Source organism: Arachis ipaensis, chromosome B9, assembly GCF_059453495.1.
Source record: "Arachis ipaensis isolate K30076 ecotype BB chromosome B9, ASM5945349v1, whole genome shotgun sequence".
NCBI classification, from domain to species: Eukaryota; Viridiplantae; Streptophyta; class Magnoliopsida; order Fabales; family Fabaceae; genus Arachis; species Arachis ipaensis.
This window is the reverse complement of record NC_142444.1, coordinates 75,257,700-75,329,788: the sequence shown is the minus strand read 5'-3', so window position 1 is coordinate 75,329,788 and position 72,089 is coordinate 75,257,700. Positions and strand designations below refer to the sequence as shown.

Here is a 72,089-nt window from a genome sequence, read left to right as displayed (position 1 = left end):
CTTAGGCCAGGATTTTATTCCTTTAGGCCCTCCTATCCACTGATGCTCAAAGCCTTGGGATCCTTTTTATTACCCTTGCCTTTTGGTTTTAAGGGTTATTGGCTTTTTGCTCTTGTTTTTTCTTTTTTTTCTATTTTTTTTGCTATTTTTTTTCTTTTTTTTTTCTGCAAGCTTTGTTCTTTGCTGCTTTTTCTTGCTTCAAGAATCATTTTTATGATTTTTCAGATTATCAAATAACATGTCTCCTTGTCATCATTCTTTCAAGAGCCAACATATTTAAAATTCATAAACAACAACTTCAAAAGACATATGCACTGTTCAAGCATTCATTCAGAAAACAAGAAGCATTGTCACCACATCAATATAATTAAACTAAGTTCAAGGATAAATTCGAAACTCATGTACTTCTTGTTCTTTTGAATTAAAACAGTTTTCATTTAAGAGAGGTGATGGATTCATAGGACATTCATAACTTTAAGACAAAGTTACTAAATACTAATGATCATGTAATAAGACACAAACATGGATAAGCACTTAACATAAAGAAAATGAAAAACAGAGAATGTAAGAACAAGGAATGAGTCCACCTTAGTGATGGTGGCGTTTTCTCCTTGAAGAACCAATGATGTCCTTGAGCTCTTCTATGTATCTTCCTTGTCTTTGTTGCTCCTCCCTCATTGCTCTTTGATCTTCTCTAATTTCATGAAGGATGATGGAGTGCTCTTGATGTTCCACCCTTAATTGTCCCATGTTGGAACTTAATTCTCCTAGGGAGGTTTTGATTTGCTCCCAATAATTTTGTGGAGGAAAATGCATTTTGAGGCATCTCCGGGATCTCATGGTGATGAGCTTCATGCGTCTCTTGAGATCCATGAATAGGCTCTCTTGCTTGCTCCATCCTTTTCTTAGTGATGGGTTTCTCTTCCTCAATGGGAATGTCTCCTTCTATGAAAGCTCCAACTGAGTAACATAGATGGCAAATAAGATGAGGAAAAGCTAGCCTTGCCAAAGGGGAGGGCTTTTCGGCTATTTTGTAGAGTTCAAGGGAGATGACTTCATGAACTTCTACTTCCTCACCAATCATGATGCTATGAATCATGATGGCCCGATCCACAGTAACTTCAGAGCGGTTGCTAGTGGGGATAATGGAGCGTTGGATGAACTCCAACCATCCTCTAGCCATAGGCTTAAGGTCCAATCTTCTTAGTTGAACCGGCTTGCCTTTGGAGTCAATCTTCCATTGAGCTCCTTCCACACATATGTCTATGAGGACTTGGTCCAACCTTTGATCAAAGTTGACTCTCCTTGTGTAGGGGCATGCGTTCTCTTCCATCATTGGCAAGTTGAACGCCAACCTCACATTTTTCGGACTAAAATCTAAGTATTTCCCCCGAACCATTGTAATATAATTCTTTGGATTCGGGTTCTTACTTTGATCATGGTTCTTAGTGATCAATGCATTGGCATAGAACTCTTGAACCATTAGGATGCCGACTTGTTGGATGGGGTTTGTTAGAACTTCCCAACCTTTTCTTTGGATTTCATGTCGGATCTCCGGATACTCATTTCTCTTGAGCTTGAAAGGGACCTCGGGGATCACCTTCTTCTTGGCCACAACATCATAGAAGTGGTCTTGATGAGCTTTGGAGATGAATCTTTCCATTTTCCATGACTCGGAGGTGGAAGTTTGTCTTCCCTTTCCCTTTTCTAAAGAATTCTCCGGTCTTAGGTGCCATCAATGGTAATGGAAAAATAAAAAGCTTATGCTTTTACCACACCAAACTTAGAATATTGCTCGCCCTCGAGCAAGAGAAGAAAGAATAGATGAAGAAGAAGAAGAAAATATGGAGGAGATGAGGGAGAGGTGTATTCAGCCAAGAAGGGGAAGAGAGGGTTGTGTTGTGTGAAAATGAAGAAGAATGGAGGGCTTTTATATAGGGAAGGGAGGGGGGTTAATTTCGGCCATATAGGGTGGGTTTGGGTGGGAAATTGATTTTGAATTTTGAAGGTAGGTGGAGTTTATGAGGTAGGTTTATGGGGAAGAGTGGATGGATGTGAGTGGTGAAGTGGTGCTAGGGAATCGAGATTGAGGTGATTGGTAAAGAGTTTTGGGGAAGAGTGTTTATCGGGAAGAGAGGATAAACATTGAGAAGAGGGAAGAGAGTGGGTGGTGGTAGGTGGGGATCCTGTGGGGTCCACAGATGCTGAGTTGATCCTGTGGGGTCCACAGATCCTGAAGTGTCAAAGATTTGCATCCCTGCACCAATTAGGCATGTAAAATGCCTTTGCATGCAATTCTAGCGTTTAAACGACGAATTGATGCTTGTTCTGGGCGTTCAGCGCCCAGATGCAACATATTTCTGGCGTTGAACGCCAGCCAGATGCTTGTTTCTGGCGTTCAGCGCCAGCTCTTCCTCAGTGTGCATTTCTGGCGTCTGAACGCCAGGATGCTGCTTGTTTCTGGCGTTCAACGCCAGATGCTCCTTACTGGCGTTTAAACGCCAGTAAGATCCTCCTCCAGGGTGTGATTTTTCATCTGCTATTTTTGATTCTGTTTTTAATTTTTTTGATTTATTTTATGACTCCACATGATCATGAACCTAATAAAACATGAAATAATAATAAAAGTAAATTAAAATTAGATAAATGAAAATTGGGTTGCCTCCCAACAAGCACTTCTTTAATGTCAATAGCTTGACAGTGGGCTCTCATGGAGCCTCACAGATGTTCAGAGCATTGTTGAGACTCCCCAACACCAAACTTAGAGTTTGGATATGGGAGTTCAACACTAAACTTAGAGTTTGGTTGTGGACTTCCAACACCAAACTTAGAGTTTGACTGTGGGGGCTCTAGTTGACTCTGTTTTGAGAGAAGCTTACTGTGCCTCTTTTCCATGTTTACAGAGGGATAACCTTGAGTTGTAAACACAAGGGAGTCCCCATTCAATTGAAGGACTAATTCACCTCTGTTAACATCTATCACAGCTCTTGCTGTGGCTAGGAAGGGTCTTCCAAGGATGATGGATTCATCCTCATCCTTCCCAGTATCTAGGATTATAAAATCAGCAGGGATGTAAAGGCTTTCAACCTTTACTAACATGTCCTCTACTTGTCCATAAGCCTGTTTTCTGGAATTGTCTGCCATCTCTAATGAGATTCTAGCAGCTTGCACCTCAAAGATTCCCAGTTTCTCCATTACAGAGAGTGGCATGAGGTTTATTCCTGACCCAAGGTCACATAGAGCCTTCTCAAAGGTCATAGTGCCTGTGGTACAAGGGATTAAGAACTTTCCAGGATCCTGTTTCTTCTGAGGCAATCTCAGTTGATCCAATGCATTTAGTTCATTGGTGAACAGGGGAGGTTCATCTCCCCAAGTCTCTTTACCAAATAAATTGGCATTTAGCTTCATGATTGCACCAAGGAATTTGGCAACTTGTTCTTCAGTAACATCCTCATTCTCTTCAGAAGAAGAATACTCATTAGAGCTCATGAATGGCATAAGAAGGTTCAATGGAATCTCTATGGTCTCTAGATGAGCCTCAGATTCCTTTGGTTCCTCAAAGGGAAACTCCTTATTTATCACTGGACGTCCCAGGAGGTCTTCCTCCTTGGGATTCACGTCCTCCCCTTCCTCTTTGGATTCGGCCATGATGGTTATGGCCTTGCACTCTCCTTTTGGATTTTCTTCTGTATTGCTTGGGAGAGTACTAGGAGGGATTTCAGTGATCCTTTTACTCAGCTGGCCCACTTGTGCCTCCAAATTTCTAATGGAGGACCTTGTTTCACTCATGCAACTTACAGTGGCCTTAGATAGATCAGAGACTAAGTTTGCTAAATTAGAGGTATTTTGTTCAGAGTTCTCTGTCTGTTGCTGAGTGGATGATGGAAAAGGTTTACTATTGTTAAACCTATTTCTTCCACCATTATTAAAGCCTTATTGAGGCTTTTGTTGATCCTTCCATGAGAGATTTGGGTGATTTCTCCATGAGGGATTATAAGTGTTTCCATAAGGTTCACCCATGTAATTCACCTCTGCTATTGCAGGGTTCTCAGGATCATAAGCTTCTTCTTCAGAAGATGCCTCTTGAGTACTGTTGGATGCAGCTTGTATTCCATTCAGACTCTGAGAAATAATATTGACTTGCTGAGTCAATATTTTATTCTGGGCCAATATGGCATTCAGAGTATCAATTTCAAGAACTCCCTTCTTCTGAGGCGTCCCATTACTCACAAGACTCCTCTCAGAAGTGTACATGAGCTGGTTATTAGCAACCATGTCAATGAGTTCTTGAGCTTCTGCAGACGTTTTCTTTAGGTAAATGGATCCACCTGCAGAAGTATCCAATGACATCTTAGCTAATTCAGACAGACCATCATAGAATATATCCAGGATAGTCCATTCTAAAAGCATGTCAGAAGGACACTTTTTGGTCAGTTCCTTGTATCTCTCCCAAGATTTATAGAGGGATTCACCTTCTTTCTGTCTGAAGGTTTGGACATCCACTCTAAGCTTACTAAGCTTTTGAGGGGGAAAGAACTTGGCTAAGAAAGCCTTGACCAGCTTATCCTAAGAGTTCAGGCTATCTTTAGGTTGAGAATCCAACCATATTCTAGCTCTGTCTCTCACAGTAAAAGGGAAAAGCATGAGCCTGTAGACTTCAGGATCTACTCCATTAGTCTTAACAGTATCACAGATCTGCAAGAATTCAGTTAAGAACTGAAAAGGATCTTCAGATGGAAGTCCATGAAACTTGCAATTTTGTTGCATTAGAGAAACTAATTGAGGTTTTAGCTCAAAATTGTTTGCTCCAATGGTGGGGATGGAGATGCTTCTTCCATGTAAATTGGAATTAGGTGCATTAAAGTCAACAAGCATCCTCCTTGCATTATTATTATTTTCGGCTGTCATCTACTCTTCCTGTTCGAAAATTTCTGGAAGGTTATCTCTGGATTGTTGTATTTTAGCTTCTCTTAGTTTCCTCTTCAGAGTCCTTTCAGGTTCAGGGTCTGCTTCAACAAGAATGTTGTTGTCCTTGCTCCTGCTCATATGAAAAAGAGGGAACAGAAAAATAATAATAATAGGGATCCTTTTTACCCAGGTATAGAGGTTCCCCTGTGTGAGTAGAAAAAGAAAAGAATGTAATGTAAAGAAGGGAAGAAGAGAAAATTCGAACACAGATGGAAGAGGGGGTTCGAATTTGGGTGAGGTGAAGTGTTAGTAGATGAATAAATAAATAGAAGGAGATGAGAGAGAAGGAGGATTTTCGAAAATAAAATTTTGAAAAGGGGTTAGTGATTTTCAAAAATGAAATCAAATTAAAATTAAAAATTGAAACAATTAGTTAATTAAAAAGAATTTTTGAAAAAGAGGGAGATATTTTCGAAAATTAGAGAGAGAGAGTTAGTTAGGTAGTTTTGAAAAAGATAAGAAACAAACAAAAAGTTAGTTAGTTAGTTGAAACAAATTTGAAAATCAATTTTGAAAAGATAAGAAGATAAGAAATTAGAAAAAATGTTTGAAAATCAAATTTTTGAAAAAGATATGTTTTAAAAAGATATCATTAAAAAGATATTATTTTGAAAAAGATAAGGTGGAAAGATATTTTTTTGAAAAGATATGATTGAAATTAGTTTTGAAAAAGATTTGATTTTTAAAATCACAATTAATGACTTGATTCATAAGAAATCACAAGATATGATTCTAGAACTTAAAGTTTGAATCTTTCTTAACAAGTAAGTAACAAACTTGAAATTTTTGAATCAAAACATTAATTAATGAGAATATTTTCGAAAATTATGAATTAAAATTAAGAAAAAGATTTTTGAAAAATATTTTTTTAAAAAAAAATTTTCGAAAATGACTAAGAAAAATGAAAAAGATATGATTTTTGAAAAAGATTTTGAAAAAGATAAGATTTTTAAATTGAAAATTTGATTTGACTCATAAAAACAACTAGATTTTAAAAATTTTTGAAAAAGTCAATCCAAATTTTCGAAATTTATGAGTGAAAAAGGGGAAGATATTTTTTTGATTTTTGAATTTTCAATGATGAAAGAGAAAAACATGAAAAAGACTCAATGCATGAAAGTTATGGATCAAAACAATGAATGCATGCAAGAATGCTATGAATGTCAAGATGAACACCAAGAACACTTTAAAGATCATGATGAACATCAAGAACATATTTTTGAAAAATTTTCAATGCAAAGAAAACATGCAAGACACCAAACTTAGAAATTTTTCATGTATAGACACTATGAATGCAATAATGCATATGAAAAACAAGAAAAGACACAAAACAAGAAAATATGAAGATCAAACAAGAAGACTGGCCAAGAACAACTTGAAGATCATGAAGAACACTATGAATGCATGAATGCATGAATTTTCGAAAAATGCAGAGAATTTTTAGAAAAAATGCAATTGACACCAAACTTGAAATTGACTCAAGACTCAAATAAGAAACACAAAATATATATTTTTTTTATGATTTTATGAATTTTTTTGGATTTTTTTCGAAAACTAATGTGAAAAAGAAAAATAAGGATTCCAAAATTTTTAATATGAATTCCAAGAATCTTGTACTCTTAGTCTAAAGCTCCAATCTGAGGGTTAGGCATGGCTTAATAGCCAGCCAAGCTTTAGCATGTAAATCAGGTGGATCAGGAACAGCAGCAGGTGGATTAGCAACAACTAGCTTGCTCTTGATAATGTTGGGTTGGATGCCCCAGTCCAAATGAATTTAGACATGGCTTTACAGCCAGTCAGGCTTCAACATGCTTCATGAAACACTAGAATTCATTCTTAAAAAATTTTAGAATAATTTTCGAAAACAGATGAGAAATTTTTGAAAGATTTTTTTTTTTGAAAAATTTTTGTGAAAACTTTTTAAAAATAAAATAAGAAGAAAATTACCCAATCTAAGCAAATAGATGAACTGTCAGTTGTCCAAACCCGAACAATCCCCGGCAACGGCACCAAAAACTTGGTACATGCGAAATTGTTACTCTGAGGTTGTAAAATTTGTTGTTCGTTCTCTCCCTGGCAATGGCTCCAAAAACTGGTGCACAATACCATGGTCCAGACATAACTTCACAACTTCGCACAACTAACCAGCAAGTGCACTGGGTCGTTGATGAGCGGATATTCTATACGCTTTTTGGGGTTAATTTCATATAGCTTTTAGTATGTTTTAGTTAGTTTTTAGTTTATTTTCATTAGTTTTTAGGAAAAATTCATATTTCTGGACTTTACTATGAGTTGTATGTTTTTCTGTAATTTCAGGTATTTTTCTGGCTGAAATTGAGGGAGCTGAGCAAAAATCTGATTCAGGCTGAAAAAGGACTGCTGATGCTGTTGGATTCTGACCTCCCTGCACTCAAAATGGATTTTCTGGAGCTACAGAACTCGAAATGGCGTGCTTCCAATTGCGTTGGAAAGTAGACATCTAGGGCTTTCCAGAAATATATAATAGTCCATACTTTTCTCAAAAATAGACGATGTAAACTGGCGTTCAACGCCAGTTCTCTGCCCAATTCTGGCGTCCAGCGCCAGAAAAGGATTAAAAGTTGGAGTTCAACGCCAGAAATGGATCCAAACCTGGCGTTGAACGCCCAAAATGGCCTTATGCACGTGAATTGCTTAAGTCTCAGCCCCAGCACACACCAAGTGGGCCCCAGAAGTGGATCTCTATACCATCTGTTATGGTTTACTCATTTTCTGTAAACCTAGGCTACTAGTTTAGTATTTAAACAAATTTTAGAGATTTATTTTGTATCTCTGATGAGATATTTTGGATGAAATATAAATCTCTCCCAAAACACCCAAAACTAACCGGCAAGTGTACCGGGTCGTATCAAGTAATAAAAACTCACGGGAGTGAGGTCGATCCCACATGGATTGAAGGATTGAGCAATTTTAGTTTAGTGGTTGATTTAGTCAAGCGAATCAAGATTTGGTTGATGGTTTTATGACTTGCAGAATTAAATTGCATTGAAGTAAAGAGAACAAGAAATAAATTGCTGAAACTTAAAGAACAAGAAATTAAATGACAGAAGCTTAGAGTGCAAGAAATGTAAATTGCAGAATCTTAAATGACAAGAAATATAAATTGCTTGAAATGTAAAGGGGATTGGGATGTGGATTTGCAGAATTTAAACAAGGAAAAGTAAATTAGCATCAAACAGAAGAGGGAAAGGGAATTGGGATTGAACCGGATATGAAGCAGAAAAGAAATTGAACATAGAAAGGAAAGAAACAGAATGTAAATTGGGGATTTGGATCTCAGGACCCAGAGACTAGAAAACCAAGTCTAGATCTCAATGCCTTCCTAGATCCAATAAGAACAATTGCAAGGAAATTGTAAATTGCAAAGAAATTAGATGAAGAGCAATTAACCGGAAATGAAATTCAATTAACAGTAAAGAAACAGAGAGATCCAAGATTGAGATTGAAACAGAATTTCTTCAATTCTCCAATCCAAGATCCAAGACAAATGTAAAATAAAATTGAAAGCAATGAAAACAAGAAATTAAAGTTCACTCAATAACAAAAGCTCTCCGAAAACTCTTATGAAAATTCCAAAAGGAAAGCTCTCCGAATAACTTGAATTCTATCCTATTTATACACTTTCCAAAATGATCTTCAAGCCTTGAGTTGGGCCTTTGTTCTTGGTGGAATTGGGTTGAAAGAGGCCTTGGTTGATTGCTCTTGAAGTTTGAAGAAGAACCAAAGTGAACCAATTGAACCGGTTTTGAAGTTAGCCATAGTTGGACCTAACGTTTGAGCCAAAGTTAGGGGTCTAACTTTGGCCCCAACTTTTCATATCAGCAAGCCAAATTCTTCTGGTATGGACGTTGGTGCCAACGTTAGGGGTCTAACTTTGACCCTAACGTTGGCCTTGTTTAGTGCTAGTGGCGCCAACGTTAGCCTCCAAGTTAGGGGGCTAACGTTGGCGCAAACGTTGGTGCCCCTCCCTTGTGTCTTCATGTGCCAACGTTAGCCTCCAAGTTAGGGGGCTAACGTTGGCGCAAACGTTGGCCCTTCCCCCTTTGTAATTCATGTGCCAACGTTAGCCTCCAAGTTAGGGGGCTAACGTTGGCTCAAACGTGGGGAGCCCAGGGAGCAATCTTCATGTCTAACGTTAGCCTCCAACTTAGGGGGCTAACGTTGGGGCTAACTTCATGCCTCCTGGTTCAATTTCACTTATTCCATTGTCCTCTCTTCACTTCTAGCCATTCCTCTTTGCTTCAACCTTTCTCCAAGCTTTCTTCACCTATCATTAGTCAACCAAACTTATCAAAGCTATGCTCAAAATCATGAGATATTCATTCTTTCACAATATGCGACAAATATAGCATAAAACCTCATGAAATGGCATAAATTCATATATGGTTGGTTCAATCAAGGGAAACATGAAAATCTACTCAATTAGCTTGCTTGTAGCTCAAGAAAGTGCATAATTCTAATGAAAACAAAAGAAAAAGACTAGCTAAAATAGGCTAGGATGACTTGTCATCACAACACCAAACTTAAAGCTTGCTTGTCCCCAAGCAAGAATTAGATTTATGCTCCAAGGTTCTTTCAATTAAGATGGATTGAGGAACAATTGTAAAGTGCAGTGAGTGAAGTGATCAAGTATCAGTGGGGTGAACTCCAAATCATATGCTCATGCAAGGGCTTCAGTGCTCACTAGTCCTTACATATTGGGAGTCATAGGTCTTAGGATTTTCATCCAAATGGTATCATGGAGGTCTCTTTATATGTAATCACCTTGAAGCAGCTTATAGTTTCTGTGCTTTGGCCTCGACTCTAAGTATCATGTCTCAAGGCGGCTCTTTAGATAAGCTTTCAATCAATACTCCTAAACCAGTTAGTTTTAAGGTATTGGGTGTTAAAGCACCCCTAAGGATTTACTTGCTCAAGCCTCTTTCCTTGACACACTTCAACCACAAGCATTTACTAGGATAACAACTCTTTGAGTTTTTGTTTCTTTCTTTCTTTTTCTGCCTAGTAATTGATGCTCAGAGCCTTGGGCCGTGTTCTTTTTTGCTTTTGTATTTTCTTTATTTCCTTTTGTTTTGTTTGCTGCTTCTTGGATCAATAAGTTTTTGAGAATCTCCACAATACTTCTTTGAACTTCATGTCCCACCTATGAGCTCCCATGCAAGTTTTCACAAGCATGCAACCTCAATACATGATCATACGACTAGAACCACCACTTCTCCTAATCTTTTGCTTGCCTTAAAATTGTTTAATTCCTCAATCCTTCTTTTCAAAGAACTTTCATGTGATGCATTTCTTGAAAATTGAGTGCAAACAAGTTTTGAAGATGAGAATGTTGTGAATGATCAAGCCTCTTGCTTATTGAATTATAAAGAAAGACTATGCTATGCAGACAAGCAGGGCAGATAAGGATACAATCCAACTTTCAATTACAGCAATATTTGATGCAAAACAATGACTTAACAATACAACATGTTGAAGTTTACATGCTTTCCTTCTTCTCACCATCATTGTTGCTGACCTTCATGTTCATCTTTCTCCTTTTTGATGATGTTTAAACCTCCAAAAGATTGTATGTCATTCTGCAATGATATTGAAAGTTGCTTGTTCCCCAAGCACTTGGAAACAATGGTTAATTTTCATGATATATTTGCGGGCTTTTTGAACTTACTTTGGTGTGGGAACACCAAACTCAGTACCTTGCCAATGGTTAACTATTTGTGATAATTTCTTTTTCTTTTTCAAAAGTAAAAGAACTGGAAACTAAGAAAAATAGTAAAATGGCTAACTAGTTCATCCAGTATGCTTGAAGTCTACATTATGCAGAAAGTGAGAATGTGTTTTATTATGGGATTTTGGTGAAACACCAAACTTAGAATCCTGCATTCTCCTTTAGATTGTTTTGGTGTGCAACACCAAACTTAGCTTCTTTGCAATGTAGATAAACTAATTAACCTTTTTATTAAAATAGTTATGAAAGGAAAACTACCTCAGGTTGGGTTGCCTCCCAACAAGCGCTCTTTTATTGTCACTAGCTTGACATCCTCTGTGCTTGCTTATTTCAGATTCTGAGCCTTCTTCTCCTTGTCCCATTGTCCATCTAAGTGAGGCTTTGCTTCCTTCTTACTTGTTTCTGTGAGGTTTTTGGCTAATTGTTCTATTTGCTTCCCAATTCCCCCGAGTAGGTCCTCATAATGTTTGTTCATCCTCTTTAGATGTGTTATCATTCTCTCTACTCCACTTTCTAGATTGGAGATCCTTTGAGAATTCTGTGAGATTGTGTGGTGATGTTGTTGCAAATTTGGGATTGTGTCACTAGGCAGTGAGCTTAAAGGTCTCTCAACAGATACTTGCTTGGAAAGTTGCCCCATCTGTCTTTCTAGGCTCTTCAGGGAGGCTTCCTGATTCTTGGTTACCATTTCCTGGTGTTTCAACATTTTGTCTATCATGGCCTCCAAGTTGGTGAGTCTTTGAGGTTCAGGTGGTGCTTGTGGTGGATTGTGAGATGTGGGTGGTGGGTGGTAGGCATTTTGGTTAGTGAGTTGGTTGTTGGAGTTGAAGTTCCTTGGTTCCTGATGTTGAGGTTCTCTCATTTTGAAATAAGAGTGTGGCTTCCATGGTGGAAATTGTTCATTCACTATGGTGGAGTGGAGAAAATCAATTTGTCTGGCCATTGACTCCAATTGTTGCTGAGTTTGTTGATGTAGCTGTTTGCTTTGATTCATGACTGCCTTCACTCCTTCAAAATTCATTGTATCTTCCTTCAAAGTTGCATTCTGTGGTGTTTCAAATGAGTGTTGGTTGTTGGTTCTCTTGTCGTTGAACCTTGCAGTTCCTTGACTAGTTGCTGTTGCTTTGAGTAAATCATTTGAGGAGTGATCTACTGCTCTTCTCATTTCTGGGGTTAATCCTTCATAAAATGCTTGGAAAGCCACTTTGTCATGTGCTTTCTTGTATCTTTCCCATGCTTTGGGCAATGGTTCTTCCTCTCCTTGCATTAATGGATGTGTTCCCTCTTTCATCTTGATGTTTTGTCGGGATGTAGAGAATTTGGCTAGAAATTTGGCAACCAGACCATCCCAACTAGTGATATTTCCTTGGGGACGAGTTTCAAGCCATTGTGCTACCTCATCCTTTAGTGAGAAAGGGAATAGCAAGAGCTTGTAGACATCATTATTGTCAACATCACAGATCCTCAGAAAAATAGATAGATGCTGTTCAGAATCTTCCAAGGGATTTCCACTATAAGAACAATTGTTCTCTATTAGTGTAATGAATTGCGGCTTCATGTTGGGATGTTCTTCTTTCCTGTGACATATGAATCAATCAATAGAAAACACAGTGATTCTCTTGAAAATTGAATGTAGCCGGTTGAGACAAAACTTCAAACAGTTAGTGGGTTAGTCAAAATTAGAGAAAAATAAAGAAAAAGTGCTTGATCTAGATTACCACCTCACTTAATCATTGTCAATCTAATCAATCCCCGGCAACGGCGCCAAAAACTTGATGAGATATTTTGGATGAAATATAAATCTCTCCCAAAACACCCAAAACTAACCGGCAAGTGTATCGGGTCGTATCAAGTAATAAAAACTCACGGGAGTGAGGTCGATCCCACAGGGATTGAAGGATTGAGCAATTTTAGTTTAGTGGTTGATTTAGTCAAGCGAATCAAGATTTGGTTGATGGTTTTATGACTTGCAGAATTAAATTGCATTGAAGTAAAGAGAACAAGAAATAAATTGCTGAAACTTAAAGAACAAGAAATTAAATGACAGAAGCTTAGAGTGCAAGAAATGTAAATTGCAGAATCTTAAATGACAAGAAATATAAATTGCTTGAAATGTAAAGGGGATTGGGATGTGGATTTGCAGAATTTAAACAAGGAAAAGTAAATTAGCATCAAACAGAAGAGGGAAAGGGAATTGGGATTGAACCGGATATGAAGCAGAAAAGAAATTGAACATAGAAAGGAAAGAAACAGAATGTAAATTGGGGATTTGGATCTCAGGACCCAGAGACTAGAAAACCAAGTCTAGATCTCAATGCCTTCCTAGATCCAACAAGAACAATTGCAAGGAAATTGTAAATTGCAAAGAAATTAGATGAAGAGCAATTAACCGGAAATGAAATTCAATTAACAGTAAAGAAACAGAGAGATCCAAGATTGAGATTGAAACAGAATTTCTTCAATTCTCCAATCCAAGATCCAAGACAAATGTAAAATAAAATTGAAAGCAATGAAAACAAGAAATTAAAGTTCACTCAATAACAAAAGCTCTCCGAAAACTCTTATGAAAATTCCAAAAGGAAAGCTCTCCGAATAACTTGAATTCTATCCTATTTATACACTTTCCAAAATGATCTTCAAGCCTTGAGTTGGGCCTTTGTTCTTGGTGGAATTGGGTTGAAAGAGGCCTTGGTTGATTGCTCTTGAAGTTTGAAGAAGAACCAAAGTGAACCAATTGAACCGGTTTTGAAGTTAGCCATAGTTGGACCTAACGTTTGAGCCAAAGTTAGGGGTCTAACTTTGGCCCCAACTTTTCATATCAGCAAGCCAAATTCTTCTGGTATGGACGTTGGTGCCAACGTTAGGGGTCTAACTTTGACCCTAACGTTGGCCTTGTTTAGTGCTAGTGGCGCCAACGTTAGCCTCCAAGTTAGGGGGCTAACGTTGGCGCAAACGTTGGTGCCCCTCCCTTGTGTCTTCATGTGCCAACGTTAGCCTCCAAGTTAGGGGGCTAACGTTGGCGCAAACGTTGGCCCTTCCCCCTTTGTAATTCATGTGCCAACGTTAGCCTCCAAGTTAGGGGGCTAACGTTGGCTCAAACGTGGGGAGCCCAGGGAGCAATCTTCATGCCTAACGTTAGCCTCCAACTTAGGGGGCTAACGTTGGGGCTAACTTCATGCCTCCTGGTTCAATTTCACTTATTCCATTGTCCTCTCTTCACTTCTAGCCATTCCTCTTTGCTTCAACCTTTCTCCAAGCTTTCTTCACCTATCATTAGTCAACCAAACTTATCAAAGCTATGCTCAAAATCATGAGATATTCATTCTTTCACAATATGCGACAAATATAGCATAAAACCTCATGAAATGGCATAAATTCATATATGGTTGGTTCAATCAAGGGAAACATGAAAATCTACTCAATTAGCTTGCTTGTAGCTCAAGAAAGTGCATAATTCTAATGAAAACAAAAGAAAAAGACTAGCTAAAATAGGCTAGGATGACTTGTCATCAATCTCATGACATTTTAGATCTAAACTTTGTACCCTTTGACGGAATGAGTCTCTAAACTCCATTGTTGGGGGTGAGGAGCTCTGCTGTGTCTCGATGAATTAATGCAGGTATTTCTGTTTTCTATTCAACATGCGTGTTCCTATCTAAGATATTCATTCGCACTTCAACCTGAATATGATGAACGTGACAATCATCATTATTCCCTATGAACGCGTGCCTGACAACCACTTCCGTTCTACTTTAGATTGAATGAGTATCTCTTAGATCTCTTAACCAGAATCTTCGTGGTATAAGCTAGATTGATGGCGGCATTCATGAGAGTCCGGAAAGTCTAAACCTTGTCTGTGGTATTCCGAGTAGGACTCTGGGATTGAATGACTGTGACGTGCTTCAAACTCGTGAGTGCTGGGCGTAGTGACAGACGCAAAAGGATAGTAAATCTTATTCCGGTACGATTGAGAACCTGCAGATGATTAGCCGTGCGGTGACAGCGCACCCGGACCATTTTCACTGGAAGGATGGATGGTAGCCATTGACAACGGTGATCCACCAACACATAGCTTGCCATAGGAGGACGTGCATGCATGAATCAGAAGACAGAGGAAAGCAGAGATTCAGAACACAAAGCATCTCTAAAACTCCAACATATTCTCCATTACTGCACAACAAGTAACCTTTAATCCATGCTCTCTTGTTTATTCGCAATTCAACTGATAAATATAATTGACTTCCTGACTAAGAATTACAAGATAACCATAGATTGCTTCAAACCAACAATCTCCGTGGGATTCGACCCTTACTCACGTAAGGTATTACTTGGACGACCCAGTGCACTTGCTGGTTAGTGGTACGCATTGTGAAAAGTGTGATTCACAAATCGTGCACCAAGTTTTTGGCGCCGTTGCCGGGGATTGTTCGTGTTTGGACAACTAACGGTTTATTTTGTTGCTTAGATTAGGAAAAATTTTCTTTTTTTTTGTTTAGAGTCTCTTATTATTGTCGTGTTAAAATTTTAGAATCCTTATTTTCTTTTTAAAATATTTTTCAAAAATAATTTTTCTATTAAATCCTGTGCCAAATTTTAAGTTTGGTGTTTTCTTGTTGATTTCTCTGTGTTTTTCGAAAATTTTAGTTTGGTTTTCTAAAAATTTTATGTTTGGTGTTCTTCCTTCGTGTTCTTGTGTTCTCGTGAATCTTCAAAGTGTTCTTGAGTTTTCCTTGTGTCTTGATCTTAAAATTTTTAAGTTTGGTGTTCCTTAGTGTTTTTCCCTTAAAAATTTTCGAAAACAAGGAGCATCAAATCTAAAAATTTTAAATCTTGTGCTATCTTATTGTTTTCTCTCTCCTCTTTAAATTCAAAAATATCTTTTCTCACTGTTTTAAAAGCAAATTTTCGAAATCTATTTCTAAAATTCAGATTTTTATTTCAAAATTTAAAACCTTTTTCAAAAAATCATCATATCCTTTTCAAAACTTCCTAACCACTTTCTCTCTCCTCAGTTTTTCGAAATTCTTCACTCAATTTTTTTATTTATTTTATTTTAATTTATTTTATTTTTGAAATAAATAAAAAATAAATAAATAAAAATATTTTCTCTATTTTACATCATCTCCCTTTCTCCATCATGGACATAAGCGGAAATGAACAGTCCAGGAGGACTCTGGGGTCATATTCTAACCCCTTTACTGCTTCATATGGGAGTAGTATCTGCATACCTTCCATTGGAGTCAGTAGCTTTGAGTTGAATCCTCAGCTCATTATCATGGTGCAGCAAAGTTGCCAGTATTTCGGTCTTCCATAGGAAGAACCTACAGAGTTTCTGGCACAGTTTCTACAGATTGCTGACACAGTACATGATAAAGAAATAGATCAGGATGTCTACAGACTGTTACTGTTTCCATTTGCTGTAAAAGATCAAGCTAAGAGGTGGTTGAATAACCAACCTAAGGCCAGCATAAGGACATGGAAGTAGCTAACAGAAAAATTCCTGAATCAATACTTTCCCCCAAAACGGATGACACAGCTAAGGCTGGACATCCAAGGCTTCAAACAAGGAGATAATGAATCTCTTTATGATGCCTGGGAGAGATATAGAGAGATGCTACGAAAATGCCCCTCTGAAATGTTTTCAGAGTGGGTTCAGTTAGACATCTTCTATTATGGGCTTTCAGAAGGAGCTCAGATGTCTTTGGACTACTCAGCTGGTGGATCTATCCACATGAGAAAGACAATTGAAGAGGCTCAAGAGCTCATTGATACAGTTGCCAGGAATCAGCATCTGTATCTAAGCAGTGACCCTTCCATGAAAGAATAGGTTAAAACAGCAACTGCTGAACTCAGTCCTGTAAAACAAGCTGCTGAATTCAATCAGCAATTGGACTTTCTAACAAAGCAGTTAGCCGAATTCAAAGATAGACTACAAGAGACAAGGATGGCTAATATACATATGGATGAACAGTTTAAGCAAACAAAGCAGCAGCTGTCAAGGCAAATAACAGAAGAATGCCAAGCAGTTCAACTAAGAAGTGGGAAAATATTAAATACCCCACCTCAAGGTAACAAAAAGCTAAGAAATGAGCAAACCACTCAAAATTCACCTGAGGACAGTAAGAGCACAGGGAAAAGTAATTCTGGAATTAAAACGCCAGAAATTTGGTGGAAAGCTGGCGCTGAACGCCCAGACCATGCTCAGGACTGGCGTTCAACGCCAGAAACAAGGCAGGACTGGCGTTCAACGCCAGAAATAGGCAAGGATATGGCGTTGAACGCCCAAAATGGGCAAGACCTGGCGCTGAACGCCCAAAATGGGCACAGTTCTGGCGTTCAGACGCCAGGAACAGACAATGAGTTGGCGCTTCACGTCACTCCAGCTTCTAACTCTGGCACTCAATTGCCAGTGAGGGATCAGACACACACACGTGCTGATGACAACCCCTCTAAAAAGGCTTCTTCAACCACTTCTGTAGGCAATAAACCTACAGCAACTAAGGTTGAAGAATATAAAGCCAAGATACCTTATCCTCAAAAACTCCGAAAAGAGGAGCAGGATAAGCAATTTGCTCGCTTTACAGATTACCTCAGGACTCTTGAAATAAAGATTCCATTTGCAGAAGCACTTGAGCAAATACCTTCTTATGCCAAGTTCATGAAAGAGATCTTGAGTCATAAAAAGGATTGGAGAGAAACAGAAAGAGTTCTCCTCACTGAAGAATGCAGTGCAGTCATTCTGAAAAGCTTTCCTGAGAAGCTTAAAGACCCTGGGAGTTTTCTGATACCATGCATATTAGAAGGCCAATGCACCAAGACAGCTTTATGCGATCTTGGGCCAAGCATCAACCTAATACCTGCATCCACTATCAGAAAGCTTGGCTTAACTGAAGAAGTTAAACCAACCAGGATATGTCTCCAACTTGCTGATGGCTCCATTAAATACCCATCAGGCATGATTGAAGACATGATTGTCAGAGTTGGGCTATTCGCCTTTCCCACTGACTTTGTTGTGTTGGAAATGGAGGAGCACAAGAGTGCTACTCTCATTCTAGGAAGACCCTTTCTAGCAACTGGACGATCCCTCATTGACGTCCAACAGGGGGAAATAACCCTGAGAGTCAATGATGATGAGTTTAAGTTGAACGCTGTCAAAGCCATGCAGCATCCTGACACATCAAAAAACTGCATGAAAGTTGATCTTATTGACTCTTTGGTAGAAGAGATCAACATGGCTGAGAGTCTTAAATCAGAGTTGGAAAATATCTTTAAAGATGTTCAGCCTGATTTAGAGGATTCAGAGGACATGAAAGAGCCTCTGAAATTTCTTCTGGAAGAGGAAAAACCTCCTAAACCCGAGCTCAAGCCATTACCACCATCCTTGAAATATGCATTTCTGGGAGAAGGTGACACTTTTCCAGTGATTATAAGCTCTGCTTTAAATTCACAGGAAGAGGAGGCACTTATTCAAGTGCTAAGGACACACAAGACAGCTCTTGGGTGGTCCATAGGTGACCTTAAGGGCATAAGCCCAGCTAGATGCATGCACAAAATCTTATTGGAGGATAATGCCAAACCAGTGGTTCAACCACAGAGGCGGCTAAATCCAGCCATGAAAGAAGTAGTGCAGAAAGAGGTCACCAAATTACTAGAGGCTGGGATTATTTATCCTATTTCTGATAGCCCCTGGGTGAGCCCTGTCCAAGTCGTCCCAAAAAAGGGAGGAATGACAGTAATTCATAATGAAAAAAATGAACTGGTTCCTACAAGAACAGTTACAGGGTGGCGCATGTGTATTGACTACAGAAGGCTCAATACAGCCACCAGAAAGGATCATTTTCCTTTACCATTCATAGACCAGATGCTAGAAAGACTAGTAGGTCATGATTATTACTGCTTTTTGGATGGCTACTCAGGCTATAACCAGATTGCAGTAGATCCCCAGGATCAAGAGAAAACAGCATTCACATGTCCATCTGGAGTGTTTGCTTATAGAAGGATGCCATTTGGGCTATGTAATGCGCCTGCAACCTTCCAGAGATGCATGCTCTCTATTTTCTCTGATATGGTGGAAAAATTTCTGGAAGTCTTCATGGATGACTTCTCAGTATATGGAGACTCATTCAGCTCCTGTCTTGATCACCTGAAACTTGTTCTGAAAAGATGCCAAGAGACCAACCTAGTTTTAAACTGGGAAAAATGTCATTTCATGGTGACTGAGGGGATTGTCCTTGGGCATAAAATCTCAAACAAGGGAATAGAGGTAGATCAAGCAAAAATAGAGGTAATTAAAAAATTACCACCACCTGCCAATGTTAAGGCAATCAGAAGATTTCTGGGGCATGCAGGATTCTATAGGAGGTTTATAAAGGATTTTTCAAAAATCGCAAAACCTCTAAGCAATCTGCTAGCTGCTGACATGCCATTTGTGTTTGACACAGAGTGCCTGCAGGCGTTTGAAACGCTGAAAGCTAAGCTGGTCACAGCACCAGTCATTTCTGCACCAGACTGGATGTTACCATTTGAGCTAATGTGTGATGCCAGTGATCACGCCATTGGTGCAGTATTGAGACAGAGGCATGACAAGCTTCTGCATGTCATTTATTATGCTAGTCGCGTTTTAAATGATGCCCAAAAAAATTACACAACCACAGAAAAAGAATTACTTGCAGTGGTTTACACCATTGACAAGTTCAGATCATACTTAGTAGGATCAAAAGTGATTGTGTATACTGATCATGCTGCTCTTAAATATCTATTCACAAAGCAGGATTCAAAACCCAGGCTCATCAGATGGGTGTTGCTTCTGCAAGAGTTTGATATAGAAATAAGAGACAGAAAAGGGACAGAAAACCAAGTGGCTGATCATCTGTCCCGGATAGAGCCAGTAGAAGGGACGCCCCTCCCCTCTCTTGAGATCTCTGAGACTTTTCCGGATGAGCATTTATTTGCCATTCAGAAAACACCATGGTTTGCCGATATTGCAAACTATAAAGCTGCAAGGTTCATACCCAAGGAGTACAACAGGATACAAAAGAAGAAATTAATTACTGATGCAAAGTACTACTTGTGGGATAAACCCTATCTCTTTAAGAGATGTGCAGACGGAATAATCCGTAGGTGTGTGCCTAGAGAAGAAGCACAGAGGATCCTATGGCATTGCCATGGATCACAATATCGAGGCCATTTCGGAGGTGAGCGAACAGCCACCAAGGTCCTCCAATGTGGCTTCTATTGGCCCACACTTTATAAAGATTCCCGAGAGTTTGTACGTAACTGTGACAGTTGCCAAAGAGCTGGTAATCTGCCTCATGGTTACGCCATGCCTCAACAAGGAATCTTGGAAATTGAGTTGTTTGACGTATGGGGAATTGACTTCATGGGACCTTTCCCACCATCATACTCAAACACTTATATTCTGGTGGCAGTTGATTATGTAAGAAAATGGGTTGAGGCCATTGCCACACCCACCAATGATACTAAAACGGTGCTGAAGTTCCTCCAGAAACATATCTTTAGCAGGTTCGGTGTCCCTAGAGTACTAACCAGTGATGGGGGCACTCACTTCTGCAATAAATAGCTTTACTCTGCCATGGTTCGGTATGGGATTCGCCACAAGGTGGCTACTCCATATCATCCACAAACTAATGGGCAAGCTGAAGTCTCTAACAGAGAATTAAAGAGAATCCTGGAACGGACAGTAAATACCCGTAGAAAGGATTGGGCACGGAGCTTGGATGATGCTCTGTGGGCTTACAGAACAGCATTCAAGACCCCTATAGGGACCTCTCCATACCAACTCGTGTATGGTAAGGCATGTCACCTGCCCGTGGAACTGGAACATAAGGCCTACTGGGCAACCAGATTCCTAAACTTTGATGCCAAATTAGCAGGAGAAAAACGATTGCTCCAGCTAAATGAGCTAGAGGAATTCAGATTCACAGCTTTTGAAAATGCCAAGCTTTATAAAGAGAAATAAAAAAAGTGGCATGACAGAAAGCTGTCATCTAGAATCTTTGAACCAGGACAGAAGGTTCTGTTGTTTAACTCTAGACTCAGGCTATTCCCCAGGAAACTGAAATCCCGGTGGAGGGGACCATACGTGATTACAAGCGTATCACCATATGGTTATGTGGAGCTTCAAGATATTGATTCTGATAAGAAGTTCATTGTCAATGGACAGAGAATCAAACACTATCTTGAAGGCAACATTGAGCAAGAATGCTCAAGGCTGAAGCTAGATTAAAAGCTCAGCAAGGTCCAGCTAAAGACAATAAAGAAGCGCTTGCTGGGAGGCAACCCAGCCATGGGGCAACAATCCTCTAAGCATTTTGCCCTATTTTTATTTTTATTTGTTTGTATAAAGTCCACTGACACTAAGGTGAGGAATCAATTGTATAAGTCCACAGAGTTACAGAAGGACTCGGCACACAAACAGAGAAAAAGAGCTCACTGGCAAGAAAACGCCAGTAAAAGTGTATTTTGGGCGTTCAACGCCCAAAATGGGCATCCACTGGGCGTTGAATGCCAGTAATGGTAGCAATCTGGGCGTTCAACGCCAGAAATGGGCACCCACTGGGCGTTGAATGCCAGTAATGGCAGCAGCTGGGTGTTGAACGCCCAGGAGAGCAGCATTTGGGCGTTGAACGCCCAAAACAGGCAGTGTTTGGGCGTTCAAACGCCACGATGACAGGGAGGAGACAAAACTCATTTTTATTCAAATTTTTCCATTCTAAATCTTGATTTTCATACTTCAATACATGATTTCTTGCATAAACATGTTAAGAACCTTGATTTCTAAATTCCATAATTTCAAAAAACCCTACCCTAAAAATATCAAATGTATTTTAATCCATAAGCACCAGGCCTCTTTGCAAATTTAATCCAACACTTTTCAAAACTTTTTTTTACAAATCTATCTTTTCAACTCATCAATATCTTTTTTAAAACTTCCACTTTATCTTTTTCAAAATCTAAATCTATCTTTTTCAAAAATCTTTCATATCCTCTCAATTTTAAACTATATCTTCTCTTATCATATCTTCTATCTTATCTTTTCCAAATAAATCTTTTTATCATATCTTTATCTCTTCTTTTTCGAAAACCCACCCTCCCTCCCTATAAATTTGAGTTCGGCCTCCCTCCCCTCCCATCAACAATTGCACCTAGCTCTCCTTCTATCCCTCTCCTTTCTTTTCTTTTGCTTGAGGACAAGCAAACCTCTAAGTTTGGTGTGTTTATCCGCGATCACTAAGATCATGGCTCCCAAAGGAAAACAACCCACTCCAAGAGGCAAGAAAGAGAGTGTTCCAAAACCACTTTGGAATCAAGGGAAGTTCTTATCTAAAGAACATTCAGACCATTATAACAAAATAATGGGTCTGAGATCAGTGATCCCGGAAGTTAGATTCGATCTGAAAGAAGATGAATATCCGGAGATCCAGGAGAAAATTCGAATCAGGAACTGGGAAGTCCTAGCTAATCCTGAAACGAAAGTGGGAAGGAATATGGTCCAGGAGTTCTATGCTAATATGTGGCAAACTGACAAGCAAAAACTATCTGGAACTGCTTTCTATGAATATCGGACCATGGTCAGAGGAAAGATTGTTCATACCATCCCTGATAAGATCAGAGAGATCTTAAAGCTACCTCAGCTGAAAGACGATCCAGACTCCTTCAACAGGAGAATGATAAGAACAGACAAGGGCCTGGATAAGATTCTAGAGGACATATGTATCCCTAGAGCCAGGTGGACCACCAACACAAAGGGTGTCCCAAATCAACTCAAGAGAGAGGATCTCAAACCAGTCGCCAGAGGATGGCTGGACTTCATTGGGCATTCTCTGTTGCCTACTAGCAACCGTTCTGAAGTCACAGTTAAAAGAGCAGTGATGATCCATTGCATCATGATGGGAAAGGAAGTGGAGGTTCATCAGCTGATCTCAGCTGAATTCTACAAAATTGCTAACAAAAATTCTAAAGAGGCCAGGTTGGCTTATCCAAGCGTGATTTCTCTACTCTGCAAGGACACCGGAGTAAGAATGGGAATAACTGAGTACATCTCAGTTGAGAAGCCAATCACCAAGGCATCAATGGAAAAACAACAAGTACAGGATGATCCCATCAAGAAGAAAACGCAGGAATTTCTCCCAGAAATTCCTCAATCTGAATATTGGGAGTATCTTGAGACGTCTGTTACCAAGATACGGGAAGCTATGGAACAAATCATAAAAGAACAAAAGGAACACAGTCAAATTCTTACCTATATGTTTAAAGAACAAGAAGAGCAAGGGCGTGACTTAAGGGACTTGAAGCGCCAGAAGTTATCTCTTGCAGGACCAAGCACCCCAAAGATCAGAGGAACCCCCGTTCTCCCAGAATAAAGGTTGTTAATTTCCAATTTCTGCCTTAGCTCTGTGATAGTGTCCTTATAGAAGTTTACCTTAGGAGTCATATAGTAGTAATTAGTGTCTATTTTGATTTTTTCTCCAATTAAGCTATAGTTTATTTTTCTCATCATCAGCAAACATGAATAAAGTAGTAGATCTTTTGAATAAGAGGCAATAAAATTTCGAGTTTTAATAAGAGAAATCCTAATTAGTTAAATGTGGTGGCAATGCTTTCTGTCTTCTGAATGAATGCTTGAACAGTGCATATGTCTTTTGAATTTGTTGTTTAAGACTGTTAAATATGTTGGCTCTTGAAAGAATGGTGAACATGAGACATGTTATTGATAATCTGAAAAATCATAAAAATGATTCTTGAAGCAAGAAAAAGCAGCAAAAAAAAAAAGCCAATAGCCCTTAAAATCAAAAGGCAAGGGTAATAAAAAGGATCCCAAGGCTTTGAGCATCAGTGGATAGGAGGGCCTAAGGGAATAAAATCCTGGCCTAAGCGGCTAAACCGAGCTGTCCCTAACCATGTGCTTGTGGCGTAAAGGTGTCAAGTGAAAACTTGAGACTGAGCGGTTAAAGTCAAGGTCCAAAGCAGAAAGAAGAGTGTGCTTAAGAACTCTGGACACCTCTAATTGGGGACTTTAGCAAAGCTGAGTCACAATCCAAAGGGTTCACCCAATTATGTGTCTGTGGCATTTATGTATCCAGTGGTCATACTAGAAAACAAAGTGCTTAGGGCCACGGCCAAGACTCATGAAATAGCTGTGTTCAAGAATCATCATACTGAAATAGGAGAATCAATAACACTATCTGAATTCTAAGTTCTTATAGATGCCAATCACTCTGAGCTTCAATGGATAAAGTGAGATGCCAAAACTGTTCGGAAGCAAAAAGCTACTAGTCCCGCTCATCTAATTAGAATCTGAGCTTCACTCAAAAACTCTGAGATATTATTGCTTCTCAACCTATTAGTCTTCTATTTTATTTGTCTAGTTGCTTGAGGACAAGCAACAGTTTAAGTTTGGTGTTGTGATGAGCGGATATTCTATACGCTTTTTGGGGTTAATTTCATATAGCTTTTAGTATGTTTTAGTTAGTTTTTAGATTATTTTCATTAGTTTTTAGGAAAAATTCATATTTCTGGACTTTACTATGAGTTGTGTGTTTTTCTGTAATTTCAGGTATTTTTCTGGCTGAAATTGAGGGAGCTGAGCAAAAATCTGATTTAGGCTGAAAAAGGACTGCTGATGCTGTTGGATTCTGACCTCCCTGCACTCAAAATGGATTTTCTGGAGCTACAGAACTCGAAATGGCGTGCTTTTGATTGCGTTGGAAAGTAGACATCCAGGGATTTCAAGCAATATATAATAGTCCATACTTTGCTCAAGGATAGACGACGTAAACTGGCGTTCAACGCCAGTTTTCTGCCCAATTCTGGCGTCCAGCGCCAGAAAAGGATTAAAAGTTGGAGTTCAACGCCAGAAATGGATCTAAACCTGGCGTTGAACGCCCAAAATGGCCTTATGCACGTGAATTGCTTAAGTCTCAGCCCCAGCACATACCAAGTGGGCCCCAGAAGTAGATCTCTATACCATCTGTTATGGTTTACTCATTTTCTGTAAACCTAGGCTACTAGTTTAGTATTTAAACAACTTTTAGAGATTTATTTTGTATCTCATGACATTTTAGATCTAAACTTTGTACCCTTTGACGGCATGAGTCTCTAAACTCCTATGTTGGGGGTGAGGAGCTCTGCTGTGTCTCGATGAATTAATGCAAGTATTTCTGTTTTCTATTCAACATGCGTGTTCCTATCTAAGATATTCATTCGCACTTCAACCTGAATATGATGAACGTGACAATCATCATCATTCCCTATGAACGCGTGCCTGATAACCACTTCCGTTCTACTTTAGATTGAATGAGTATCTCTTAGATCTCTTAACCAGAATCTTTGTGGTATAAGCTAGATTGATGGCGGCATTCATGAGAGTCCGGAAAGTCTAAACCTTGTCTGTGGTATTCCGAGTATGACTCTGGGATTGAATGACTGTGACGTGCTTCAAACTCGTGAGTGCTGGGCGTAGTGACAGACGCAAAAGGATAGTAAATCCTATTCCAGTATGATTGAGAACCTACAGATGATTAGCCGTGCGGTGACAGCGCACCCGGACCATTTTCACAGGAAGGATGGATGGTAGCCATAGACAACGGTGATCCACCAACACACAGCTTGCCATAGGAGGACGTGCATGCATGAATTAGAAGACAGAGAAAAGCAGAGATTCAGAACACAAAGCATCTCCAAAACTCCAACATATTCTCCATTACTGCACAACAAGTAACCTTTAATCCATGCTCTCTTGTTTATTCGCAATTCAACTGATAAATATAATTGACTTCCTGACTAAGAATTACAAGATAACCATAGATTGCTTCAAACCAACAATCTCCGTGGGATTCGACCCTTACTCACGTAAGGTATTACTTGGACGACCCAATGCACTTGCTGGTTAGTGGTACGCGTTGTGAAAAGTGTGATTCACAATTCGTGCACCAGTCGTCCAAGTAATAAAACCTTACGTGAGTAAGGGTCGATCCCACGGAGATTGTTGGTATGAAGCAAGCTATGGTCACCTTGTAAATCTCAGTCAGGCGGATATCAAATGGTTATAGAGTTTTTGAATAATTATAAATAAATAGAAAATAAAGGATTGAAATACTTATATAAATCATTGGTGAGAATTTCAGATAAGCGTATAGAGATGCTTTCGTTCCTCTGAATCTCTGCTTTCCCGCTGTCTTCATCTAATCAATCTTACTCCTTTCCATGGCTGCCTTTATGTAAGGACATCTCCGTTGTCAATGGCTACTTTTCATCCTCTCTATGAAAATGGTCCGATGCGCTGTCACTGCATGGCTAATCATCTGGAGGCATCACCGTTGTCAATGGCTGTTTCCCATCCTCTCTGTGAAAATGGTCCGATGCACTGTCACTGCATGGCTAATCATCTGGAGGTTCTCGATCATACTGGATAGGATTCACCCTCCTTTTGCGTCTGTCACTACGCCCAACACTCGCGAGTTTGAAGTTCGTCACAGTCATTCAATCCCTGAATCCTACTCAGAATACCACAGACAAGGTTTAGACTTTCCGGATTCTCATGAATGCCGCCATCAATCTAGCTTATACCATGAAGATTCTGATTAAGAGATCCAAGAGATATTCATTCAATCTAAGGTGGAACGGAAGTGGTTGTCAGGCACGCGTTCGTGGGGGAATGATGATGATTGTCACGTTCATCACGTTCATATTGAAGTACGAATGAATATCTTAAAAGCGGAATAAGTTGAATTGAATAGAAAAGCAGTAGTACTTTGCATTAATTCATGAGGAACAGCAGAGCTCCACACCTTAATCTATGGAGTGTAGAAACTCTACCGTTGAAAATACATAAGTGAAAGGTTCAGGCATGGCCGAGAGGCCAGCCCCCAAAACGTGATCACAAGATCAAAAATACAATCCAGGATCTTCCAAAAGATCGTTCCAAAGATCATCAGATTTCTAATACAATAGTAAAAAGTCCTAGTTATACTAAACTAGTTACTAGGGTTTACAGAAGTAAGTAATTGATGCATAAATCCACTTCCGAGGCCCACTTGGTGTGTGCTTGGACTGAGCTTGAATGTTACACGTACAGAGGCTCTTTCTGGAGTTGAACGCCAAGTTGTAACGTGTTTTTGGCGTTCAACTCTGGTTCGTGACGTGTTTCTGGCGTTTAACTCCAGACTGCAGCGTAGAACTGGCGTTCAATGCCCTTTTGCGTCATCTAAACTCGGCCAAAGTATGGACTATTATATATTGCTGAAAAGCCCTGGATGTCTACTTTCCAACGCAATTACAAGCGCGCCATTTTGAGTTCTGTAGCTCCAGAAAATCCACTTTGAGGGCAGGGAGGTCAGAATCCAACAGCATCAGCAGTCCTTCTTCCACCTCTGAATCTGATTTTTGCTCAAGTCCCTCAATCTCAGCCAGAAAATACCTGAAATCATAGAAAAACACACAAACTCATAGTAAAGTCTAGAAATGTGAATTTAACATAAAAACTAATAAAAACATCCCTAAAACTAACTAGATCCTACTAAAAACATACTAAAAACAATGCCAAAAAGCGTATAAATTGTCCGCTCATCAAAGCCTCATCGAAAGGATTGGAGTGCTAAGCTCACCAATGCATTATGGGCCTCCCGAACGGCTTACAAAACACCAATTGGCATGAGTCCCTTTCAGTTGGTCTATGGCAAAGCTAGCCACTTACCGGTGGAGATAGAGCACAAAGCATATTGGGCCATCAAGGAGTGCAATGCAAGTTTGGGAGGGGCCGGAATAGAGAGGAAGCTACAACTAGCTGAGTTGGAATGTTTGAGGCTTGAAGCTTATGAGAACTCTAGACTTTACAAGGAAAGGATGAAAGTTGTGCATGATAAGAACATAAGAGGTAAAGAATTTAGAGCCGGCAACCTAGTCCTCCTCTACAATTCAAGATTGAGGATGATGCCCAAAAAGCTTAGGTCAAGGTGGGAGGGACCTTATAAGGTCGAGAAGGCGGAGCCATATGGAGTCTATCATTTGTGCCATCCTTCAAACTCCGATATCATCAAGGTCAATGGGCACCGTCTCAAGTTTTATCATGGTGAGCAAATGAAAAGTAACAAGGAGATTGAGGTATTCCTCTTGGAAGATGCACCTCTTGGTAAAGAGCAATGAGCTAGTGAAAGTCCAACTTAAGGACATTAAACAAAAGTGCTAGGTGGGAGACACCCCACCATGGTGAGATCTAACCTTTTTCCCCTTTTGTATATAGTTCTTGAATTCTTCATTGTTTTGTGATTGCATAGCTATAGTATTGTTTGGTTAGATTTGATTGTGGCTACCTTAGATAAAATGTTCATGAAGATTTGCATTGATTTTTCAATGGATGGATTGATTGTGTGGTAGAGAATTGCATGGTGTTTTGTGTGTTTTTGACCCCTTTGGCTTGTTTGCCCACTGAATTCATGATAAATATGCATTCTTCATGCCCTAAAAAAAAGGGGGGGAGGGCGCGCATGCGCGCACTAGGCGCATACGCGTCCATAGTCCACTCGCAACTCTTGGGTCATTTTCCAGAGAGTTATGCCAATTCTGAGCCAACATTGAGCCCCAGGCACAACGCTACTCACGCGTGCACGCATCTGGTGCGTACACGTCCATGACCTTAATCGCGCTAAGCGCTCGTGCGCGCACTAGCCGCGTACGCATCGATGGTGCCATTTGCACTTCTGGTTCATTTTCCAGAGAGTTGTGCTAATTTTGGGCTAACACTATGCCTTACGCCTGACTCGACTCACGCGTATGCACACCGTGTGCATCCGCGTCGATTGTGTCAATATAATTTCTAGTACTTTTTCCCGAGAGTTGAGCCAAAGTTGGGCCCACAGTGTGCTGGGAGCACAACCAAGACGCACGCGCAAACGCACCTGGCGCTCGCGCGCACACTTATATATCACCCACTTAACACGTACACGCTAGACGCGTCCGCATCCCTGCTGTATTTTGCCCATGCACGCGCACACGTGCATGGCGCGCGCGCGTCGGTCTTGCGACCCAGCAATTTCTAGCGCGCCTCTTCTTTCAATTTTCTCCCATCTTCTTACCTTCATCCTTCTTCTCCACTCCTACCCCCTCCTACCACTTCGGCCGCCCCTCTTTCGCCCCTTCCACCGGCGGCAACTACCACCTCCGGCGGTCCCCCACCCCTCTTTCCCCTCTCCTCTCCCATACCTCTCATTCCCTCCTCTCTCACTTACATCCCTCATTTCCTCTTCTTCTTCTCAAGGTATTCTCACTTTCCCTTTTTCTTGCTTAGCTCTCTCTCTCTCCTCTCTTCCTTTCATTAGTTACATTTTCTTACTCTTCTTCTTAGTTAGCTCTCATTCATGATTGGTTTGTTTGTTGCATTTTCTTTCTTTTTTCATTTTTTTATGGGTGTTAAAGTGGGGACTACTCTTACATTGATGAGTTGGATTGTCTTAATTGCTTTTCCTTTCAATGTGTGGTATGCTATGATGATTGATGATGCCTTGTGGGAAGTTACATTATCACCTTTGCTCTAATTTTTACCACAAAAAGGAATGCACACCAAGTGTTTAATGAAAGGCATACATGATTTTTTTGAGTCAAATTTGACTTAGTGCATTCCGTTTAGTGTTCCTTCTCACTCACTTGCTTACTCCTATGTGCATTGAGCATATCATTCTTCATGTTTCCTATCTTACATGCTCACCCCTTATGACTTGCTTCTTGATTTTGATGTTTGAGTGTATGCTTCCCATGCCTCTCAACTGCATGCATATACCACTCTTGCATCACATGCTAGTGACTTGCCATTATTTCCAATGTTGTCTTAGTTACATGTTGCAGTTGTCATGTATTTAAGACACCTATCATTTTATGGTCTATTCCCTCACTTTCATGACTACCGTTTTTGAGTGTTTCCTTGAGTTTAATGCCTCCTCCTTTCCCATTTTTATAGGATGGTCATCAAGAAGTATAAGGAAAAGGTGCCGGCCGCTAAAAAGGCACCAAAGAAGGCGGCCACCATAGCTACTACGGTTGAACCCCTCATCAAGAAGCCAATGAGCATCGTCAATATTGATGCACTAGAGAAGGATAACCCCCAAGGGACCCAAACAAGTTCCCTAACCGATACTGCGAGCTTGTCCACCCCATGATGATTGAAAGGAACTATCATGCGGAGCCTCTTCTTGCCCCTCCGGCTCATGTTGTTCTACTTGTGATACCCCGCATCGAGCGGAGGCAATGGGGGTTCCTCATGGGACGACCTAAGGAAGCCAACTTGTCCTGGGTGGTAGAATTTTACACCAATTACCACTCATCGTCCCTTGTATCGGTAATTGTGTGCCGAAGACAAGTTCCCGTCACGGAGGAGGCCATTCAAAGAGTGCTTAAAACTGGGCCATTAGCGGATCGAATTGATGCCTACCAAGAGGTTTTGTCGGCACGTTGCAAACGTGATTTTGATTGGGAAGCCATTCTCCGAGTCATCGCCATACCCGAATCGTTTTGGATTCAAGGGAGAATGAGGCAGAGACCTAAGGGCATTGACGCACGCTTTCTCACTCAAGAGGCTGGGGCGTGGGCCCAAATCTTAGCCCACTATATGCTTCCTAGCACCCATGGGTCATCCATCACTATCGAGCTAGCCTTATTGGTTTAGTGCGTACTCACCGAGAGATCGGTCAATATCCCATCTATCATCCGGTAAGCCATGGGGCGTATTCATGCTAAAGGTAACCTACCCCTCCCCGCTTTGGTGACCGAGTTAGTTGTGGCCGCTGGTGTTTTCCGTGAGACTAGGGATCGGAGGGCCACAATTCCGGCTGAGGGTGATGTTATCCCCACCGGGAAATATCTCAAACCACCGGTGGACACCGGGAACTTGGATATGGCAATTCCCGCAGGCATCTCCACTGCTTCATCCGCACCACCTAAATCATACCACCAACGCCTTGAGGACCTTCACAAGAAGATGGATCTAAAACCAACACCGGTATGCTTATGTGAAGAAACTTCTAAGTGTTGTCACCCCACCTATGGAAGAACCGGATATCTCTACATCTACCGCAACCTCAAGTGAAGACGGCAATGATGAGGACATTCCAAAGCCGGTTTCCCACTGTGCATCACTCATAGCACGGAGGACCGTGCTAAGTTTTAAGTGTGGGGAGGTCGGTTGACTGATCTCCATAGGTAACACCCGAATAAATTTTGAATCTCTTTTGTTAATTAGGATAGGTTGCATGATTAGGTTTTTCACCCTTTGCATGATAGTTATCTCTTGATAAGTCCACTTGGTTAGAGTAATGACTTCTTTCCTAAGAAACTAGAACTTTAGGGCAACCCTACCAATTTTGAAAATTTTTTTATGCCAAGCTTGTTTGAAGAATATAATTTGGAACATGGATTTTGAGCCAAGAACACAAGCAAGTGAGTTTTGAGCCTAATTGCGTGGCTACATCTTCTAGCCACTTACCTTCCTTCTTGTGTGCATTGTCCTCTCTCTATGATTGTGATCCTTAATTTGTTTGACTCTATATGTCCATTGTTATATGTATGAATGCATGTACATGATTGAGGCCATTAATTCACTTAGCCACTTACCCAAATGACCTTACCTTATAACAACCTTTGCAACCAACTTTGGGCCTACGCTTAACCCACTTATTTTTAATTTTAGCACATTACAAGCCAAAAGCGGAAAACCATGAATGTCCCTATTTGAATCTTTGAATAGCATAGGCTAGAGTGTGTGCGTCATTCAAGTGTGGGGAAACGGGGGGGGACATTGGTTGAGGTAAGAGCATGTTGTTGCTTTTGTTAAAAATATTGGGAAGAGGATACATACTCATGTGTTGACCAAATGTGTAGACCATATGCATTGATAAGAAAAAAAAGAGAAAAAAAGAGAAAACAAAAGAAGATACAAAATAAAAAAAGAAGAAAAGAAAAAGGGAATAATGAAAAAAAAAGAGAGAGAAACAAACAAAGCAAGAAAGGAAAAGAAACAAAAAGGGGGGACAAAATGCACCAAAGTAAGACTTAAAGACAAATCAATGCATATGTATAATGATCAAAAGTAAATGCATGAGTATGTGAAAGAGTGAGGAATGGGTAGTTAGGTTAGTACATAATTGTATAGGATGTTATATAGGCTAGGTGGGTAGCTTAAGTTAATCAAAGGATTCAATTTTTAGCCACTTAGCCAAATATATAACCCTACCTTACTCCTAACCCCATTACAACCTAAGGAAAGACCTCATGATATATGTATGCATGCATAGAACAATTGTTGATTGTTAGAGGAAGAACAAATTTTGGAAGAGCATGAAGTAGAGGAGAAGTGAGCGATCAACCCTATACACCGAGCGAATAGAGTGCAAACACTTCCGGTGAGGGGTTCGAAGCTCAATTCCTTGTTCCTGGCTCTCGCGAGCGTTCTTCATGCAAGTTGTGCATATTTCACTTTGATGATTAGAATTGGTAGAGTTCATGCATTGCCTATCACCTTGCCCTATGTGCCTATATATATGTTCTAGGAAGATTGAATTGTCTTTGACCAAGTGGATAGTGGCATACACCCTAGTGGCATTCATGTAAGTAGATCGCATCCCATGAATCTCATTCTCTTGTAATCCTTTGATCTTTTGCTTTCTTTCAGCATGAGGACATGCTATAATTTAAGTGTGGGGAGGTTGATAAACCCCATTTTTAGGGTTTATCATGTATAGATTTTGAGGGTTTTATCAATGATCTTTCACACTTATTCATATAAAAATGCATGATTTTGTGTTCCTTCCCGAACTTTGCTTCATAGATGAAAATATGCTCCTTTTGCGTTAAAATTGATATATCGTAATTCTCCTCCAATACCATTTGATGTCGTGATCCGTTTGTTAAGTGGTTTCAGAGTTATAGGGCAAAAATGGCTAAGAGGGATGAAGAAAGCATGCATGAATGGAAGGAGCATGGAAAAATTAGAGTTTTGAAACTTAAGCATGGGCGCGCACGCGCACCATACGCGTACACGTGGATGTGCATCCTCAGAGCAGGCGCGATGGAGCCGAAACGAGAAGCCGGCGTGCCTATATGGCTGGGCCAGAAATCCTTGGACGCGCGCGCGTACTATGCGCCTGCGCGTGGGTCACGAAAAACTCCAGGGATGCGTACGCGTGCTGTGCGCATACGCGCCGATGGCCGCACGTGATTTTTTAAGAAGAAAACGTGACCAGTGATTTCAGGCAGTGGCAGGCCCTGTTTTGGAGCAGAATTCTGGCGGGAAAAGCATAAGAAGACCAAGGATTAGGGGGATTGGGATCATTAGACATAATCTAGATATTTTGAGAAGTTAGTTACATTTTTAGAGAGAGAAAGTCTACCTTCTCTCTAGCTTTTCTAGGGTTTTACCTCTCAAATTTCCAATTCTCTTGTACTAATTGGTGAGATCTATTGCTAATTCACTCTACATTACTTCCAATTATAGATCTAGATTCTACTCTTCTCAATTTAGTTCTTGTTGTGCAAGTTACTTGAGGATCTAGCTTTTTGGATGTTGTTACTTCTATTTCCATTGATACATTGAGGTAATTCAAGTTCTTAGCCTACAATTATTGTTTGTTGTTAACTTCTTGTATTGGACACCTTTGATTTCAAGCTTTTCTCTCAATTTTACAATGATTCTCATCAATGTTCTCCAAGTGTTTGAGAAAATGCCAACTTTAACCATGGAGTAGATTTTCCTTACTTGGCTTGGAAGTTGAGATGTTGGATGCACTTGACTTATTGATGTCTCTTGTTGATTGTCAATCGGAAATTGCTAGTTGATTTGCATGTCACTAAAGCTAGACTTCCTTAGGGTTAGGCTAGGACTTGTGAATTCAAATTGATTACTTTAACTTGACTTTCCTTAATACTAGAGGTTAATTGAGTGAAGCAATAACTAGTTGAGATTACAATTGATAGAAATAATGATGATAGGTAGTCCAATTCTCACTTCTAGCCAAGGCCTTTGTATAGTTTGATTTTCATTCACATTCCTAGCTTGTTCTCTTCTCATATTAAACTCCACACACCAATACACTTTCTAATCAACAATGTGCATTTTGAAGCATTCCTAGGGAGAACGATGATAAACTATGATTTTGAGGTTTATCTTGTGCTTAATTTGGGTGGTTTTATCAACTTTTCTCACATTTATTCAAGGAATTAGCATGATTTTGCAATTCTCCCTTGATTTGTGCTTAAATGTGAAAACATGCTTTTTAGGCCCTAAAATTGGTGATTTTAATTCACTTTAATTCCATTCGATGCCTTGATGTGTTTGTTGAGTGATTTCAGGTTTATAAGGCAAGTATTGAATGGAAGGAATGAAGAAAAAGCATGCAAAGTGGGAGAACTCATGAAGAAATGAAGGAACCGTAAAGCTGTCAAGTCCGACCTCCTGGCACTCAATCGACCATAACTTGAGCTACAAAGGTCCAAATGAGGCGGTTCTAGTTGTGTTGGATAGCTAACATCTGGGGCTTCAAAATGATATAAAATTTGCCATATTTTTCCTGACGCATAGGGGCGCGCACGTGCCATGTACGCACACGCGCCGATGGAGCACGTGGGCCCACCAAATTGAAATCACCCCCAGCAATTTTGTAGCTCATTTTGGGCCCAATCCAACCCGTTTCGGATGCTATTGAACCCAAGGATTGAAGGGGGAATGAAGAAAGTAGTCATAGTTTGAGTTTTCATCATGTTTTAGGGTAGAATTCTAAAGAGAGAGGCTCTCTCCTCTCTCTAGATTTTAGGGTAGTTTTAGTTAATTCTTCTTGGATCCAAGTTATGATTCTTGTTTTGATTTAGTTCTTCCTTTTAATTTCTTGTTATTACATCTCTATTCTTCTAGTTTTACTTGTCATTTCCTTTATTTTGTTACTTTTATGTTCATGAGCCCTTTGTTGGATTTGGATCTTTTCTTTAATGAAATTTAATGTTTGATGTTCTTTTATTGATGATTTGAGTTGTTGATTTACTTTTCTTGCAATTGGTAGTTGGTAGATTTTATTATTCTTGCACCTTTATTATGCTTTCCTTTTATGCCTTCCAAGTGTTTGACAAAATGCTTGGTTGGATGTTAGAGTAGATTTTGAGCATTCTTGGCTTAGAAAGAGTAATTGGGCAATCTTGAGTCATGAAAACCCAACTCATGTTGGTGATCTAGAGTTGTTAGCTAATATTATTTCTATTGACGCTAATCTTTTGTTAATTAAATTAGTGAGTTGATTAGGACTTTTGGATTATGTTTCTATTGACGCTAATCTTTTGCTAATCTAATTAGTAAGTTGATTAGGACTTTTGGATTGAGATTAGCTAGTCTTATTAGACTTTCTCTCATGGAAGATAATATGATACCTTCTTCCAATGTTGGAGATGACGTAATAAGATAAATTCTTGTTATCATTGTGGTATGATTGATTAATCTTGTTTGACTTTCTCCCTATTTGTTGGAATTGACTAAATAAGATGAATTAATCATTGCATGACTATGATAGAAAGCCTATGATCTCAACCCTTGCCATGAATGTCTCTCTTTATTAATTGCTTTCTTTAATTGCTCTCTTTACTTTCCTTGTCATTTATTTTAGTGCCCCTCTTATCAATCAAAAACCCCTTTACCCCTTCATAGCCAATAATCATTCACTTCATTGTAATTCCTTGTGAGACGACCCGGAGTTCAAATACTTCGGTTAATTCTTATTGGGGTTTGTACTTGTGACAACCAAATTTTTGTATGTGAGGACTCTTTGTTGGTCTAGAACTATACTTGCAATGAGAACTCATTCATTTGAGGAAATTCCATACCATCAAAGAGTTCGATCATCAAAATGGCGCCGTTGCCGGGGAGTTGCAATGGTGTTACATTATTGGCTATTGTGAATATTGTGAATATGTTTGCCTTTTGCTTATTTGTTAGTTTTTGCTAATTTTAAGACTTTGTTGCTTATTTTTATTAGCTTTTATTTTTATTTTTTTTTCTTTCACTATGAATTTTCATCACTTTGACTATGAGTTTGGCTCAAATTATGTTGTAGGGAATGGGAACTACAATGGTAATATGCATCAAGGATGGAACAATCAAAGGTGGGAGGAGCCTCAAAGGATTGATCACCCTTCTTGGTAACAACCCCCTCCGGTTTCTTATGGGTATAATTCTAATCCTAATGCATATCAATCTAATAGATGTGGTGACCCTTATAGTGATTGTCAACAACCACTACCACATGCCTATGAACCACCCCCTCAACATGATTTTGAACCACCTTACTCACAAGCCCCATACCACCAAACATCCCCATATGACCCCAACTCTTATCATCATACCAACCACCTTATGAACCATATGAACCATACATGAAACCACCACCATTCCAACACAATTACTCTCAAGAACCACCTCAATGTACACCAACTCCATACCCTTACCAAAATGAACCACCTTCCAACTATAATGCCTTCCCCTCAAACAATGAACCTTCTCTTCCACCATCACCTCCCGATGAAGCCTCCATGTTGGAATTGAGAGATCTTGAATCTCATATCTTAAGGCGACAAGAGGAGGATGAAAATAAGTTTAAAGAGCTAGGAGCCAAGATGGTTATCCTAGTGGAAGCCGTTAGCAATATGGCCTCCTCCCGACTAAGCCTAAGCAACCAAGGCACTCCCATTGACGAATGTGGAGAAGCAACCAAGGAGCATAGTGAGTTTAGAGCTTCAAAGCGAAGAAGAGGAGTTGAAGCAAGGAGTGCAACAAGAGGAGGAAGTTAAGATAATTGAGCTGGAAGAAGTGGTTGAAGCCTTTGAAGAGGTTGACCAAGAGATGGATTCAATCATTAAGAAATTCTTATGTACAATTGAATCCACTCCAATTGGGTTTGACATAGAGGGTAGGGAAGAAGATACCTCACCTCCCATACCTTTGGTGAGTAATGAAGAAGAAATTGAATTGGAAGCAAACCACCAAGAGGAAGAGGTTGAAGTTGAGGAAAGTTGTAAGGAGGTGGAGAAAGTCAAGGAAGAGCACAAGGGAGTGGAACTTGCAAGATCATTGGGACCATCCCTTCTTAAGTCATCATCCAACACAACATTTAAGTGAGTAAAATTCTTATCCCTAAGCTTTGCTTTCTCACTTGAATATGGTTTGATTGAAAATGATGGTCAACTTAGAGCTTTTTCTGGAGTTAAGAGTAAGAGAGAGTTGTGTAGTGGTTGGAAACATCATTCTAGGTTCATTATGGTTGCTTGCTCAAGGTTTGATTGCAAGGTTTGGTGTGGAGCTAAATTGTATGGGTCTAGAAAGTTGTTTGGAGGCTTCTTTGAGAATTCCAAGGCTAAACCACCCAAGTGGAATCATGATGATCACTTTGAAGATGGGTGTCAAAACAAAGTGTGGGATCCTGGATCGCACAAGGAAAATCAATTTTGGGAGCTCATGGTTTGTGAAGAACTCCATCAAAACTTGAAGATATTAAAATTGAAGAATGGAGCTTATTGGAGACTCAAGCATTGGTGGATGTTCAAGGATAGCTTCAAGCATAAGCCACCTTAAGAGGAGCTCCCCACAAGTCCAACTTAAGGACAATAAACAAAAGTACTAGGTGGGAGACACCCCACCATGGTAAACTCTTTTCATTTTTCTCTTTTGTAAATATTGGTAGAATAGGTTTGGTTTCATGTTTTGTTTTGTTTGTTTAGTTTATTTTGTAGTATAATATGTTAAATAAGGTTTTAAGGTGTTTGGATAGCTGTTTAGAGGTTTGGAATGCTTAGTTGGTGCAAGAACTTGGAAAAATTTTGAAAAACAGAGCACCAACCCGCGCGTGCGCGGACCTGGCGCGTACGCGCGCCTCAAGCATTTTCGACCATCCACGCGAACGCGCCATGTACGTGGACACGTGGATGCAAAAATCTCACCCCTCTATACATTGACCCGAGAGTTGCGCCTACACTGCGCCAGCACCATGCCTGAGGCACAAAACCACCCACGCGTGCGCGCACGCACACTGTGCGCGTGCACGCCGATAGCGTCACCTACCCTCCTGGTACATGTCCCAGAGAGTTATGCCCAGTTTGTGCCTATCCTGTGCCTGCAACACACGCGTGCGTGCACCTGGCGCATACGTGTCCTTTAGCCAAACTGTGCATCGGCGCGGAAGCGTGCATGACGCGTCGGCGCCGGTAAAAAAAAAGGAAGAAAAAAAATTTCTTTTCTTCCATTTTCTTTTATTACATTTGCTTATTTTCATTTATTGCATTTTAATTTTGTTTTTATAGCTTGTTCTTATCTTCTTTTCTAAGTTTCTTGTTTTAATAATGGTATTGAATTCTCTTACTCAATTGTTGAGAATTTCTTGGTTAATCTTGGTGCTTCTAGACTTGTTTGATATTGATGGGTAATGAAATATTTAATTCAATGCTTAACCTTTGATGCTCCTTATATTCTTTGTGCATTGATATGAGCTTACATGTATTTCATGACCCACTCTTTCTAGTCGAACCTGATGCTTTTGAGTGCTCTTCATGCCTTGACTTTACTCTTGCATCAAGTATTAATTGATATTCCCTTTGCTTATATTGCTTCCTCACTCACATGCGTAGCTAACATGTAGTGAGAACCCTACTCTTAATTGGCATTAGCCCCCGCCTATGTTCTATTGCTTTCATATCTTTGTTATAGGCTTAATTTTCTTTCTTTTTCTCTCCTTTGAGGTTGGCCACCAAGAAGGAAAGGAATGGAAAGGCTTCTAAATGGGGCAACAAACAAGTTCATCCGCACAACCTTTTGAAGGAGCTCATCAATTGTAGCAACCCGTCCACCTTACTCTTCTTTGCATGCACCGAGGACGGTGCAAATTTCTAAGTGTGGGGAGGTCGTCCGACCGACCTCCATGGGTAACAACTTCCTTTCTCAACACCAAATTCTTAATTTTTGTCCTTGTTAGTTAGTTGTTGCATTGCATGATAGGTTGCATTCTAGTTAGAAATTGTACATATTTTACCACTTCTTTTTATGTTAGGACTACTTGGTTAGGGTGATGATTTCTTTTCCAAGAAACTGTTTTTAGGGCACCCTACCAATTTGAAAAAAAAAAATTTTGTTGAACTTGCTTGAAGAATTTATTTTGAAACATGGTTTTTGAGCTAAGAACACAAGCATGTGAGTTTTGAGCCCAATTGTGTGGTTACATCTTATAACCACTTATTTTTATTCTTGTGTGCATCATTCTCTTTCTATGATTGTAATCTTTGATTTGTTTGATTCTTTATGTCCATTGTTCCATGTATACATGCATTTATATGATTGAGGCCATCATTTCATTTAGCTCACTTACCCAAATAGCCTACCTTTCATCAACCATTGTTAGCCAATTTTGAGCCTATTTAATCCCTTTTGTTCTTAATGTTAGCACATCACTACCCCTAAGTGAAAAACAATAAATGTCCTTAATTTGGATCTTTGATTAGCTTAGGCTAGTGAGGGTGTGTATCATTTGGGTATGGGAACCTTGGGACATTGGTTGAGGTAAAAGTGTAATTTTTATTTTTTGTTGAAAATATTGGGAATTGGGTACATATTCATGCACTGTATGTAAAACTATATGCATTGATACATTTGTCTATACTTTAGAAAAAAAATGATGATAAAGACAAAAAAAAGAACATATATATATATATATATATATATATATATATATATATATATATATATATATATATAAAGAAACAAAAAAATGTGCAATAAAAAGGGGACAAAAATGCCCCAAAATAAAGTTCAATAAAAATCAATGCATGTGGAATGTGAATTAAAGAGAATGCATGAGTATGAGAAAAAGTGGGAATCATGGGTAGCTAGGTCATGTATTAGAATTGTATAGGTTGTTACATGTGTTTGGTGAGAGCTTAGGTTAATCAAAGATACAAATTTCAAGCTCACTTGACCATATGCATCCCTACCTTGACCCTAGCCCCATTACAATCTATGAATAAGTCCTCGTGATGAATGTATGCATGCATTGAATAATTGTTGATTGTTAGATGAAAAACAAATCATAGAAAGCATGATTAGAAGAGAATTGAGTGATCGACCCTATACACTAGAGCGACTAGAGCGGATACACTTCCGGTGAGGGTTCGATACTCAATTCCTTGTTTCCGGCTTTCATGAGCTTTTCTTCTTGCAAGTCTATTTGAACTTCATTTTGATATTTGAATTGGTGGGATTGAACAATCTTCATACTACTTAGCCCTACTTGATATATATTCTTGGAGATTGATTTGCTTTTGACCAAGTAGGTAGAATCATCTTGCATTTAGTTGCATTCATATAGATAGGTTTATATAGTTTCTTTGCATTGAATAAATATTCATACCCCTTTTCTGGTCCTTTTTTATTCTTAGCATGAGGACATGCTTGGTTTAAGTGTGGGGAGATTTGATAAACCCCGATTTTGTGGTTTATCTTGTGCTTAATTTGGGTGGTTTTATCAACTTTTCTCACATTTATTCAATGAATTAGCATGATTTTGCAATTCTCCCTTGATTTGTGCTTAAATGTGAAAACATGCTTTTTAGGCCCTAAAAATGGTGATTTTAGTTCACTTTAATTCCATTCGATGCCTTGATGTATTTGTTGAGTGATTTCAGCTTTATAAGGCAAGTATTGGATGGAAGGAATGAAGAAAAAGCATGCAAAGTGGGAGAACTCATGAAGAAATGAAGGAACCGTAAAGCTGTCAAGCCCGACCTCCTGGCACTCAATCGACCATAACTTGAGCTACAAAGGTCCAAATGAGGCGGTTCCAGTTGCGTTGGAAAGCTAACATCTGGGGTTTCAAAATGATATAAAATTTGCCATATGTTTCTTGACACATAGGGGCGCGCACGTGCCATGTACGCACACACGACGATGGAGCACGTGGGCCCACCAAATTAAAATCACCCCCAGCGATTTTACAGCTCATTTTGGGCCCAATCCAACCCATTTCTGATGTTATTGAACCCAAGGATTGAAGGGGGAATGAAGAAAGTAGTCATAGTTTATTTTTTCATCATTTTTTAGGGTAGAATTCTAGAGAGAGAGAGGCTCTCTCCTCTCTCTAGATTTTAGGGAAGTTTTAGTTAATTCTTCTTGGATTCAAGTTATAATTCTTGTTTTGATTTAGTTCTTCCTTTTAATTTCTTGTTATTACATCTCTATTCTTCTAGTTTTACTTTTCATTTCCTTTATTTTGTTACTTTTATGTTCATGAGCCCTTTGTTGGATTTGGATCTTTTCTTTAATGAAATTTAATGTTTGATGTTCTTTTATTGATGATTTGAGTTGTTGATTTACTTTTCTTGCAATTGGTAGTTGGTAGATTTTATTATTCTTGCACCTTTATTATGCTTTCCTTTTATACCTTCCAAGTGTTTGACAAAATGCTTGGTTGGATGTTAGAGTAGATTTTGAGCATTCTTGGCTTGGAAAGAGTAATTGGGCAATCCTGAGTCATGAAAATCCAACTCATGTTGGTGATCTAGAGTTGTTAGCTAATATTGTTTCCATTGACGCTAATCTTTTGCTAATTAAATTAGTAAGTTGATTAGGATTTTGGATTATTGTTTCCATTGACGCTAATCTTTTGCTAATCTAATTAGTAAGTTGATTAGGACTTTTGGATTGAGGTTAGCTAGTCTTATTAGACTTTCTCTCATGGAAGATAATATGATACCTTCTTCCAATGTTGGAGATGACGTAATAAGATAAATTCTTGTTATCATTGTGGTATGATTGATTAATCTTGTTTGACTTTCTCCATATTTGTTGGAGTTGACTAAATAAGATGAATTAATCATTGCATGACTATGATAGAAAGCCTATGATCTCAACCCTTGCCATGAATGTCTCTCTTTATTAATTGCTTTCTTTAATTGCTCTCTTTACTTTCCTTGTCATTTATTTTAGTGCCCCTCTTATCAATCAAAAACCCCTTTACCCCTTCATAGCCAATAATCATTCACTTCATTGCAATTCCTTGTGAGACGACCTGGAGTTCAAATACTTCGGTTAATTCTTATTGGGGTTTGTACTTGTGACAACCAAATTTTTTTATGTGAGGACTCTTTGTTGGTCTAGAACTATACTTGCAACGAGAACTCATTCATTTGAGGAAATTCTATACCATCAAAGAGTTCAATCATCAAACGACTCGGGAGTTATACTCTCGGTTATTGATTTTAGATTGTTTGATGAGGAATTGCGTATCGGTTTAGGCTATACTACGATTGGATTCATCGATAAATTCTACACCGGCATAAAACCATTTATCAGTCGTTCTTCATCTTTATCAATCTGGGGTGGAACTAAAGTATGACCCTTTATTCTATATGCGTTCTTTGCAAGTCTTGACCCGGATCATATTGAGCTACAGCTTGAGAGTACATCACAAGTTCCAACAAGTTATTTGGGCTAATTGGGATACATGACATGAAATCTTGTTAGTCATGGGTAATTGAGGTCCCTGTGGCATCAAGGCTATAATCATAGAGCTTCATTCTCCGATTCGAAAGATCCAACCTTGTCCGTAGCGTTTTGAGTAGGATCATCAGAGATTGAATTGCATGAGCTTCACCCTCGTCAAGAGTGACTGACCTGTTCGGGCGTTTGGTTTGGATCAGAGAAGATTAATGACCCTACCCCTGGCTTAATTACTTATTATAGCCTTGCCATTGAATGAATCACTCGTCATTAAATTAGTTAGTAAGACGTATCAATCCAGAAGAATAAGTATCTCCGAGGCCTTAACTAATTTCTACTATTATTTCTACGTCAACTCTTTATTGCTTTTGTTATTGTTTTGTTTATGCACCTACAACAACAACAATCAACTTTCTATTCGCCTGACTAAGATCTGTAGGATAACCACAGCTTGCTCAATCTGGCAATCCTCGTGGAATTCGACCCTCACTCACCTGAGGTATTACTTGGACGACCCAGTGCAATTGCTGGTTCAGTTGTGCGAGTTTCATTTTCGCGCACCAAAGGGGGTGGCTGAAATTTCATTAAGTTTTGAGGGTTATATATGTATGGGCATGAGCCCAACATGGGCCCATTTTATGGTTTTGGTTCGTTGGCCCAATCTAGGGCCAAAATAGTTAAGATAAGTGTCCGATTTTCTATTCTAAATTTTTTTCTTGTCATTTTTAAAATATTTTTCAAAATCTCAAATAACTCATATTTTAATTTTCAAAAATTCGGGCTCTTACAGTTTGGGACAATGATAAAGGACTGATCCTTTAGCGACCCAGGGGAAGTCGAGGTAGAATACGAGGACTAAATAGTCCCATGAGAGCCAGTAGTCACCCTCCCTCTACCCTGACCACAAGGCCAACTCGTGACACCTCTGTCTGTCGTCATGTTTACCTGAAACAAAGTAATTATATCATTTAGTAGCACTTAAATTTAGAAACACTTATACTAACTAATTTCACCCACAATTTTGAAGACATTTTTATATAACCTCCCCGTGAAATATGGACATATCTACCTTCATGGTTCTCACAAATTCAACCAATATATTATTCCATAAGTCCTCAATCCTTAAACATTCATCACTTATAATAGAAATTTTTATTCAATGGTAATTGAAACTAACAAACTATACTCATCACCAATATAAAACTATTATCTCATAAACTATACTCATCACTAATATAAAATAACATTTTATATACTTAAAGGAAAAAAATGTCCCCAACAGTGGAGCTAAGATCCAAAAATAAACTTGGTCAGGACTTAGCAGTAGTACCTTAACTATATCTTACATTTGTTCTCACCTTCTAAGCTATTAATACCAAAAAATCAACCATTTGTCTGCACAAACACATTATTAAAAACCAACTAAATCAACTAATTAGAGAAAATAAAAAAAGAACGAACTAAAAAAAGGGAAATAGAAGGAGACATAGGCGGTGAATGAAGCAGTCACAGGCAGTGGAACCAGAGGCATGGCAGCAGCAATAACAACGTGATGGTGGAGGCGACGACCTGGTGGTGGAGGCAACGATGATAAAGCGAAGGCTTCAGCTGCAAGAGCGACGAATCAGCAGAAAAAGAAAGAGAGACAAAGAGAGATGAAAAGGGAGAGCAGAGAGAGAGTAAGATATGAGAGGGGGCTACTGGAGGTGGTGTTGACGAAGAGATGGAGATAGAAAGTGAGAGACAAGAAGGTTAGAGAGAGTGTGTAATTTGAAAATGAGGGGACAAAGGATTCGAGGTTCGAATTTAAGGCAAGATTACCATCGGATTTACCGACGAATAAATCCGACAGTAACGCATTGCGAGTGACCAAAATGCAGCGTTGCACTTATTACAGTTACCATCGGATTCATCTGACCCTATATCCGAGGGTAATGTTCGCGCTGATTTTTTCCTTTTTCCCTCGAATTATTACTGACATATTTATTGTCAAAAAATCAATTTTGCCAGCAATTTTTTTATTCAACGAACTTATTGCCAATTCTACTGGTAAAACCACTGTTAATGTGCGATAGTAAATCCAACGAAAAATTCAACAGTATTTAACGTTTTTCTTATAGTGTGGCTTTAGCTAAACTATATTCAACATGCCTTGATTTCTATTCTCCAAAGGGTTACGACTATGTTGGTGCAACTAGGGTTGGGCCCAAGCCAAATTCCTGCTATCCAGGCTCTGTATCGGGCTATGCCCTTGTTAGGCCTTAATAGATAGGTCTATGTTTAAACAACCACAATTCAAGTGTCCAAGTGAAATCAACCAACACATGCATGGTGAGTGAAAATGACATAGACCTCTTTCTTTTAACTAGCAAGCTCGATTAAGTTTTTGATATAAAAAAAAAAGGTTATTGGAAAGGTGTAGCCTCTTACCTTTATAAAATCTTCTTAAGATAATTCTTCGGTCATCAAAAACTAAAGGGTAGATTACCCTTTCTCATGTATTGCATAATAAGCCTATTTTGTATATTTTTAATACATGAAATATCATACATTTAATTAAAGTTTAATTATTCTGTTTATTCCTATAATTTTATCAAATTTATAATTCGATTCTTATATTTTTTTTTCTTTGAATTGGTGAATTTTTACACTATTTTTAATTTTATAATTAGATCTTTTTTGTGTCAAAAATGTTAAAATTATTGTAATATTTCTCCCAAAAAATATATTATCAAAGACCTAATTAAGTTCTTAATTGTGAGTACCTTCAATTTTCAGAAAAATATTCCATTAACTCTAATATTTTTTACACTGACAAGAACCTAATTACAAAATTAGAATCAGTACAGAGACCTAATTGAAAGAGAAAAAATGTAAAAAAAAAACTAATTATAAATTTAATAAAACCCTAGGAATAAACACAATAATCAACACAATAATTATAAATTTAATTTAAATATAATACTCTGTATTTCAATAAACAACCCAGCTACATATCCAAGTGTTTTTGGCAACTAAGTCCAACTAAATTTGCGCACGTAGGTTCTTTGTTATGGTAATCACCGACAACACCAACATTTTGCTATCAAAAACTAACATTTTGAATTGAATTTGAATTTATATAATGGATAATGTTTGGTTCATTTAGTATTATACAGTGGCTTTGCTTTAATAATATTTTCAGTTCATTCTAGACACAGGTGTTTCTGAATTTGAATTTATATAATAGACAAATCTTCAATTCATTTGGTATTATAAAATGGTTTTGTTTTAATAATATTTTCGGTTCATTTGCAGTCTAGGTATGTTGTCAATAAATAATTTGTCCCAATGGTTGGAATGGCTTTCAAGACAAATTGAATGGAACGGAATGAAATCTAATACAATTGAATAAAGTGATAATAAATAATTTCATTCTTTTTGCTAAAGAAAGGCTCAATCATTAACAAAAACACATCGAATTCATTTTTGGATCCAAATGAATCTCAATTAACCTAAGAAATAAACCGAAATTACTTAAGGAATAAAAAACTTGGTCAATATTTATCAGTAGTATCAAGTGAACATTAATTAATACACAAATGAACCAAAATAAATTAATAAATGAACCAAAATTATTTAATGATGGCAATAGAGAAAATCAGAAATAATAAAGATGTTCGCAAAATGTTGATATTATTAGTGATAACGATAACGAAGAAGAAGAAGGAAGAGGAGGAGGAAGAGGAGGAGGAGAAAAAGAAGCGTGATTTAAAAAGTTATTATAACAATTTAGTTAAACTTAGTTAAATATATATAAGAGATTATTTCATGTGTTAAATGTATATACAATTATGCTTATTATGTGATAATATATAAGAAAATATCTATAATTTTCAAATCTTAAATACTCAAATAGAATTATTTCTAGAAGAAAAATATATATAATTTTACTCACATATAGTAAGAATCATTTCATATCAATAATAGAAGAGTGAGCTAAATCTATGTCTTCCAACATCAAAATCTAAACAACAACAACAATGATAATAATGTGCATTATAGTGTACTTTACATAAGTCATCTCATAGCAATGACCAAACACTGGCTTCTTTTTTTTTTTTTTTGGTGTGTTGCCAAACACTGGCTTTATTCCCACACAAAATAATCACCAATTAATCGACTATTATAATACACAACCACTGACCAATGAGTCTATCACTAGTGTATTATTCAACATAAATAAAGAAAAGGAAAAAAATTGTGGACACCAATCATATACAACAATAATAACTCAACAAAGTAATAATCTGGCCCATCAAAATTCCTAGCTCCACATAACCAAACCGCTGGAGATCAACAACGTAACTATCCAACCCAAACTTCCCCATGGAACCACTAAGCTTGCTGGAGGAACAAAGTAACGCCAAAAGAAACGAAGCTTCAGATTCAATTCTTGAAATTTTGTGCAATTTGCAAATTTAGTGAAGTCTATTTAATTAATAAGCCAAAGTATGAGTGAGTTTCAATCAAATTTTAAATAATTAATTTATTAGAATCTTTCTTAAAATTTTACTTTTTAGAAATTATATTTTTTTTTTCTAAAGCCGTATCTAGACACCCGTAAAAAGAAATTAATAACTATATTACATGCACATTAGAATTAGCCTATTCAGTTTCTGTATATAAAAATACATCTGTATTTTAACTTATTTTTTATGTGTATTTTATATTTTAATATATATTATATACTAATAATTAAATTCGGTAGTTAATTTTAATGTACACCTAATATCGTTATTAAAAACAAGTTTGATTATTGACCTAATATAGATTTGATTATTTTTACTATAGCAGGTTTGATTATTTTAATAATTAATTATTTAATTAAAAAATATATAAATTAACATGTATATATATACACAAATAAATAATAATAGATTTAGTAAATAATTTTTAATACATATAAAATATTTTTGTACACCAATATTTAATAATTAATTCGATTACTTTTTTATGATTAATTTTTTGTGTATATATAATTTAAGTAATTAGCAAAAAAAACATGTGAATCTCACCTTGACTACTTCCACCGTTAGTGCCAGCAGCGGTTGAATCTTCAACTTTGATTCCGAGTTTGGAACAGTTAGATCCAATAGTACCTTAACAATAGCAAGGCCAAAATGGAAACTCAATCACTTTATATCAATATTGTTCTAATTTTCCTATGCCTTAAAGAAAGAAAGTTTGATTTGGATCCTTAATTAATTATTTAACTAATTAATTGCTTACATGCACTGTAGCAAGGGAAAACAGAGATGTTTAGAAGATTGAAAGTGTTGGGATTGCATTCACATCTGTATGTATGAGTCTTGTTCTTCTGGCAGCTACCTTCCCCACAGTATGCCCAATAGCACGCTATATCACACATTACACATACATAATGCACATTTTTATATTAATTATATCGTTATTAGAACTTAGAAAGATGAAATTAAATCAACCCAATAATAATATTAATTATACTTACGATCAAAAGCTGAGAAATTGTGTGGTACACTCTTCTCTGGAACTGGAGGGGGTGCTGACTGGCAACCGTAGTTCATACTACCTGCATATATAATATATTAATAGAATAGACTGAAACACTAATTCAATATACGAGGCTGTTTTTTTTTTTTTTAAATATTTTTCAATTTGACAAGTTAAAGATTAATTCGTTACGAATTTAAATTTTATTAAAAATATCTAATAAATTACTGCATATAACAAGGCAAAATTCAAACTTTAGATACTTATTTAAACTCGAATAGATGAATTTATTATTTGGCCAATTCAAAACTAATTGATATTATTATTTAACATTATTCGAAACACATGATGTTACCAATGTAATAATTATTTGAGAAAATTGTATTAGCAACATAACCGGTAAAATATATACAGCCAATTTAATAATTTGATTAAAGTGATTTTGAAACTTTATTCTAATAAGTAAAGTCATTAAATATATTTGATTTGTGATTTATTTTTTTATTTTTATTTTTATTATTTTTTATTTTTGAGATTTTGCAAAAAAAAAAATGAAACTAATTTTAAAAACATTATTTCCACTTCTTAATTTTTCATAAAATGTTAAAAAGCAAAATATATTTAAAAATAAGAATATAAATCAAAAGACATGAAAATTAATTTTTTTTTTTTAAATGTAAGATGGGTTAGTTGAGTACATTGAGGGATGACACATGGGAGAAAGCTATTGGCATCTGTATCATTGTCATTGTCCCGAGTCCGCTTCCAACCATTATCACATTCACATATGAAGTTTAATGGGTAACTCGTGTTTGCTACGCACTTTCCCTTCCCACATTCCACTTCATCACAAATCTTCCCTGCAATAATATAATCCATATTCTGACGGTTAATAAATAACTACTAGTTCATTATTATATGAGAAAAGCTCATGCCAGTAATTTTTATCTATACTGACTAATATTTTTAGTTAATATTGTATTTATACCAGTATTTTATTAGTGTATTTAGACTTTCTTTTGACATTAATAAATTTATTAACTAACTGTTAATCGAAAACAATAACTTGTGCTAAATTATAATTATGTATGTTTCAAGAATAAATATAAAAACAGTTTTTTCATGAGTAAATTTACTTGAGAACATGTTATTCTAACAGAAATATATATATATATATATATATATATATATATATATATATTCTTTTAAATATTAAAAAGGGACTTCAAGTAATTCTCCCCTAAATTCAAAAGATAAAGTGTTAAGAAAAGAAGATAAAAGAAAATAAAGAGGGAAGGGGAAGGGAAAAGGGAAAGAGTATGTAGTTGAGTTAAGCACCAAGAATATCATCTTCAAGATCAGCTTTGGCAATAATAGGAAGCAGCACCATGAAAAGTATAGTAGTAAGGCCTAAACACCTACACAAGTAGTAATCCATTTTTTATATACCAAGTAATAAGCAATAACAGCAGTGTCTTTGGAATTTGGAAGTAGTATATAGGTAGAGGAGAGTTTATGATTTGATGGAGGGATTTGAAAATGTTCTTATAAATATGAAGAAGGTGGTAGATTAATGCGTGGCCAAATCCTCGTGTTCCACATAGAGCGGACTTTTAACTACGTTTATTATTATTTTTGGGATTAGAATTTAAAACACGCTTTACCAGTCATCTACGCTATCATTTTCTTATCTATTTTTTTTCTCTACATGGCTTTGGGCTTCCATTATTTTTTCGTCCCCAAAGTTACCGCATTTTTTAAAAAAATCAAAGGTTGCAAATAATTACCGATAAATGCGATTATTAATTAATTATAATATATTAAGTAAGTTTTCAAATTCCGAATGAGTTATTTTAAATTAGGGCTGGGCTACACATACAAGCTTACAAGCTTACAAGTTGGCCCAGCCCAAACACAAGTCACGCGCATCAACACAGATTACATTACATGGAGCGTCACTTCACGCGCTCAACACAAACGGTTACGTATGGGAAACTCTTCCACTTCTTCCACTTCTCAAAATGCTTCGAAAACAAGGAAACCCTTCCATTTTCGAGCAAAAATCAAAGTTCAAAATATACAAATCGTTGTTCGAAACCTCCATCAAAACACCATCAAACTCTCCGTGAAGAATCTGAAGAGAAAACAAAGCAACAATACTCAACGTAAGTTCATTAAGATTCATGTATATTTTACTTTTCTTCTACGTCGTTCTTCTAGGGTTTACTATTATTCTTGCTTCTTTGTTACACTGTTCTAAGTTCTACGTCGTTCTTCTAAGTTCTACGTCGTTCTACGTTCTTGTTCTAAGTTCTCCTGCTATTGTTGTTGATTTTTTGGGGTTTATTCCGTAGATTGGGGGTGTATACTGCTTGAACTTGTAATGTGGCTTGATATTGAAGCATGTTTGACTGATATCTGACTGATATATATGGATGTATCTGAATAATATCTATGGGTGTATCTCACTGTTATTAATGGGTGTATCTGATTCTTACATATGGGTGTATCTGACTGATATCTATGGGTGTATCTGACTCATATCTATGGGTGTATCTTACTGATATCTATGGGTGTATTTTTCATTTCAGAAAAAATGGCAGGCAGAAACCAAGCTGAAAAAAATGTAAGAACAAATATATGTCTTCGATCAAATCAGTTTTTCATAATAGAAATATATCTAACTCTAATTTTGCTTTGTTTACAGCAAATCAAGGACCTAAAGTGTGCAACCCATCTGTTGAGTGAGAAATTCAGAAATATGAGCGAGGAGAAGTGATGCAATAAGACTGTCCAGGCCATCCTCATTGTTATTGAGTCCATTTTGTCAGATAGATTCTAATGATATTGTCACTGATTAATGTAACTGTTATATACTCTTGTAAGAAATTGAACACATGGTATAAATATATTTGATCCAATTATATGTAAATTTTTTTTCCATAATTAAACTCTCTCTGGTGTATTCAAAATGTCTGATTTACAGGTACTATAATATGAAGTGGTGATCCAGATAGATTGGAACCCATATATGACGGTCTGCATAGAGATCTGCATAATACACCCAAACACAGACTATAAATACACCCGATAAAAAATTAAATTTACACCTCAACTGCAGATTTTAACCCAACACTACCTGAAAGTCACTTGTTGTCCACAAGACCAAAATTAATTAAACTCTCTCTGGTGTATTCAAAATGTCTGATTTACAGGTACTATAATATAAAGTGGTTATCCAGATAGATTGGAACCCATATATGACGGTCTGCATAGAGATCTGCATAATACACCCAAACACAGACTATAAATACACCCGATAAAAAATTAAATTTATACCTCTATTGCAGATTTTAACCCAACACTACCTGAAAGCCACTTGTTGTCCACAAGACCAAAATTAATTAAACTCTCTCTGGTGTATTCAAAATGTCTGATTTACAGGTACTATAATATGAAGTGGTGATCCAGATAGATTGGAACCCATATATGACGGTCTGCATAGAGATCTGCATAATACACCCAAACACAGACTATAAATACACCCGATAAAAAATTAAATTTACACCTCTGCTGCAGATTTTAACCCAACACTACCTGAAAGCCACTTGTTGTCCACAAGACCAAAATTAATTAAACTCTCTCTGGTGTATTCAAAATGTCTGATTTATAGGTACTATAATATGAAGTGGTGATCCAGAATTCCAAATAGATTGGAACCCATATATGATGGTCTGCATAGAGATCTGCATAATACACCCAAACACAGACTATAAATACACCCGATAAAAAAATTAAATTTACACCTCTGCTGCAGATTTTAACCCAACACTACCTGAAAGCCACTTGTTGTCCACAAGACCAAAATTTAGCAGAAAATCATTCCAATTCCTATCAAATGAGTCTTTACTATGAGGGTTTCATTTTCCCTCTTTGCTACATGTAATCAATTGATTCTTAATCTCGTTTTCCTTCCTATTTGTGCTCCACTTCGCCCTGATTCAGCTGACAATCTGAGGTTGAATCATCTATTATCTTCAAAACGAGTTCAAACTTTGATTTCAGAAACCAGAAAATCGAAAAGAAAACGAAGCTGGAGTTACAGAGAGAAGAACTAACGTCAATGACGAAGAACAAACCAATGAGAAAGGAGAGGAAAAGAACGATCGAAAAACCAGGGGAAGACGCGCGAGAAGAAGAACGATGAAATTTGGAAAGAAGGAAAACAAAGAAGGAAACAAATATTTTAAATTTGGTAGTTATACAAACGCGGGATCTTTGTATAGCGCGTGTAAGTGACGTAGGAGTTGCAGCGCGTTTTAGTGGATTAGGCGTTAATGAACTTGTAATAGTTACAAGCCCTAATCACTTGTATACTGAGCTTTTCTCTTTAAATTATATTCGCAAGATCTTATGTCTATGTGCATATATCAAAAAATTATTTAAAGAAGTTCAAAAATATACCTAATACAAAGTAAAATTTAATTTATACAAATAAATTATATAATCTAAAATACTTTACAAAAATATACTGATAGAATATATATTTTAAAGTATAAATAATATATATGACAATTTTTCATACTACAAATTTTATGGATAATAAAATTCATATCAAAGTTTTTAATAATATTTTTAAATATAAATCAAAAGATAATTAATAAAAAGTTTAATTTTTATTTTGTTTATAAATTTATTCTTTGTAATATTCATAGTTAAAATAATCTCTTAGTTATAACAATTAAAATAAAGAGAATTAATACTAAACAAATTAAACGGTTAATAAAAAAATACATTAAAGACTTTCATGTTTCTATTAATCTTTGGCATATCTCTTGAATTATACACAAGTTATTCAATTCAACATGATTAAGACAGAACATAAAATTTATAATGTTTGAGGTTCACATGTTTTAGAAAGTGACATAGTAAAGTGATGGAGGAAGCTCACAAATTTAAAGATTAGAAAATTTTATCCAATTAAAAAATAATTAGTGATAATATATTTTCTAATTTTTTTATGGGATATTGCCACTTAATTTTTTGGTTATTAAAGATAGATAATATTTGAGTTAGATTTTTACTTATAAATTTGATATTAAATGTGCTTAACAATTAATTATTAGTACAAGGTAATTACTTACCCTATCTCTCAAATACAAAATAAAATTATATATAATATAAACTCACGAGTCACTACTATTAATTTTTGTTTCAAAATATTAGGGGAGCCAAGGTCTATACTCCCCCTCACACTACATCTGACCTATTATAATCACTTAATTAGATAAATCAGCCCTCACAGTATATATTGTTTGACTTTATGGAGGGATTAATTTAAAAATTTTAAAAATTTTTAAGGATTGTTATGTTTTTTATTAAATAATAATCGAGATTGATTTATTTAATTTTTTTATCAAAATTTAGTATGAAGTTTGATTTATCTAACAAAATAAAAAAGTTAGAAATGGCCGAAAATTTATTAGAGACCGATTTGGTATATATATTGAGCAATCAAGTCACGATTAAATTGAAAAAAAGAAAGACAGAAAATTGTCAGTTGTCGCCTTTGGACAGGAGCGAGAAATAGCTAACCAAATAGTAATACATTAATGATAACGGAAAATAACTGCCACAATTTTCATCACTAAATTTATTCTCCTGCTGCCCGTATTAGAAAAAACTTAGGACTTACGTTATATTTCTCATCTAGAAGAGTTGAAAGTAAGCACAGACATCTTTAATTTGTTTTTAAATTCATAAAACGATGTGGCAATTAGTCAATCTTAGAGAAAATTAGGGACAGAGAAGCTTTCAAAGGAGGACTAACTACTACGTATTAATGAGGTAAACTAAACTGCAATTGGTAGTTAATTAAAACGAATCAAGTCCATGAATTGGTGGTTAAGAACTAAGGTAGAGTACATTCATAACTTCTAACAGACTTGTATGCTTTTGTTTCTTCTATTTTTAATGAAATTGAATTGATAGAATGATTAAAACTGACCATTTTTTTATTTTTTTCATTCCCTTAAATTTATCATGGTTACTTCTTTATAATTAAATGCATTGAGCTTTAATTACTGTGTTTATTCTAGTTTCATCATATTTTTAATTACATATTTATAATTTAAAAATTTGTAATTAAATTTTTATCTCAAATATGAATTTTCAATTAGATTTTGTTTTTGTTAACTGCTTTTTGTTAAAAAATAAAATACTTTTGAAATATTTACTTTTATATTTGGTATATGACGAATTTTAAGATTATTGCATTTTTATTTTTAAAAAAATAACTACTAGTAAGGACTTAGTTAAATTTTTTCATCTAATATAAAAAAAAAATTTACAAACTTTAAACTATAAAGTCGTAATTGAAAGTTTAGTAATACTAAGGACAAATAATTAAAACATAAAAGATATACCAAAAATTACAAGTGAAACATAAAAAGAAATAAAATAAGTAACAAAATTTGATATACTTTATAAAGATTTATTCTTCACATTTAAACAATTTTAGCATCTAAGTTTATCCAAGTAATTTAGAGGCACCCGCTTTTTCTTCTCCCCCGGTGCTTCTTCTTCTTCTTCTTCTCCTTCTCCTTCTTCTTGTTTCAAATTCACATACGCGTGGAGCTTCTTCTTCTTCTTCGCGTTTCTCCTCCTCCTCATTCTCCTCACTTTTTCGCGTTTCTTCTTCTTCACATGTTTTCTCTTTATCGTTATTCTTTTGTTGTTGTTGCTGCTGTATTTTTTTTTCTTTTCCTCCTTCTCTCCCTGGTAAGGAAGCAATAGAAGATGTATTGTGCATAATAGAAAATAAAGCGAAATTATATATAGAAATGAACTGAAATTATATTTAGAATGAAATGAAATCATTAAGTAATTTCAGTTCATTCTAAATATAATTTCATTTCATTTTTGAATATAATTTCGCTTCATTTCTAAGTGAATTATTTTGTTATGATTCTTTTTGTTTCACTATCTTGAGAGGAATAAACCCAAGAAAAAGAGAAGAAAAATCAAACAAAAAAGAAGAAATAAGAAGAAAAAATTCCTCAAAACTTCTCATCATGTTCTTCTTTTCTTGTCTTGTTCATCTAATCAAATAAAGAAGAAGAAACACATAATGCTGCAAAATCACTTGATGGATTTGGATGTGTTTTTGTTCATGATTCAATTTTGTTTGTGTTTATTTTCGCATTAAGTTTGTGTGTCGCAATCATTAAGTAATTTCAATTTATTCTGGATTTAAATAAGATGCATTTAGTCTGTACTTGTTTTGAAACGAGTTTACATTCTGAATTTAATTTTCGGTTCATTCTAAATATAATTTCAGTTCATTTCTAAATATAATTTCGGTACATCTATTCTGCACAATTCAAAACTCGTCCTCCTCACCTTTTGCTGCTTCTTCACCAAGGAGAGAAGGAAGAAAAGAAAAAAATACAACAATAACAACTACAAAAGAATGACAATAAGAAAAAAATACGTGAAGAAGAATGAACGCGAAAAAGATGAAAAAAGAGGAACGCGAAGAATAATGCAAAGAAGAAAAAGCTCCGTACGTAAACGTGCGTGAGAAGAAGAAGAAACGAACGTGAGAAGAAAGAGAAGAAGAAGAAAAAGCAGTAGTGCGTGTAATCACGCTTTTTTAATAATAGTGATTTTTATTGGTGTTGAACCTATTTAGATGAATTCAAATAAAAGAAATACTTAAATATGTAGTAACCCTACTTTATAAATAATTTAGTCTCTTAAACACTTAATCAATGTCTCAATTTCCAACCATATTTACGAAAATGTTTGGTAATAACTTATATGAGGTATACAGTGACTTTTATAACAAATTTTAATGGAAAATTAATCACCATTATGAATCCAATGGAAGAGTTAAACCCTAAAATGGTTCCTAAGATTGGCGTCGTGCATTAAAATCGTCCCTAAGATTTCAATTGCACTAATTACGTCCCTAAGATTGAGAAAAGTGCACCATATTAGTCCCTGACCCATTTTTCATTAACGACGTGATAACATGGCTCGATGACGTGGACGGTAAGTGACACGTGTCACTCCATGATTTGGCCACGTGTAATGATATGATAATGTGGTGACCAGTGACACGTGGCATGCTGATGTGGATGGTTGTGCCACGTGTCGCAACGGTATTCGTCCACGTGTCGTCCATTATGTCATTGTTGTGGATGCACCAAATTAGTCCCTTACTTTGTATTAAGTGACTCATTTTAGTCCCTGAAATTGAATGTCGTGCACCAAACTAGTTCCTTCACTAATTTTTTCTCTTTTTTTTAAATTTAAAATTTTCAATATCTTAGATGCACTAATTTTAATTCTATTTTTTCATATATTGTTTAAATACAAGTGCTTTCATAAAAATTTTTAAGATTTTAGTTTTAATTATATAATTTTTTTTAATAATTTAACATTGGTAAATTTTGTAATATATAAGTATGTTATTATAAAAAAAATAATTATATAATTGATTAGACACATTTTTTTCATAAAAAAACATGTGCTTTTAACAAGAAATCAATCATTAAAATATATATTTTTTTATTCTTATGAAATACACATTTTCGTTATGTGTAAATGAGCTAGATTGAAGGTACTTCAAGCACTCTCACTATCATCTCCAACCTCTGCAGTTTAGATGAAAGAGGTCGGAGATGGTAACGATGGAAGCTTGAAATGCCCTCACGTCAACTCCAAGACGGCAGTTAGGGATATCCGCAAGAGAAAAAAATATTTTATAAAAGCACTGAAAGAGGTCGGAGATAATAGTGAATGTGCTTGAAATGCCTTCACGTCAACTCCAAGTCGGCGATTATGGTATTCGCAAGAGAAAAAATATTTTATAAAAATATTTTTATTTGAATAGCATATGAAAAAATAGAATTGAAATTAATGCATTTAAAAATATTGAGAATTTTGAATTTATAGAAAAAACTGAGAAAAAATTGGTGAAAGGACTAGTTTAGTGCACGACATTCAACTTCAGGGACTAAAATGAGTCACTTAATGCAAAGTGAGGGACTAATTTGGTGCATCTACAATGATGACATAATGGATGACACGCGGACGAATACTGTTGTGACACGTGGCACAAACGAACACGTGGCCAAATAACATTGTGACACGTGGCACAACCATCCATGTCAGCATGCCACGTGTCACTGGTCGCCACGTGTCACTGGTCACCACATCATCATATCATTACACATAGCCAAATCATAGAGTGACATGTGTCACTTACCGTCCACATCATCCAACCATGTCATCACATCGTTAAAAAAAAATGGGTCAGGGACTAATATAGTGCACTTTTCTCAATCTCAGGGACGTAATTGGTGCAATTGAAATCTCAAGAACGATTTTAATGCACCACGCCAATCTCAATGACCATTTTGGGGTTTAAACCTCCAATGAAAATTAGGTAAGCAAGTCAAATGTTTAAAGCTCCGCTCACTTATTGGACATGTCCAAATAACATAGGCAAATTTTACTTGCAAAGTTAGAAGTTTAAAACTTATTTCTCTGAGCTGACGGTTGTTTTGAAGTAATGGGATAGAAATTACAACTTAATATCATATTCGTTGGTTTAGAGATTAATATTAAAATTTAATTTTTGTTCTTAAAATTTTAATATTTTAATAATTTCAAAAGTGAAAATTCATGGGATTGAAATTTTTGAGACGAAAACTGAAATTTTAATAACATTTTATACTTAAAATGCTCCATTTTAATTAATTAATTCCAACTTTGTCTTTTGTACAAATTAAATTAGAGTTTCATTCTTATTTCAATCTTTGTCTCTCACTTTACACAAACACAATATTGAAATTTATTTGAGTCTCTATCTCTCAGTCTCAATCTCTTAATCTCAATCTCTGAGTTTCTGTCTCTCTTTCAAATGCTACCTTAAGAAGTCAAGTTATTTACCATTTCTAACCACGAGAATTTAAAGGTGCATTTGGTTTGTATTTTCATTTTTGATTTTTATTTTCAGTATTTTTTGAATTTTGTAAAGGAAAAAGTAAAAACAGGAGGTAAAAACAAAAATTTTTATTATTTTCACTATTTTTACTTTTTCCTTCACAAAATCTAGAAAACACTAAAAATGAAAACGCAAAACAAACGCACCCTAAGTTTTTCGTTTAACTTATGTTCTTACGTAAGACTCTATGATGCACGGATACAGACATGACACAGGACACAAGTGAATTTAAAATTCTTATAAGATATGAGGATACGACATATATATAAAATATAAAGTAACTTTTAAATAAATTATAATGATATTTTGATATTTTATTGATATTAAAATATAAATTAATTTTTTATTAATTTTAATGTCCTTTTCCAATCATATAAAATATTTAAAATATTTTTTATTTTAATAATTAGTAATATATACTACTTCTAAACTAATTTTAAGAATACATATTAAGAATAAAGTTGAACATGCTGACACGTGATGGTATTTAGGTGTGTCCAAACATGTCTGAAGAATAATTTTTTATTTTTTTTAGTAAAACACAATTAGATACATGTATCGAACAAGGGTAGATAAATATCATGTTCAAAATGTGTCCCACACGCGGCCACCACAATTCAGAACACAATCCAAAGACACAAGTGTAACTATTTTGTCTAAACCGGCACCTAATACCATCAGAGCGAAAACAAGGGTCCGTGCAAACCCAAAACTGCACGTACCTGACTTGGACCAAGAGCTAGGTGGGATTGCATCTACCTGACTGGGTCTTAATTTAGGTCCTCCAAACCCGACACCTGATCTGACTTGGGGAGCACGTAGGAAATTCCCCACTAGAGGATCCCGCGCAACAAGCAGGACTCAACTCTCGCAACGGGAATGAACCATCCTATCAGGGATGGTACCTGTTGCAGGATTTCCTATTGGAGAACTACCCACTATGGTCGCTAACAACTCTCCTTTGTCTATCAATACCATCTCAGGTAACATTTAATTCCAAGTTACACACCCTACTAAAATGAGTTACTTGCAGATACCTCCAACTATCGTCCCATATACTCAGGGGCACTTTAGGAGCTTTGGACCACCATTACATATGGCCCAATCACCTTCAACAGATTGAGTAACTACGTAAAAATTCATTTATCATAAACAAACTATTTAAAAACTACAATAATGGTGAAACCTTGTGGACAATTCTTAAAGAAATATAACCCCCCCCCCCCCCCCCTTTCCCTCTCTTTCCGCTAACTTTTTTTCTCTTTTTTGTTCTCTCTAATATTGTTTTAATATGGTCATATGATAGGAGCTTGAAACCTTATTTAGGAGTATTTAACACTCGATTCTTTGACAAATCAGATACAAAGGGTAACGGCATCCACAGGATATGAAACTCAAGACACATTTTTCTTTTATTAACTACTTTTAATGCTTTGATGGTCAACATTAAGTTCTAGATATTGAGTTGAAGCCAATTAAATAATGATTAATATTTGTTTTTCCTCTTATTCCCCTTGTGATATGGTGATAGCAAAGTTTACTTCAACACGCCATAATATGTGGTAGGACATGTAGAAGAAAAGATCCAGAAACGATTCTCATAACGGGGTGAATTTGATTGATCCAAAAAGCTATGTTATGACAGGTATGTCATATGTCTAAATGCAGGCAATTTTACTTGCCTCAGTTTCACATCTGCTCAAGCAATCAAAATAGCAATTCAAATATGACAAAGAGCTAACATTAATATATTGGAAAATATCTACTATGAACAACATAAACTAGTTCCACAAGTAATGTTACCATGAAATATCTATCGTCTGCTTCATTCATCACTTCTAATCATCATTAACTCTTTCACAAAAAAAAAAAAAAAAAAAAGGCTAAACAGAGGATATGCGAATTTCTACAAAAACTCAACTGGCTAAACCGCTAAATAGGCTCCCGTGTGAGAAAAGATGCACTGAACACTACAAACATGATTAGAGTGCATATACAGCAATTTTACGGGGATTCTTCAGGGTTGAATGTGTTCTCTTTGAAGCTCTTACTCAGCCAGATTGCAGTTTCCCTTGGGGAAACCTTCTCAGGCCCAAATGGTTTCAACAAAACCCCGAGTTCATCATACCTTGCCTGCTGCAGCAATCTTGCACTGAATTCAAGCAGCCCTTCCAAGGCTTCGGCCCTCTGTTGGTACGATGAAGTATCAAACTGTCGGCGGCGCAGATCCGAAGAGGTGTGACTCGATGCACCTGCTGTTGCATTTTGATCGGATGAACCACTTTTTTTGTCCTCGTCGTTTTCCTTCAACACGCTGCGCTTGATTCCTTGCCAAGTATCAGCATTACAAGCCCTAACAGAGGCTTTATCATATACATCTATTGTGCATTTGTCAATCACAGTGGATGATCTGTTGAATCGGAACAGTGGATCTTCATATGATGCTAATGGGAATTCAGCTATTTTATCAATTCGGGGAGAGTTGACTGAAATATCTGGTGAAGATACATGGCTAAGCAAACCAATACTACTAGGCCTGTGAGGAGGCTTCTGAGTACCCTTTGATGGCAATGGAAAGGATGCTCTGCGATTTGTTTGGGTAGATTTTGTGGAATTGTTTGAAGCAGGAAGCTGTAACCACAAACTTAAGGAAATCAGCTAAGCAATGTACTTTTTCAGGTACAGCGAGTTTCATTAGAATATTTACAAATATCAAGAAGCTGCTTCCTACCTTTTAGTATTAGAACATAATATACACAAACATCATATAGTAGAATCTCCACAATTGTGAAATGATGTTGGTTTTGTTAAATAACTAAAGCAAAACTTTTTTAGGATATGATTATTTATCCCCTTTAGATACAAGACTAACTAAAGATAAGAAATTCCAACCAGAGAATTTAAAAACGGAACACCCATCAATAATTCTTGACATTATTTTTGTTCACCTTTTATAAGCTAGTTTCATTTGGAAAAAGATACTAAAGAAAGTGGAGGACTTACAGATTGCCTTCCTGCCTTAAGATCCTTTGTGGGTTCCATTAATTTCTTGTTGGTAGAAGAAAGTTTTGCATGACTGATCCTGGGAATCTTAGCCATACTAGAAGTTCTGGAGAGAATAGGCTTATGGATTGACTTCACTCCATGGCTACCTCTGACACTCAACTCTGCTAACCTCTGATTTAAATCATCTGGAGTACAATCTATTTCTAGGGTGGAACATACAGAATCTTGATCAGCTCCAGAAATACTAGGGTTTAGAGTCCGATCATTGCTAAAAGAATGCCTTTTATCCCTATAGATAGAAACATGTTCATCTTTCGGCTCCAAGAATCTGGTTTTCTTCATGTACTTGGATTCTGGCCATTGGACTGGTAATGAATTTTGCCTGGGGCTATTAATTTTGAGATGAATCTTAAGAACATATGGTTGAAGATGTGGGTGCCCAAGCAGCTCTGCAGCCTGCCACCAGAGGTACAAATCAATTGAGAAAATAGGTTCACATGACAGATCAGATAAAATATGGTGGTTAAGCACGTAGCGGAATATCTGCTACAAGACATTTGTAGAGAGACAAATAATTAAGCAACTAACAAGACATTCTACAAAAGGGAGTTCGAAATCACAAGCATGACGAAAATTGTTACAGTCATGTAGGCAGCTGCACTGCCACACAAGAAATCAATATTGATTTTTAGCAGAAGTTGATTAGAGATTATTCAGTACACTCAATGTTGTGCATTTGCATAATTTTCAATAGTCAAAACATGATTGTTTAGCCTTCAATGCTACATTATGAAAATAAGTAAGTGGGTTTCAACTAAGAGAAATAGTGTTACATGAGAATAATGGACTGCTAGATAATTTGTGAATGAAGCTGAACTATAAACATCAAAGTGGCAGCCATAAATTATATGTCGAAACCTAAAGCAAAATGAAACATTTTCTCCATTCAAAATTAGTAAGCATGGGTATTTTCTTTCATAGGCATAATCTTTGAGCAACAATGTGCTAAAAATACATTTTTTTAAAGTTAAAAAAGAGGTTACGTAAGAACCCTTTGCAACCAAATGTTACTTCAAGATCCATTTTGACCTCTCAGCTAAAAATATTTTATGATGCAAACAGAAGAACTCTTTAAACGGTCATCCAATCAGATCTGTGTTTAGATGACCTTTTAAATAGTAGGTTTGAAAATTAGTTACTTTTGCCATTGTGGCAATACATGATCGGTTGTTAGTGTAAAACTCATACACTGACAGTGCATGAAAATTCAGTCAAATAACATGGAAATGCTTGTTTCTTAGATACAACATCAACACAACTAATGGCTAACTAGAAAGGGATATATCCTATTAATTCATGTTTCGCACATTCCAAGCAGAGTCAAGAAAAACACAACTTAATACAGTAAATCAGAATACCTAATCGCATCTGATAAATTTCATTGCATGTTTAATTGTTGTGTGCATCATAACAGAATGACTATTTCTGTTCTAAGATTTATTTAATTCACACGGGGATGAAATATGATGCTAGATGTTGCATCAATGCATTACGTTGGATTGTTATTGGTTAGAGTTGTATTATACATACACTGGGCCTAAGCTCTGGATTTTTCCGCAGCATGCTTTTAACAAGACTTCGACTGCAAGGGGCGAAACAAATATGACTATATCAATAGTCAAGCAAACAATCCATAAAATAAATAATTCATCAATATATAGATTTACACAAAACCCACTCAGTATCTGGATAATACATGGCTGTTGCCTGTTGGTTGACAATGTAATAGATTTTTGAAAATGCTAAAACTTGAGTGTGTAAACATGAAACTGAAATGTGCAAATGACAAAGATTAGCAGCAAAAGTAACTACAGGATGCAAGAATCGGAACTTACAATGAACCAGAATATTTTGTTGGTAATGGAGCCACTATGGACCTATTAATCTTGTTAATCAATGCTTGTATATCCTATTCAAAGAAATTGAAAGATATTAGATACTTTAGTTGTGAACTTGCAGAAAGATATGAAAATAGATATGTGCACGTTTAATTATTTCAGAGATAATATGAAAAAAATGCAGCTAGATAAGTGCTACATTGTTAACATATATAAACATCAAAAGTATGATTAAGGAGAGCAGATCAATTAACAAAAATGCCATCCGTACCAAGGAACATATGGAATACAAATCAAAAGAAAAGAAAAGATACAGAAAAAGAAACAATTAAATTCAGAGAGAAACTTACAAATGCTTTAAATGCAGGCTTGAGTGATGTCATTTCATATATACAACATCCTGAATAACCGATTTCAGAGATCATAACACATATAAAGAAACCATTAACAGAAAACTTTAATCAATGAGCAAATGCCATATAATAAATACATACCCAGGGACCAAATATCCGATTTGGAACCATAAGGTATATCAGCTAGGAGCTCGGGGCACATGTAGCTAGGAGTTCCAACAACCTACATTACAAGACAATTACTCAGTGACGATTGCATGTAATCAAGCCAAGTTACAATAATGTAGAAAGTTTAACTCATAGGTTACAGATTTCTTACAGAGGAAGCAAGATCATCAGAAGTCAACATTTTGGCAAGTCCAAAATCACCTGCTCAACATTGATAACTTTTGAGCCAAATTTTAACCTTCAGGAAGATTCAGAACCAAAAGTAACAGTATTTGCTAGCAATAACAGCCTTATCAAACAAACATTAGAATAACTTACCGAGACGTATGTCTTGATCTTTTGTCAAGAATATATTTGAACACTGATGGAATCATTTCTGATTAGTATAACGTTTAATAAAATTTAGCCGAAAATAGATATAGAAACTCCTACAAAGAGAAGTGGTCCACCAACCTTGACATCACGATGAAGAATGTGCTTCATGTGCAAATAGTCAAGTGCCATAAGAAGTTGAACGAGCCACTTACAGAGTTTCTGCAAACAAATAATCAGAAATGTTATCATTATTCTTGTTCAAAGAAAAGTAATTACAATATCTGCAAGGAAAAAGGATCTTTTCTTTTAGAAAAAGAAATGAATAAACAACCTCCTCTGGGAACAGCAAACCATTAGCTTTCTTTATAGCTTCCGCCCTGTGTTTCATCAATGATTATCTTTTTTAAAAAAATGTTCATTCTCCAATTTATAAAAGCTGAAAGAACATAAAACCATAAATTCAATGCTAGAGGAAACTAGATAAAAGAGACGTACATATCCCCACCCTCACAGTAACCTATGATAATGCAGACATAGCAACCCTGAGAAAGAAGAAGCAAAAGTAGGTTAAGAGTTAAACTCCCTTGAGGATTTTATGATACAAAGGCCAGTAAATTTCCTGGCAATGTTGCATAGGAGCTTATGACAGCAAGCTCATACCGAATCCAACGATGTAGGAGATGAAAGATGAAGTAAATAGTAGGAACTGCATACCTTTTCTACCCATGAATCTTTATACTCCACAATAAATGGGTTTCGAAATTTAGAAATAAGCTCCATCTACACAAGCAATAAAAATAGGTAAATTAGAATCCGAGATCATAACTTCACATTAAATACTTGAGTCAACAGAAGTCATTTACAGCTAAAATTGTTAAGTCTATAAGCAACTGAAATCAGTCTAGAAACTACATAAAGCACTGTGAATCATGCAGCCAAAAATGCAGGCTAAATAAGATTTCAGATAACAAAAAACGACAAAGACAATTAGTTAATCAACTTGTCCAAATATTATTTGAAGCTCTAACCTCCTGGTGTGCAGATCTACGAGTTCGCTCCGTTTGGCGTGCAAGGCGAATCTTCTTGAGCACATATCTAACCAGTCAAAAGACAAAGTTCAATGACACCGTTAACAATTATTCATGAAAAACAGTGTCAATTAAAGTGCACAAATGAACAGAAACAATCAAACCGACCCAAAGAGCAAAAAAAGGGAAAGAAAGCAAGAGTTAAGGTAGGTTCCATCCTCACTTTTTCTTCTCATGCTTATGTCTCACGAGAAGCGCAGAACCGAAAGCACCTTTGCCAATTTGCTCAAGTATATCATACTGCTCCATGTCATCAGTTAATAATAAGATAATTTCTTCTCCTGGGTACAAACTAAGTCAAGCATGTTAGATCCTTACAAAAATATTACATAGAAACGTCTGAAGAAACAGGATGAGTTGAACGGAGTAAGTAAATAACAGTACTTGAAACTTGACAACTATTGCAATGCAACTAAGTGACAAATAAGGAGGATTACAATGGCAGCAAAGTCACTCAAGAAAATTGCAGATGCTTACAAGTTAACCTTTTCTCTCCCTTTCTCCTTTCTCACGCAGAAATTTACAATTGAAAGCAGTGGTGATTATGAAAGAAACCAACAAATACTAATCCTGTTTTAAAAAAAAAAAAAGAAAAGAAAATTTCTCTTTCTAATTATACATTTTTTTTCAAAACTACCTAATCAACAAGTAAACCAGGTTTAGTAACATTCACTATAACAAATTCACACATGATACAGATCTTAGTGTAAGATTCAAGTAACATGGATCACATGAAGTTATGCACAAAGTTGAATAACCAAAGCACTAATTTACTGATTACTAGTAATTAGCAATAACTTAAAAGCAGGCTCCAACAGCAAAAATTACATATATCCATTTATTAGCTAGAAATCTAAACAGACACTAGAAACCGCTGAGAATTTGCGTTCGAAGAAAAAACAAGCACTGAGATCAGTTTCACTAAGCATGCTACTTTGCTTCCTCACCTTTCCACTACAATGCCGAAAAATTAACAGAATGCACCGTAAATCTAGCAAGAAAAACGAAAATAGTATTAAAAAAAAAGGAAGCTTAAGGTTACGGTTACGGGAATGTGGAAGTTGAAAACGGTAAAACAGTGAAAACGGAGAGGAATTTGTAGTTGGAGAAGAGAGAAAAAAGAACTGTACCTGAGAAAAAAGAAGTTGAATGGATCCAGAGGAAGGAGAGAAAGAAAGGGGTTCAGAGAGAGAATGCGACGAAGTGAGGTAGAAGAGAAATTGCAAAACGACAGCGTTGTTCAGGAAGAAGAAGCAGCAGCACTCGGAGTTGGAGAAGAAGCTCCTTCGCCATTTTCTTCTTCTTTCTTCTTCTTCAAAGTAACAAAATGACAAAATCCAGAGAGAGAGAGAGAGAGAGAGAGAGAGAGAGAATAAATATTAATCGTAGTACTTCAACTTGAACTCTTTCCTACTCTGCATTTGCAGTAATCAAAAAATAATTTATAACTTTTTTATTACTGTAATTGGTGTCTCTGTCATGTGCGAGAGAGAGAGTTGATATTTGATACCCGAAACCACCGTCCTGTAAGTGGGTGAGGGAAAATAATCAAAATATCAATGACATTGATAGGTTAGAGACCGGACACCCATTTTTCCTTTCTCTTTTTTCTTTTCCTTTTTAAGATGTATTATTTTATTAGACAAATGTTTTACTTAATTATTTTATGGAGGAATACTAGGGGATCAGTAACTTTTGTGATTTGTAACCATCAAATAGCCATCAATAATAGTTTTAATGGTATGAGATTGGTGTAAAATTTCATCCAATAACTCACTTTTCTTTACTGGTTATATGCTGACCAAAATTTAACAAAGTTACTAGCCCTAGACTTTTCCTATTTTATGCCCCAAAAAAGTGTTTAAATGGATTTAATATCGATTAAATGTCAATCAATATCTTAACACAAGTTTAGATTTATTGAGTACTTACAAATTGTTTACTTAAAAAAAAAACTCAAAACATAAACATGTAGTCACGTAAGATATATTTCGAATTTTTTTATTACTATTATCAGCTATTCTTTCTTAAGGAGTTGAGATAATAGTTAGGTAAGTACAAATCGAAATTTTATAATATAAAAGAACAAATAAATAATCAATTCATTCTTGATTTATTTTCATAAAAGACTATACCACTCATAGTAAAAAAAATAATCAAAATGCTATATACATATTGAAATTAGTCCTCAAATTAATTATTATACATTTATATATGAAAAATATTAAAAGATTAAAATTTATTATTTTTTATTATCATTTAATCATCAACTTAATTTTAGTAGTGAAATTCTTTTAATTTAATAATAATTTAATAATATATTTTATGTCATAATTTTAAATATTGATGATTAACTAATAACTTAAAATAATAAATTATAATCTTCTAATATTTTTTTTTTATATATTATTCAATTTATTTTTAATATTTATTTTATATCGATAACTGATTAATAACTAAATTTTGTTACACTTAATATAATTAAAAATTTATAATAAAATAGATCTTAATTATTCACTTTTAAAGATAGAATAATTTTTTAAAAATATTAGATAAACAAATTATTTTTATAATCAGATTTAACTATTTTTTTTTGTTCTTCTTATATGTCTTCTCTTTTTTGTAGTCTATTTTTATTATGTCAATAAATTATAAGATTAATTTAATTAAATTTAATTAATAAAATAATTTAATCATATAATTTCATTGATAATTTTTTATTCAAAATAATAGTCTTATAGGATTAATAATCTTTAATTTTTGCAAAAGAGAATATTATTATGAATTAAAAAGATCGATATAACTTAAATAATAACTGAGTAATAATTATTTTGTCATTTATTTTAGCGCAAATTATCCATATAAACTAAAGGCATGAAAAAATTACAGCAATCACCTAAATCAAAATATGTTATATACATGCCCCTAATGCATGTAATTATGTAAATCGAATGAGACTTTGTCGAATTACATGTAACAATAGTAAATCGAATCAGGGCACGTCGAATTAGCATGTAAGATTGTAATTCAAAATAGGGAGCTTCGATTTACTAGGAGAGCAAATGGTTTTGAGCTCGCTCATAGTAAATCGATACAGGTAGTGTTGATTTAAGTCATGGTTTTCGATTCATGGTAAATCGAAGCAATACAATTCGATTTACATATAAGGTGGTTTCAATATAAATCTATGCCCCTAATTCGATTTACTCTCATTCCCGCTATATATAGAATTCGAATTCAATTTATTTGAATTATATTTCACCTCCCTATCCCACCACATCCAAAAATCCAAAGAAAATAAGACTGTGCTACAAGTTTGATACCGCAGAAATGGAAGACGACCCAAATCGAATCTATTGGTTGGATGGAGTCACGCATATTGCTGGTAGCCTGCATGAAGAGGTTAGTAATTTTTTTTTCAAGAAACAAACTATGATTTAGTGATATTAAATCACTTAGAACTTGATTATTAGAATGATTAGAATGTCCAAATTTCAAATAGTAGTTATAGATTTGATTTAGGGATAGTAGTGTGTTAGAAGCTGCTTAATGATATTAAACCTTTTAGAACTTGAATATTATAATTGTTAGAATCTGTAAATCTCAATAATGGTTATAGTATTGATATAAGGATAGCAGTGTGTTAGAGTATTCAAATCACAACTGCATGTCAGATAAGGGATTCGGAGAGTTTAATAGAATTCTGGTTAAAGTCTTTTCCGATTAAAATTATCCGTTTTAGGTGATTGTTGTTTTGTAAAGTGTTATGATTGTAATAGTATTTTTTCAATGTCATGCATCCCCACCGTTGTATCACGAGTATGAGGAGGAAGCATGGTATGCCGTTAGACGATAGGATCATGCCGTACCTCCAGATGGCTGGCCTGGCCCATTTCGCGAGGCTCAACAACTACTGGTTTAGGTTGGATGAGCCATTAGTCAGTGCATTTGTGGAGAGATGGTGTTCAAAGACTCATACTTTTCATCTGTCATTCGGTGAGTGCATCATTACACTACAGGATGTAGCCTACCAGCTAGGGCTCCCAATAGACGGTCAGTACGTCAGCAGATGTCTGACGGACTCCAAGCAGTACATCGAGGGAGGCCGTGGCATGGGCTTGGTTCGAGGAGTTGTTGGGTGTGTTGCCACCACTAGACTGCATCGATAAGTTCACTCTGAAGTGCACTTGGATGCAGGAGACATTTAGTGACCTTCCCGAGGGTGCAGACGAGGAGACAGTTCGGAGGTACGCGAGAGCATGCATCATGATACTATTATCGATGCAGCTCTTTAATGACAAGTCTGGTACCCACATGCATATCAGGTGGCTGCCGTACGTGGCGAGGTTAAAGGACATGGGCAGATATAGCTGGTGATCTGCTGCTCTGTCGTGGTTATATTGGTGCCTATGCCATGTGGCCAACAGGCACGTGGTTAAGTTGGTAGGACCACTGCAGCTCCTCCAGTTATGGATCTCCTAGAGGTTCCTGGATTTAGGCCCGATGGGTTGGTACACGAAATCGACTCCGCAATATTCACATAAATAGACCGGCAAGTACACCGGATCGTCCAAGTAATATCCTAGGTGAGTGAGGGTCGATCCCACGGAGATTGTTGGTTTGAACAAGCAACGGCTATCTTGTAGATCTTAGTCAGGCGGATAGAAAATATAGTTGTTATGGAAAAAATGCATAAAAACAGAATAAATAAAGTGTTACTGAATAGGTGTGAAATCAGTGATGAGAGAATGGCTGAGGCTTTGGAGATGCTTCCTCCTTCTGGATCAACTTTTCTCATTATCTGCTTCAACTTCTGATGATTTATTCCATGGCAGGCTGTAAGTGACTAACGCCAGGTCAGTGGTCATTAATCTCCTCCGCTTCAGATCAAATGCCAGGTCAGTGGTCATCCAATCTGAATGGGGTGAAGCTCCTACAGTCCATTCCCTTGGTGATCCTATTCAAAGCGCCACAGACAAGGTCGGATCTTTCGGATCAGAGAACATTATTTCCTGATTCTAGCCTCTACCACAAAGGCCCTAATCGCCCCGTACCTCGGCTGAACTGATGTCTCCAAGTCCCAACAAAGTGGTGGATTAGCCGTCTAAGAGATGTATAATCAAGCTTGTGGTTCAGTACTATCCCGTCAAATACTCACAAGAACCCATGTAGAATAGGGATGACGGTCAAGTTACACTCCCAATTCATTAGGGTGAAGAACAAAGACACATCTTAGAATAGAATCAAGCATAGATTGAAATAGAACAATGATATTATTAATCCATAAAAGTCAGCAGAGCTCCCAACCTTAACCTAGGAGGTTAGTGACTCATAGCTTACAGAAAGTGGTAATGTATTCAAAAATATGGCATAAGGTAAAAATCCTGAACAAGGGTGATCCTTGCTCTATATATACTAATCTAATAACTAAGAAGTACAAAAATATGATAGAATATACTAGAGGTGCAAAATCCATCCTTGGGCCCACTTGAGTTGAGTATTTGGGCTGAGCTTGGGGTGAAGCCACGAGATGGTACTCCCTTTGGGGCATTGGTAGCTGGCATTGAATGCCAGTTTTGGGCCTTCATTTCCTAAGCAAAGTATAGACTATTATATATTTTTGGAAAGTCCTAGATGTTAGCGTTTCATAGCCATTGAGAGCGTGCCATTTGGACTTCTGTAACTCCAGAAATGCTCTTTCGAGTGCATGGAGGTCAGAATCTGACATCATTTGCAGTCCTTTCTCTGTCTCTGAATCAGACTTTTCCAAAGCTCCTCAATTTCAACAAAAAAATACCTGAATCATCATAAAACACACAAACTCAAAGTAAAATCTAAAAATATGAATTTTGCACTAAAACCTATGAAATGATAATAAAACTTAAACAAAACATAACAAAAATTATACGAAAATGATGCCAAAAAGCGTATAAAATATCCGCTCATCAGAACCCCAAACATAAACTATTGCTTGTCCCACACAACCAAAATAAAGCAGGATTAAAAAGAAGAGAATGATACAATAAATCTCAGATTTTTCAATGAAGCTTAGTTTCAATTAGATGATCGTGACCAGTGGCTATTCACTTCTGAATAGTTTTGGCATCTCACTTTCCTTTGAAGCTCAGAATAATTGGCATCCTTAGGAACTCAGAATCCAAATGATATTATTGACTCTCCTAGTTTAGTTCTTTTTATTATTGTACACAGCTTCTTTTGAGTCTTGGCCGTGACCCTAAGCGCTTTATTTTCCAGTATTACCACAGGATACATAAACGCCACAGAAATTTGACTGGGTGAACCCCTTAGGATTGTGATTCAGCTTTGGTAGAATCCCCAGAAGTGGTGTCCAGAGTTCTTAAGCACACTCTTTTACCCTACAGAATCCATGTATGCAGACACTCACACGCGACACAGCCAATCCTTTCGGGGTTGGTGTCTCGCGTACGCGAACAGGTGTATGCGTACGTGAGACTTGAAATTTTTAGGGGTTGCGTACGCGAGTGCTAGCACCCGGCGTGGCCAGTTCTCTCGGGTTGACTCCCCGCGTACGCGAGACTATGCCACGTACGTGGAATCCCTGTTTTCAGCAAAGTGAATTTTATGTTTTAAAACCTAATTTTGAACCTCTATTTTTACTCTTTTAGCCCCTAAACCTTTGTTGTATACTTAGTGATGAGATGAAGTTAAGAAGGGGTGGTAACTTGGAAGTGAAGTAAGCTTGAAATATGATGAATTCTGTATGAAAAGTGCAGAAATATGATGTATATGTGATGTTTATGGATATAATGAATGATTATTAAACTGGAACTTAATAGATCTAAGTTGACACTTGTGACTGCTCCTAGGAAAGCAGTAAATCAAAAGGATATAAAGTGTTGGGGTGCCTCCCAACGAGCGCTTCTTTATCGTCACTAGCTTGACGTTTTTCCTTCTTTAGCTGAGATGGTAGTTCACTCTCTTCTCATCCAGTGAGTCTCCCAAGTAATGCTTGAGTCTATGGCCATTCACAGTGAATGTTCTTTGTATTTTGTCTTCCATGAGCTCTACATGACCATAAGGTGAAACTTTGAGAATGGTGAAGGGTCCAGACCATCGAGACTTAAGCTTCCCTAGGAAAAACTTAAGTCTTGAATTGTACAGCAGCACTCTTTGTCCTTCTGTGAACTCTCTCCTTGCTATCTTTTGATCATGCCACCTCTTTGTGTTTTCCTTGTAAATCTTTGCATTGTCATAGGCTTGATTTCTGAATTCTTCCAGCTCATTGAGTTGCATTAATCTTTTTTCTCCAGCGGCTTGATCATCAAAATTTAGCATTTTTAGAGCCCATAATGCTCTATGTTCAAGCTCAACTGGTAAATGAAAAGGTTGTCCTATAGGTCCATAAAGCATCATCTAGCTTTTTAGACCAATCCTTTCTTGAGCTTCCAACAGTTTTTTCAAGAATTCTTTTGAGCTCCCTGTTTGAAATCTCAGCTTGT

At 36.6% G+C, this 72,089-nt stretch overlaps 3 protein-coding genes and 1 non-coding gene across 6 annotated transcripts in view; 1 reads left to right on the top strand and 3 right to left on the bottom strand.

The window, feature by feature from the left end:
* The first annotated feature begins 4,404 nt into the window (after positions 1-4,404).
* On the top strand, positions 4,405-4,512 carry LOC148545061 (small nucleolar RNA R71). Its single transcript, XR_015901520.1, has one exon. It is a non-coding gene; the product is annotated as a small nucleolar RNA R71 (small nucleolar RNA).
* A 41,749-nt stretch (positions 4,513-46,261) lies between these two features.
* Positions 46,262-49,363, bottom strand: LOC107616570 (uncharacterized). Its single transcript, XM_016318521.3, has 6 exons — positions 49,104-49,363; positions 48,464-48,625; positions 47,764-47,844; positions 47,526-47,651; positions 47,312-47,395; positions 46,262-46,640 (listed from the first exon to the last, which is right to left on the bottom strand). The coding sequence occupies exons 1-6, from the start codon at positions 49,201-49,203 to the stop codon at positions 46,561-46,563; spliced, it is 633 nt and encodes a 210-aa protein (XP_016174007.1). The 5' UTR covers positions 49,204-49,363; the 3' UTR covers positions 46,262-46,560.
* Positions 49,364-59,493: 10,130 nt separating this feature from the next.
* Positions 59,494-66,183, bottom strand: LOC107618311 (serine/threonine-protein kinase Nek2). 3 transcript variants are annotated; one of them, XM_016320340.3, is made up of 16 exons: positions 65,739-66,183; positions 65,556-65,599; positions 64,772-64,889; positions 64,549-64,615; positions 64,235-64,300; positions 64,016-64,062; positions 63,852-63,897; positions 63,659-63,739; positions 63,524-63,566; positions 63,357-63,406; positions 63,179-63,260; positions 63,035-63,084; positions 62,682-62,755; positions 62,377-62,428; positions 60,784-61,242; positions 59,494-60,411 (listed from the first exon to the last, which is right to left on the bottom strand). In XM_016320340.3, exons 3-16 carry the CDS (start codon positions 64,855-64,857, stop codon positions 59,785-59,787), a joined length of 1,830 nt encoding a protein of 609 aa, XP_016175826.1. In that variant the 5' UTR covers positions 64,858-64,889; positions 65,556-65,599; positions 65,739-66,183; the 3' UTR covers positions 59,494-59,784. The 3 variants fall into 3 exon arrangements, with proteins under 3 accessions (XP_016175826.1, XP_016175827.1, XP_016175828.1); XM_016320341.3 differs by having other exon boundaries at positions 64,772-64,900; positions 65,739-66,129; XM_016320342.3 differs by lacking the exon at positions 65,556-65,599 and having other exon boundaries at positions 65,739-66,008.
* A 5,361-nt stretch (positions 66,184-71,544) lies between these two features.
* The window catches only part of LOC107615567 (uncharacterized), a 3,841-nt gene continuing 3,296 nt past the window's right edge, over positions 71,545-72,089 (bottom strand). The window contains exon 3 of the mRNA XM_016317621.2: positions 71,545-71,960. Within this exon, the coding sequence (XP_016173107.2) occupies positions 71,545-71,960 (416 nt within the window). The remainder of the gene's footprint in view (positions 71,961-72,089) is intronic.

Coding starts and splice junctions, on each gene's coding strand:
- LOC107618311 (XM_016320340.3), bottom strand. CDS start 64,857: ATGGAGCAGTATGATATACTTGAGCAAATTGGCAAAGGTGCTTTCGGT. Junction 64,301..64,548: donor GTAGATCTGCACACCAGGAG/GTTAGAGCTTCA, acceptor TTGCTTGTGTAG/ATGGAGCTTATTTCTAAATT. Junction 62,429..62,681: donor ACAAAATATTCTGGTTCATT/GTAAGTTCCGAT, acceptor CGCCCCTTGCAG/TCGAAGTCTTGTTAAAAGCA.
- LOC107616570 (XM_016318521.3), bottom strand. CDS start 49,203: ATGGATTACTACTTGTGTAGGTGTTTAGGCCTTACTACTATACTTTTC. Junction 47,845..48,463: donor CCCATGTGTCATCCCTCAAT/GTACTCAACTAA, acceptor TTATATATGCAG/GTAGTATGAACTACGGTTGC. Junction 47,396..47,525: donor TTTCCCTTGCTACAGTGCAT/GTAAGCAATTAA, acceptor GCTATTGTTAAG/GTACTATTGGATCTAACTGT.